This window comes from Gossypium raimondii, chromosome 7 (genome assembly GCF_025698545.1).
Source record: "Gossypium raimondii isolate GPD5lz chromosome 7, ASM2569854v1, whole genome shotgun sequence".
Taxonomy (NCBI): domain Eukaryota; kingdom Viridiplantae; phylum Streptophyta; class Magnoliopsida; order Malvales; family Malvaceae; genus Gossypium; species Gossypium raimondii.
In genome coordinates this window covers 42,353,942-42,425,614 of record NC_068571.1, presented here as the reverse complement: position 1 = coordinate 42,425,614, position 71,673 = coordinate 42,353,942, and the positions used below count along the sequence as shown (strand labels likewise).

Below are 71,673 nucleotides of genomic sequence, written 5' to 3'. Positions count from 1 at the left end.
TGCTTCTACTCATAACGTTCTGGTCATCCCTAGGAACCGCCTTTTTTGCTTCAACCTGAACATAAGTAACTCGATGATGAAAACAAAACTTAAACATTGCAAACTCTTTTAACTCAATGTAACTAACAAACTAACAAAACTACTCTAGCTGACATCATTGCAAAGTAGGTTCATAACTACAATAAGGTATTTTCGTTTTCTCATATTGCTTCAATAATCCAATAGCATTAATTCATAGTAGATTGCACAACAATGATATACAAATGGTGTGTTTATAGATCAACAACTCACCATCCTGCCATCAATGCTGTGTTTCTCCTTGATTACTCTCTCGGCAACGATGGGGTCAGCGAAAACAACGAAACCGAAACCACGAGCACGCCCAGTGGTCCGATCCTTCATGATCACTGCCTCTATTACTTCACCAAAAGTATTGAAATACTCCTTGAGATGCCCTTCATTGGTGTCCCAAGATATCCCACCAATAAATAGCTTTCCATTCTCAAACATCTTTTTTTTTCCTACATTGCATAAAAAAAAAAAAAGTTCCATTAACACAACGTCCAAACTAAGCAAATTCATTATAGGATCCAGTGCAAGACATTAAAATAAAAATAAAAAACCAATACCAAAAATATTCTCTTTTTTTTGTGAATCAAATTAATAATAACACATCAAATGTATGCATTTAATTGGCTATATATAGTAATCCAATTCAGTACCTTTATTTTATACAAAAATGATTTTTTTCTCTCTGATTCAAAATTTGGAAACAAACAGATCTTTCCACGATCAATCAACCGAACAAAACCCAGAATTTAACTTCACCTGGAATTCAGAAATGTAAACGAAAAGAATCCCAAAAAACCAAATAATAATAATAATAAGCTACCCAGATAGATGATCAATCGATACAGCTTTAAAATTTTTCTGGGAAAAATCCAGATTCAGCAATGACCCAATAATCAAAAGAAAACCCAAGTGCCAAATCTGGCCAAAAAAAAAAAAAGCTAAGATCTGAGAGGAGGCACAATAAGAAAAAGAAAAGAGGAGGTTAATTTCATCCTCCTCTTCTAATTTGCCTTCCCTCTTTCAAATGATATTTTTCCCTTTATTCTTTCAACTGTACCCTTTTTCTTATAAAAAGTTTCAATCTTTCTCTTTTTTTTTCCCTTTTTTATACCCAAAATTGCAAATTCAGTTACAGATATTTATACAAATTTGTAGTGAACAAGCTTTTATTTAGAGAAAAGATGGAACATACGGAGATATTGTAGAGAAAGAAATTAAGACAAGCCTGATTTTGTTTCTTTGAATTTGTCTTTAAAATGAAAAGGTTGCTTTTAAAAAAAATAGGTAAAAGTAAGAGCTATAATTAGTTTATAAAGTCATTCTATTAGAATGTAAATTGTATTTTAATTTATCAATTTAAAAATAAATTAATTAATTTTGTATATTAGATTAGAAAGTAAATTAGTTTTTTGTTCAAAATTTATCTATTTGTACTATTAAAAATTGACATGATTAACGAAATAACTAGACAATGATATGTGACGTGTCATGTGTACCTCATGCTGAAGTACAAGTATCATTTTTTAATAGTACAAATGAATAAAATTTTCAACAAAAAGATAAACTTGCACTTTGACCTAATGTACAAGAACTAATTTGTCCAATTTTTTTATAGGGGTAAAATGCAATCTAACTTCTAGTACAATGACCTCCATAGTATTTTTACTAATTTGATTCTTGTGAATAAAAGAATTACCGAGAGAATTAGCCCTTTTCTTATCTTATTTTTACTAATTTTAGTGTACATGTTTAATGCTTGTAACTCTAATGTTATTTTTAAGGTTCAAACATGCATTTTCTCTTTAAAGAATGTAATTTATCTCGTCATTGCACTTAACACTTGTTAGTGAGAGAAATTAACTCTTAAAATAAAGTTTGACTTGACTCTATTTTAAATTTGGTTGGGGCCAAAAGTATAGGCAAAAATTTTTGTTAAAGGGTTGAAATAAAATTAAAATTCTTAAGAGGCAAATATATAAATAATTTAAAATATACCATAAGTCTTTGTACTCTTAGTAAATTTAGAATTTAATTCCTCTACTTTTTAGATTTTAAAATTCAAATTTAACTATTAATCTTATTAAAATTATTTTGTTAAATTTAGGTTCATTACAACGTCATTTGTTCGATTACATTGCTATCAAATAAGTTTTTTTAATTTTAAAATGTCACATCAATAAATTTAACAAAAAAATGACATTAACAATTGGAGTTGAATTTTGAAATTTGGAAAGTAGATGTACTAAATTCTGAAAATAAAAATATAAAAACTAAATTCTAAATTAATGAAAACTATAAGGACCTCTAGCATATTTTAACCTAAATTTTATATTAAAAGAATCTAGATTGAAATGTAATTTTAACATATCATTTTTAGAGTTTTTAAAATGTATCAAATTATAATAACAAATACATGTTCAAAGCACAAATGAACTAAAACTCGAAATAATTCAAATTAAAACCGACTCACACATGACAACTACATATGATGTGACTTGAACATAGATCACAAAAAACCAAAACCTCAAACAATACAATGCCTCTTTCGCAATGTTTATTTATTTATTTATTGTTATTTTATATTACGTATTGTTACAATGATTTTATTGTATTGCATTGGGTAAAAGAACTTTCTAGATCCTCTTTAATTTTGATATTGAATAAATTGATCCTCTAAAAAATTAGAGCAATTAGCAAATAAGAATAATTAATCTCGGCATTAATGGTTTTAGTCAAATTTACATAAATTTGATTGATATAATAACAAATTTAGCTCTCATAATTTACACACTCTATCAAAGTGGTCATGATTTAACAAATTTAGTCCACAAATATTTTTGTAAATTTGTAAATATTGAGGCTAAATTTGTTAATTTTTTTTTAAAATTAAGACAAAATTAACAAAAATATGTAAATATTGAGGAGAAATTTGTTATTAATAAAATAGATTAATAGTGTGATTAATTGTCGGAGCGTTATTACCTATGGCATTGCACGCATGAATATCATGCCGTTTTCAATTGGTTTAATCATCCTCACTGCAAACAATAATTTTAATTGCCAATTTATGATCAATTAATTCCATAAGAAAATTCAATTGGTTCGTATAATGATTCGTACAAGAATTTATGATCTCCCTTATATTCGAAAATAAAATCGCAACATATATATATTTTTTCAATTAAAGCTAAGAAAGATGAACATCTCTGAATCTCCTGAATTCAATTGCTTGTGGATCAAGGAATAAACACATATCTGCAATTTTTATAACCTGCAAGGTGAATCATAAGAAAAGGGGTTATTAGCTATTACCAAAAATTAAACATATTAATTAAGCTCACTGGGATCAAGTTCAGTAACCATGGCAGCTCCTCTGAAATTGCAAGAACCACCTTTGTGCTTGAATTTTTGGTAGTAATCATTGAATGCATAAGAAGCATGGTTTTAGGGAAATAACAAGGCTGGTTCATTTGGATCTTACTGCAATCAGCACCACCACCACCACAAGCCCAAGCCATGTCTGCCTTCAACTCATAATCTGCTGTATGTTCACCAGCTGATCACATAACAACATGCACACACAAATTCAACACCATACATATATACATACATACAAATGGTGCCTGGTTTTTGAGGAATCATTGACACTGGTAGCAGAAGAAGCAATATCCTTATGGCCAAGAGTGAGATTATTTTTGGGCTTTTAGAAATGGTTTACCCAATGAAATATCTCAAGACCCACAAGCAGTAAATTTCCCTTATATACTGAAAAATAATTCTGAAGTCACAACCATAAATTTCGGAAGGCAACCGTGAATTGCAAAAAGAATATAAAAGACAAACTTAAAGTCCTTTTTCAGGGTTTCGTCCCTTTGCAAGAATAGAAGATAAGGTAGTAGGAGCCATGTGATTATGCGAAGTACATGGATGTATGGCCTTTTCATGATGGTGGCCATAGTTTTTCAACTTTTTTATTCGATAACAGAAATGTTAACCACTGCTCATTGTTTCTGATTAAAGTAACATTTAATAAATATTTTTTGGGTAAATTGCATCATTAGTCACTAAATTATGGATAAATTTTTGTTTTGGTCATTTAACTAAAAAGTTACAATTTGATCACTGAACTCCTTGAAACTTTTCATTGAAGTCACTAAACTATTTAAAAGTTTTTATTTAAATCACTAGGTTGTTAAGTTTTTTTTTTAAAGTTTCACCAACAAGCTCCAAGCAACAATTTGTCGATCAATACGGTGAATCAATAACCATCGATGAGTAGAAAAATATACCTCAATTCAAGTCGATCTGACTATCAATTTTAGAAACTGGAGAAAAAGATTATTTGCAGTCTGATTCGCAAATTCTTGACGTCCAAAGCTGTTTCATAAAATAAAAAAAAAACTAAATTGTAAAATAGATGAAAAATAAAGCTTTCAAATGATACAAACAATGTGAACAGAGAAAATCATATCAAATTGATTTTTAACAATCCAGTTATTTAAATTATAACTTTTGAATAATTCAATGATCAAATTATAACTTTTTTAGTTAGGTTACCAAAACGAAATTTGCCCCATTGAATACCAATAATGTAATTTACTCATATTTTTATTAATTTATTAGCATTACTTAAATAATAATTAGATAACCCAAACCCATACTTATGAGTACTAAATAAATTTAACATTGAATATTAACTTAAAAGCCTTAAATTATATAGATTTTTCATTTTCTTTAAAAGACATGGGCACGAGAATATGATACTTCAAATACAAGCACAGCTCAAGTGAAACAGTTGGAAAAATGTCGGCATGTGCTTTATACCAAATACAACAGTTCCTTACATCCTTAATATGGAAATTCTCTTTACAATTAAAAAGAAAAAAAAAACTATTAATAATTGTTCATCAACCCTTAAAACTTACCTTTCCAAAAAACCCTAAACCTCAAAATAAAAGGGAAAAAAGGGAATGAAACAGATTCTCACCACTCAATAAAATTCTTGTTCAAAAACTTGAAAACATAAAAAATGGGGGTACGGGGGAGGTGCATAAGCTTCAGGGTAAGGAAAAAGAAAAATGGTAAAGGACCATATTGCAAGAGAGACCTGCACATCCTTATCTTCACTAACATTTAATGGTCAATAACAGGTACAAGAAAACTGGATCATTTATGCTTCTCATCAACACCTAGCAAAACAGAAGATACTACTACTGACAAGTTTTTGGTTTTTCTGATGACCTCGAACGATTTACACTCAGTTAACTCTGGCCAATGATGTATCTTCTTGATGTCCTCCATTCAAACCTATTGGAGTTTCCCAAAAATACCCCAAGATTGGACATTGAATGTCTTGGTTGGTTGGTTTTACAAAAAAAGAGATGTTTTGTTCCTTTTTTTTTTTTTCAATAGTTACTGGGCCAGTTCATCTGTGCATGTTGAGGCTGCCGATAAACACCAGCAGCAGATCCCCCCATGTTAACAGCTCCGGCCATAGTTTGAGCTTGTTGTAGAAGAGGATGAACGGCTGCCGCTGTTGCTGCTTGTGGATGATATATACCAGCAAAGGAGCCAGGAACAACCTGCGTTGGAGCAAAAGTTACATTCTGACCTTGAGGGGCAAGGTTATAGAATGAACTGGCTGGTAGGCTGGATATGTCTCGCCCGGGGGGAGCAATCCATACAGCCGAACCTTCACTCTGCAAGGAAGTAATAGGTTAAACAATCATCTTAGAAGGGAAAGATTGTTTGAGAAAAAGAAAAAAGAAAAAAAAGACACATGAAAGTATTCAAGAATGTTAAATGTCCAATAACATTTTCTATCTGAAACCTATGTTTTATTCAAAGTACCATGGAGGCCTTTGTACAAAAAATGGGCAAATTTGTCCTTGTACAGTAAATCAAAGCGTGAACTGGTCCTTTCTAATAAAAATTTCATCCATTTCTATTAAAAAAAGAGACATATGAAAGTATTCAAGAATGTTAAATGTCCAATAACATTTTCAATCTGAAACCTATGATTTATTTAGTAAAAGTACAATAGAGGCCTTTGTACAAAAAATGGGCAAATTTGTCCTTGTACAGTAATCAAAGAGTGAACTAGTCTTTTCTATTAAAAATTTCATCCATGTCTACAGTTAAAAACTGACATAACTGAAAAAATAACCAAACAGCCTCATGCTGACGTAAAGAGACCAGTTTTTAAGAGCAAAAATGAATGGAATTTTTAACAGAATGACCAATTTACTCTTTGATCTAATGCATAGGGACTAATTTGCGCATTTTTTGAGTAGAGGTAAAATGTAATCCAACATTTACTGGTAGCAAAAGAACTAGCGGCCTCTAAAAGATTCTCACACTAAAATAAAGGTCATCCTCTTGTCTGCTGTGATAAACACTTTTCAACGGTATGCACTAGTTTGCAATAAATACCACAAGGCAAGATCAACGCTACTATTCTTACATTCTCATCTTATTCTCCAAATTTATCCCACTCTTACATTGCTAACTTATGTTTGCAAATTTAGTCCATATTAGGAAAAGAAAACTAGAAGAAATGGGGACATGAACCTACAAAATCATCGATCCATACATTGTCATCTTATGTCACAAATACCTCTTTTAAGAAATGTAATAAATAAGTAAATAAATAAATCACAGCAAGAGGTAGAAATGGGAATAAGTTGTCAACCTGCTGCCCAGTGACGTAGACATTGCTTTCCTTGAACTGAGCACCACCGAGATCCTCATTCGTGGTTGAGTTCCCAGTTGCCACAGCAGAACTTGGATTATAACCAGCTGGGGAGGAGCCATATGGTCCATAACCACTTGGCATTCCAATATGAATAGAACTTGGTGTATTACTTCCAGGTTTAAATTGAGGAAGAGAATATTTAACTCCTGTAGTAGGTGCCGCTGGTACAGAAGGATAAACAGTACCAGCTTGAGGTTGTTGAGGAAACACCCCATTGTTTATAAATTGGTGGATCGCAGGAGAAGGAACATAAAAAGGAGAGTAAAAGGGGGCATATTGAATGTAGTTTGGAGGATAATGTGGTAAATGCACCCCAGCTGCTGAGCGGTAGACAGGGACTGGTTGCTGAGTCACAGCCAAAGAACTTTGCATCATCCCAGCAGCTTGAGTCACTACAGGAGATGAGCTTGTTGTGGTCAGTACCAATGAGTTTCCACCCTGCCAAAAGATGCAAATCAGCTCCAATTTCCAACAGTTATAAACAAGTTAGGGAAAAAAAGAAAAAACCTTAAAAAGAATCATTGTTAAGAAATGGTTAGTTAGCAATCTTCTAGTTCGTGCAGTTAATGGAAAGTAGCACAGATTTCTATGTGCCAGGAACCAGAATTTATTATGATTTATGAAAAATAAACAGTACAACCCTGTGTATTAGATATATTTAATTACCATATATAACTTCACATCTAGTGCTTAGAAATATACTGCACTACTCTTGTATAAAAATCAACAATAAGGAAAAAATCAACTTTTAATAAGGATCTAGTTTTAAGTAGACTTTTGCCAAACAAGCCTAATTTTCCCCACAGAATCGATGTTTGTTCAATTGTTCATCCTTTTTACCTAGTGTTTTTCCCCAAATTATTTGCCTAAAGAGTAATCCTATCAATTAACCATTTGAAGTTCAAGAAGTATTCCAGGACCCAATTGGAAGCAGGCAAATGTCCAAAGCAAAGAAAATGTGTCATTGACAATGTTACCAGAACACTACAAAGAACAGAACTTCAGTATATAATATAATATGATATAATTTGCATACCTCAAACTGGTTTGTAATTAGAGAAGGAAAAGCAATATGATCATTCAACAGATAATAGATATCATAACATAATTCAAGTAGATATGCAAGGTGCTTAATCTTAATCTCTGCAAACCTCTTGAGACTGAGAAGTCTGTGGAGGAAGAACTGAAACGTTCCCATTGTACTTTGCAGCAACTCCAGAAGAAGCAAAGGGAGAAACGCGACCATCATTGTCAACACATGAACGGTAGAATTGGGCATAATAAGTTGCTGGGTCAAATGGCTGAGGAACCTAAAGATTGAAGCAATTAATAACAGAAATAATCGGAGCCAACAATCAGCACAGCTGCAATTGACTTTATTGAAACAATACTTCAGATTATAGCAATCGGCATAATGACCAAAATCAAATGAAAACTGAGAATATAACATAAATTAGTTACCAATATAAAATTTTCTACTTTCTACATAAAACCCATGCTAAAGAATTTTAAGTTAGAGAATAAGATATAGAAACCAACACAGCAACATGTAATAAAGAAAAGAATGGTGGAAGTGGATTCTCACGACAAAACTTGAAAGGCGAGAAACTTCACGTGCTTGAGATTCGGCATTTCCAAATGAAGCTAACATAGGCGGTATAACTCCAAAACTGTAATTAGGAGATGTTACAGCAGAGTGCTGGTTGCCTCCAGAGAGCAATGTATTCTCCTGTTTGTTTTCATCAGACTCTGGAATGGAACTAGCGATATCACCAGACAAATTTTCAGGTGCATGAGCAGGTGATTGTGGACGATCGGCGTAATCTCCTTCCTCAGCAGTTGCCAATGCATTTTGATTACTGGAATCATTAACATAACAAGAAAATAACATGAGCCAAACATACAAAAGAGACCAAATGGTAGCAAGGTTATGATCCCTACAAAGGCTAGACTTGCTTTTTCTCTGTGTGTATGTGTGTGTGTGTGTGGTGTGGGGGAGGGGAGGGGGGGTCAACATTGCTAAGAAGAGACGTCAAAAGTTAAATCCATTGGAAACACTTAACAAACCTTGAACCGTGTTCCTCTGCAGTTTCATCAGCATCTTGAGAAGCCTCAGACAAAGGTGTAGAACTCTTATCACTCTCCTGACCGCCAACATAGTTCAATGCTACTCCAAAACTAGCATCAAAACTTCCAAAACTCAGCTTGGTTCTTTCAGATTCCGGGACATGGATATGGTTGGGAATTATTACATGTTGACGTTGTGGGAGATGTAATTCCTCCAACTTCATCTGCAATTTTGAAGTTGCTACTTCTGAGTCAAGAACACTTGAAACAGGCAGCGACCGAGCATTGATTTCAAGTGAAACAGTAGGAACTTCAGATGCAGTAGCTACTCCAGAACCTAGCCCAACATTACAGCTGACTGGCTTAGGTTTCCACTCCTTGTTAGAACCCACTGTTGATGACATACTGAAAATTAATACTTGATCGCATATCTTTAGCAACCCTTTCAACTATTTTTAGATAAGAACATAAAGAGGTCCAAAGATTTGTAAGTATCAGCCAAAATATGTTCCACCAAACATTTTCATTGTAAATCACCCAACCATTGGTGAATAATATGAGAATAAAAAACCCAGCAAACTTGAGTTACAAGGTACAGTATCTTAACCATTTTATCCCTTCTCACAAATAAATTGTTATTTAAGGTACTACTTTTGATTACATAGAACTCATCACCTATCCTACCAAGTTCTAGTGATGCTTTTCATTCAAAATTTATAATTAACATACTACTGAATTTAGTCTTGCTCAAAGGAAAAAGTATATATTAAAGATACCCATTTACCAAAGATAGTTAAGCATTCCAATTATGATAAGGGGCAAAATAATGAGTCTGAACATTTTTTCAAGCAAATGTGTCTTCAAGTAAATTTTCCTACAATAAATGAAGTTACATAAATGCCATATCCAAAAACCAATAATGCTCGATACTGAGGCTAGATCTAGAAAACATAAGCATCTACGTAGAACCTAGATAAAACACATTAGTACATCAGTAGCTTCTCCCTCTTTCTCTGCATATAGGGAGGAAGGGTTATAGCACCAAATCCACAATATTTCTCCAGTTTTATGCAATAAGTTGCATAAAACAAACAGAAACACATCTCAAGCTAAGTCAACTATGACCAATACATAAAAAAGTGATAAAAAACAGCATTGATCAACAGGAAACTCCAATTACCTTTCTGAGGACCAATTATTTGTTGTGAGCGGCTGCTATAATTGGATGAAGGCCGACTTGCCGAGGAACCATGGGTCACTGTAGATGAAGGATGAGCAGACTCACCTGGCGGATTTTTCACTACTCCAGAGGATTTGTTTGGCATCTTTCCTTGCAGGAAAGAGCTATTAATCTCAGCGGCTTCTATAAGTAGGAGAAAAAAAAATCAATCAGATTGATGTCTACAAAGAATAAAAGTTATCTAAAACTAATTACGGTTTCAAAGTTCTGACCAGAAGCTAATTTGTTTTCAGTAGGAATAACTGCATTTGGTTCTGTAGAAGCTCGGTTGCTTTCAAGTTTGATTGTGTCCAAAGGGTTGAGGAGCAGAGAATCAGTGGATGGAACTAGTACAGGGTCTGAAGATGAGAAGCAGATTGCTGATGAAGATGCAGGGGCAGGGGCAGGGGCAGTAGACATGGAGCAGTCACTAGAGCTTGCTGCAGGTTCGCCACTCATGTCCCCACTTCCAAATGCAATACGGGGTTTGCTTATTGTGTTAACAGGGGAAGGTGCACTCTCAAACTCACTGCTACCAACAGATGAATTTTCTTGAGGTTGATTGGCAGCTTTTCTTGGAGGAGCAGAAAAGGTTTCAGCCACAACACCGCTAGGACCATTGGCCATGGCAGGTACAGGGCTGCAAAACATAATAATAATAATAAGTAATTCAAACAAATCGTAATAAAGTGAAGCAATATTTTTAATAATAGACACTACTAAAATTGAAAATTAAAAAAAAATAGCAGATATTAAATTGCAGCCACCTGGCAACAAGGGTAGATTCTTTTGTTTTTGACTCCTGCAAGGAAGACAAGGACTGACCACTGCCTTTCTCTGCAACTTGATTCATTCCATTGTCTCTACCAGGACCAGAACTCTTAGAACCACCAGCCTCTGATAAGATAAGCAGGTGGCAATTACAGTAAGCACAATTGCTAACAAGTACGCAACTTATGTACTAAAATATAGCACAAGAGTCATGAAAATCTTATTCATTAGACATCTACATTACAACAAGTACAAAAGAATTGCAATGTTAGTAACAAAAGCAGGTTAACAACCACTACATCAGCACCACAGGGGTTAGTAAAAGAAACAGAATCCAGCACAAAAATCAAAAACATTGCAAGGGTAGGGGCAAAGAAAATATGTTCAAGATAAAACTTGAGAGTGTTCATTGACCTAGCAGTAAAGTAGTCACATGGATGAAACAAACACAAATTTATGAAGCACAACAAACTCATTGTTTCAGAAGCCAGACAGTATTAACCAAACAATAATCTCAAACAGATTTGTGTTCCGAAATTGCTGTTTACCATGTGCTGCATAACGAGGAAAATTCCCCCAGCCACCCCTACTTCCCCTTCCCTGTGAACCAGGTCTCCACCGAGACTCTGCAGACTCTTTGTTGTTCAAAACCTGCAACAACGATAACAAATATCACATTACCACACAGAATAAATATGAGCCTCCTTAGTATCATTTGTAACCCTCTTCAACCTTCCATCCTCATGTTGTCAGCCAACCCCATACACCCCCACCACTTTATACCCAAACTCTCCAGACCGCAGAGCAACCTTAAAAGGATATACAATTGACTCTGGTAAAACAAAAAAATAGGTGCTAGTTATCTATGCCTCCTACCCTCTGTCCTGGTTAAATTTATGCTTTACCTACTCATCATATAATACCATTGCAACTATTGTAAACCGATATCAATAAGAAATTTCAACATAGCCAACACAGAAAAATGTAGAACTTACAGAAACCCAAAATAAATAGTAAACACTTCAAATTTTGCAGTAGAATCACTTACCTCCTTTTTCCTGTCACGCTTTCTTTTGACTTCACGAAAAGGATCTGAAGAACAACATACAAATTTGTCATCTATTTGGAAGAAAAATAAAACAATAGCAATGTTTAGAAAGAATGCACCAATTAAAATTGTCATATATGAGTAACAGGCGGTAAGATATAAACAAGAAAGTATCCATAGGCTAAGAACTATATGCATCTACAGCTGTTTGCTCAAAACCAAGCCGAAACTCGTATGAACTAGGGAAACAATAAGCTTACATCACATAAAAGGCCATAATATGATATCAATGCTCAACTTGATACCAAGCTGAAGTAGTGACCAAAATCTAAATATCAAAAAGTAGGAATAAAACAGACAATAAAAAAAGGGGAAACCCTAAACCAGTAAAACTTCTCAGAGTTAATAATCCATAGCTTTAGCAGATGCATATCACTGTCATTAAACTTCCTCAAAACATTTGATGTGGCATTGAATGCCTGACTAAAAGCTTCACTCAATAGGTATGCCGTTTCAGAGTTCAATAGAAAGCCCATTAGTGTTATAATAGTAAATGCCACAGGTTGTAGCAATGTGCTTAAAAATAAAAATATTTTAAGGAAAACAAGACAATGAAAATATTGATAATGAAAACCTTCTTTTTTTCTAATCTTATAACATAAAGTGATAGCTCTGAGAAAATGCAACAGAATCAAATGGTCTGAATTCATGAAATGAAGGCGGGAAAAATCAAAAACTGAGCTTCAAGGGAATAAAATTTGCGGCAAACGCTATCATTTAATAAGCAATTTAATCAAAACCACATTTGTAGAGCTAAATTTAAAAAAAAAAAAATTGAATAACAACAATTACGTAATTTGCAAAGAAAAATTAAATAAAAAAAAATCAAAGCTTGACATTTGCATATAAAGGAATAAGAAAATTTTGAAAATAGGGAAACAAATATCAAATCAAGATCTAATATAATCTCATGAACAGTGCAAACCCATCAGACCCAAAAAAATAAATAAATACTAAAAAAGAACATACTACAGTCACCAAAATGAAATTAAGATCAAAGACAAACTGAAAAAACATAGATCAAAATAAAACATCAAATACCCATTAAAAATATCAACCCCATTTTAACCAAAAAAAAACCTACCCCATTGAGAATATCCAAAAAAGAAATCGAAAACTTAGCTAAAAAGAAAGTTCAAAGAAAAAAAAAGGTACCCTGAAGGAGGAGCCTCTGAGCGGTTTCATTGGGATCCATAGAACATTCTTTAAGCATTGCATAAATCTCATCTTCACTATGATTACCCGTGATCTCTTTTATGTTTTGGATCGTTTTCCTCACACTGTTTGGGATTGATGAAACCCTAAACCCCCCACCGCTCATCTTCTCAAACAAATCGATTTTCCTCTCTCTCTCTCTCTCTCTCTCTCTCTCTCTCTCTCTTTCTTCTTCTTCTTCTTCCCCACTTTTCCCCTTCAAAAATAAAGCGCTCTCTCCTTTCCAAATTCCCTTTTGTATAATACCACTATATATTTTCTATATGATTATTATAATAGTATTTATTTTGGTGCTATTTTTAGTGTATACAAAGAGGAGAGAAAATGGAGAGAGTTGGAGAGTGAAGGGAACTACTTGAAAACAAAATGCAAAAAATAATAAAAAAAAGTTCAAACCTTTAAAACCCAAAAAAGAAAAATGTTCTTTTTAAATGGATGAAAGGAAAAGGAAGAGGAAGAGGAAAATATAAGTGAGGAACAGTAATGCTAAAATGCAGTGTATATAGCTTTTTTATTTATCAATTTACCTTTTTGGGGGTTACTTTTTAATGTAGGTGAGTTGGATGGCGATGCAAATCAGTAAATTGCCCTTTTTTCTAATTTTTCTTATAGTTTTTCTGAACTATCCAATCATAATTTATAGTCTAATACTTATACAGATAAATTACACCCGAAGTCATTAAAATTATTAGTAAGTTTATATTTTGAACTCAATATCAAAAAGTTATAAAATGGTCATTGGGCTCTTAAAATCGTTGTTGTATGACTTTCTTTATTTGCATCGTCTGCACTAATCGAATGTTCTCCTTCCATTTCTCTTCTACAATTAAATTTTTTTTATAAAATAGTTTTTAACGTCACGAATATGTGAATCAAAATCCAAACGTTTTCTCCTCCGGCACTGATCGTCGGATTGACTTAGATTTAAGGTATGTTCTTCTACTTATCGATGGGTATTAATCCACCGTATTGATCGTCGATTGTTGCTTGGAGCTCGCTAATTGGACTTTTTCTAATAAAAAAAAACTTAACGGCCTAATGACTTAAATAAAAAGTTTCAAATAGTTCAGTGACTTAAATGAAAAATCTTGAATAGTTCAGTGATCATTTTGTAACTTCTTGAAATTAAACGACCAAATCGTGAACTAGTATAGTTTACCCTCCCTATATTTATACGTATCTTTACTAACTTCAAACCTTGAATTGATATCACAAGTTAACTGGATACAAACTCGATTAAGGCAATGAATTAAGTACACTTTTATATACAAAATAAGTTACAATACTATAAAGGTACTTTTATCTTTTAATTTTATATAAATATTAATATTTTTGTACAAAAAAATTCACAATTTGGTATATATAAACTTTCTAATTTATGAAGTTTTAGTTTAATGGGAATGAGAAGGTTGAAATTTTATATTTTGGGTTCAACCTATCATATGTGTGGGCTCTTTTATATATATTGTTTTATATTTTAATTGTTAGTTTAATGGTGCACTATAATGTTTAATTTTTGTTGTAGGAAATATAGGAATTTGTACAGCTTTTATTCCTATTGGTGTACTATTTGTACTAATATTATCCTCTTTCTGTTGAGAACTAGAGGTAAAACTAAATTTTCATTTGTATTTGTTATACAATTATTTTTAAAATACAATTTATTACCCGATGCCATATATTCAATAGTACTAATTGGTTTAGAAGTACTAGAACTATTAATTTTTTCCATCATCCAATCTCTTGGAATTGACAGATCTCTTATATCTAATAATCTTGGCTGAATTTCAGTAGTAAACTTGTTTGGTTCAAAGAGTTCAATAATTTTATTATTAATCTCTTTTATTTCTACTTCAGCAGTATTTGTATATTCATTAATGGAAGTCCAGCTGATTGCTAGATCTTCTGCCAGATCATTAATATCAGAATTTTTTGTCTGAATTCTAAGGCAAAGACACTCTTCTATTAGAAGATTTGTAATAGAAATAAAGTAATTGGGTTTAACTTTAAATCCTATTACGCCTGTGCTTTTATCGAATTTTCAAATCTTTTATCTAAAAGGACTGCTATTATAGGAATATCATGACCTCTTCTAAATAAAGCTCTTATAGTAATCATGATTATACCTAAATGAATATATCTAACCTGAGGATATTTCTTTCTAATCCTCTTAATTTTTTTCTTTAGTAAAGAGAGGGATTTCTGTTAATCCTCCTCTTGTGTCTTTAGCGACTGTGTTACCGCTAATTTTTTCTATATGTCTCTGAGTCCATATTTTAAACTTAGAGATCTTATATATTTCTTCTTTAGAAATATGATTTTTATTTATTTTTTCTATCATTTCATCGAAAAGTTTTTTCTTCTCCGATTAATTTGCCTAATTTAATATATTGTTTTTCGTGATTTTGAATTTCTTCTAATTGATTATTAGAACTGCTTCCTATATTAAACATAAATATATATTCATCATTACTATCGAATCTGCTTCGATATTAACTCATATAAGATTTCTTCGAGATTTGTTTCCTTTTGATAACATACTTCTAAATCTTGTTCTTCAAGACTTTTATCATTTTTCTAGCATTTTCTCTTTATTAGGACAACTACTAGCTATATGACCTTCTTCATCACAAATAAAACATTTACAAATTTGTTTATTTGGTTTGGAATTCTTTTCCTAACCACTTCTTGATTTTTACCGAGAATTTTTTATTACCGATTTCCATTTTCTTAATTTATATTTTTTACGTTTTTATAAGTATTGGGATATATTTGTTTACACCCAAACTCCCATTCATTTTCTAAAATTTTAGAACAATATTTATGACTTAACTTATTTTTGACTTGTTTAGCAGCTTTACTTTGCAAACAATATAAAGTTATTCTTTCTTTTGCAAAGTTAATTCTATTACCTATAGTATCTATATTATCTTTCAAAGCCCGAGTTTCTACAAAGGCTTATCTAAGTAAGATACGTATTTGTTTATAATATCTCATCCCAAGGTGGGGTAACTTATGGAAGTATTGGTTTTCCAAAACTCTATATTTTCATTTTTAATTTTGATATTCATGAAAGAATTTTTTAGAAAATTCTTCTAAATATCTAATATCACATAATTTTATTTTTGAGAGTGTGTAACTAGCTACACTATCTTGATCTTTTTTATCACAATAACCACAAAATTCTGTTTTTAGAATTGAGGTTAAACCTTTTAAAAGGTCTTTAGGAGATCCTATTTGGTTTAATAAAAGCTCCTTTTGTTCTTTTCCTTTCTCAGACTCTTCCCATCGTCTAAGAAATTGAAGAACAACACCTTGAAAAGTTCCAACAAAATAGTTTAAAAACTTTTCTTTTGACCAATTGTTGTTGTTTACAACAATAGTCATTGATTGTGCCCAATCATCTATAACTTTCTCATAGTCTGATATAGGAGTATTAGTTAAATCTAAATATATTCCTCCTTGAGCAACATTTCTTTTATTTAGATCATCTATTCTTGGTTGAACAGGTTGATTTGAAGTTTCTCCTGGGTATTCAGGTTTTACATCATTAGTAGCTATGTTTTCAGTTTTATTACCAAAAACCCTAAATTTTTCATTATCAAATTCAAAATCTTTATTAGAAAATCTAAGATAATCATCTGTTTGACTATCTGACTCTATTTTTCTTTTCCTATATGGATTTGGTGGTTCAGTATCCATGGGTTCTGGAACATCAATATTTTCTTCTTCAGATGAAGTGGTTTCTTCATCAGAATTATATGTTGAGACTTTTATGTCTTCATCCTGATCTGTGGAAGTTTTTTATTCATCAGATTGTTTCTTTAATAATTCTGTTTTTCAGAATTACTTGAACTACTACTATCATCATATTTTAACATATAATGATAATTAAACATACTGAAAAGATCTTTATGTTTTTCATAAAGTTCTTCTATTAATTTTAAATATTCAACTCTTTCAAGTTGATCATTACTATTAGTAAATTTTTCTTTCCAATGTTCTATAAGGGTGCGTTTGGTTCGCTGTATTGGATTAGAGGTGTATTGGATTAAAGGTGTATTGGATTAGAGGTGTAATAGCAAATCAACTGTTTGTTTGAATGTAATGGAATAGAGGCGTAATAGTAATCTTGTGTTTGGTTGAATGGAATAGAGGTGTAATAGCATAGTGGAAAAAACTAAAATGACTAGAATACCCTTAGCATAAATTTGTTTTGGTAAATGATTATTGTTATTGTTATTTAAATTTTAATAAGATTATTATTATCAATAATAAATATTTTAATCATATTTAAACATAATTATTATTAAATATATTATAATTAAAATATATAATTTAATAAAATTCTTAATAATTAATATTCTTATATGAATTTACTCAAATCATAATATATGATACTATAAAAGATAATTTGAAATAATTAATATTAAATATATTTTAATTAAAATATATGATTTAATAAAATTTAAAATAATTATAACTAATAAAATTTAATAAGTGAGTAAGAATTGAACTCTAAAAATAAAAAAACATAACCATATCGAATTATCATCAAGAACTCGATTGAATTTACAACAATTACAATTAAACGAATCTTGCCTCAATATCTCACTTCAACTAAAAATATAAAGCAAGCATTCAATAGAAGAAATTCAAGCCAATACAATATCTCTTTCACCCTGCTCTCAACTCCAATTGGCCTTCCATGAAACCAATTCTTCACTTCAAACAAAATAGCTCACCAATCTAGCAGGAAACGAATACTATCCAAAGTTGCCATTGAAAATAACCTCCAACTTCATGTGTCCATTCCACAAGTTAAGGGAAAAGCAATCTCGCCAATTCGGATTTATATGATGCATTGATAAATCAGAAATAGAAGGCCATGAGGTAAGGTTGCTAAAAATCACAATGAATCAAAAGTAATTTACCTCTCCAGAAGGCTAAATTGCCAAGAGCACATGTTTCCTCTAAAGCACCAAAAACCGAAGGCATATTTGTTGACAAGTTGCGATCGCCTCAAGATCTTAGTTCAACTACAATATAAAGCAAGCATTCAAAGAAGAAATTAAAAGCTTACTTGTTCCTCGTTTTCAGCAGAAGGAATCGCCATTTATTCCTCTACACTCTTTGTTGTCTTCGTTCCCCGATAGTAGCAAATTTCTAAAGTCAAAGCTTAAACTCTAGGTTTTGCCTTACTTATACTACAATTCATTAAACCACATCCTTTGAAAAGCACATCTATAATGTTAGATAAATTTTGTCTTGCATTGGTCACAACCTTGACATTGAGACCACTAGAGATCAAAGTTATATAATTCTAAAAGACAATGCACGAAAATACCAACCACCTAGTCTTACATCAACATAAAAGCCTAAGTTACAAGAAAAAACAATCTTTCGATTAACATTAATAAAAATCGAAATCGGTGATCAATCACTAGCTTTTAAACGAAACATGAAATGTATATCAATGAGTCAATATACCATTGAATGAAAATGCAGTGAGTATAGAGATACAAGATGATCAAATCTCTACTTACTCGCCTATGTCATGAGCACCAATGCCGAAACTAAACAATGAAGTGAATGATGTCCATCAACGATCCTATGAATTAAAACAATCAATGCAATCACTAAATTCGGAAAAACAATTCAAAAAACAATTACATGACAATGAAACATGAAACATGAAATAGTATAAGAACAATTTTATTACCATAATCCAAGTTTTGGTTAGTTCCCATTGCAACGGTAACTCTTTTTCCGTGCCCAAGTGCTTGATCAACCACAACATTCTCGCATAAAGAACCATGAAATAGCCCAAACCAGTTCATAAGTAATATATCAAGATCACACTCCTTAGTATACAAATTTAATCTAAACAAGAGAATATATATATAAGTTTTAAGTCATGTTTGAGCTTTACAATGCAAAATAGGAAACTACAACTTTGTACAAGAAAATAATTGAGCAAATATGATCCTTCCCATTGCCGACTTTATATGAAAATCTTTTTAGTGCTTGATACTATAAAAAAATTATGGCAATGCCAATAATTGAACAAAGATGAAATTAGCAACTAGGAATTAAATGTTCATCAACAGACTTAATTTCTTTCCATTTATAACTTCTATGCTCAAAAAGAAGTTTGAGCCAAAAGTACGAAAGAAAAAAGACAATAACTGCAAGCCATTAACAACTTCAAAGGGCAAACAAGAAGATTTTCAGGATAATATAGCCATTAAGGACCAGTATGTGGTCAAATAAGTTGATAGCTATCATTAAAATTTACCTATTAAGGTTAAAATTTGCCGCTTGATTAAAAAGAAAAGAAATTATGCAGGCAGCAAGTTAAAGTGAGTCACACTCGCACAAGAACAGACATACCTTAGCTAAACCTACATCGACCACTGTTCCCACAGAGCTTGTGGGTTTTTCCTCAAGTGTGACACCTATAAAGTTATCGCAACAAATGAAGTCAGCCAAAGATTCAATTCAGGCTCACCATTGATCAAGCATGTCTTCTAGTAGGCAACATTGCTAAGATTCCCCATAGAAACTGCACCCAAGTTCCTAACAATCTGGAACCTAACCTAACCTTATCATTTCTTTATAAAAGCCTGTAACCTCTGTTTCCAATCAATTCCCCATACAAATTACATTCAAGCTCTTTACATTTAAAAAGCATATCAATTTATCTGTTCGCATCTATCCTTCCTACAATTCACCTTTTAACAATTATAGACCTAGTAAGAAACCTATAACAATCACAAAAGGCAGCAGCCAAACTTTACCTTCCCGGTAGGGAGCCCACTCATGCTTCCGCAGATGATGTGGAGCATCAAGTGGAGGCAACATTCCCTACAATAGGCAAAGAAATGTAAAAATCAGTTTCAAATTCACTTCCATTAAAGGAAAAACAACTATTGACACCATTTTTTGGATGAAAAACCGGGTCAACTTGGGTTTTAAAAAAAATGAAACGGGAGTCGCCACCAATCTTTTTTGAGGTGTGATTGGGTCACCTTGAAAAATGTTGTTTTTAATAAATAATTTGATTTTATTAAAACAACGGTTTTGGTCCACGAAATTTAGAAAATGGGTTCGGGAGTCGGTTACGCACAAGGAAGGATTAGCACCCTCGATGCGCCCAAAATTGGTACCTAGTTGATTACTTAATGTCTTAATATCGAAAATTGAGAACTTTGGAGAATTTTAAAAATACGATCCTTGTATTAAAACGTCGAAATTTTTTTAGGAAAATGGGCATATTTCACGTTATTCGAGAAAGAGAATCATATCCAGTAAGTTAGGACACAATGTCTTGAATTCTCGATACGTGAATGAAAAATGCTCATTTAAAAGATTTTTAACTATCTTGGATTAAAAAAGGGATCACGACCAGCAAGTTAGGACACGATCCTTTTTTAATTCCCGATGTCGTTTAAAACTTGAGTTTAAAAATATTCACGTATTTAGATTTATTGTGAAAATTGAAATCCAGTAAGTTAGGGCACGACTTTCTCAAATCTAAATACAAAATACTATCTTTATTAATTTTTAGAAAAAAACCTCATCTCGGGAAAGCAACGTATCATATCCAATGCATTAGGACACAAAATATTGAATTCTCGATAATGAGCCTTTTATTATTTTAAAAAGAGTAATCTCGATTATTTAGGTTCAACGAAGAAAATCGGAACCCAATACGTTAGGGCTAGATTCTCTCAAAGATCCCAAATATCAAGTATTACTTTTACTTTTAAAATTTTCCTTTTCAAGAATCTGAGTGAAAATGAATAGAATGGATAAATAAATAAATGAATAAATGAATCAAGCAAATAAAATTATAAAAATGCAAGAAATGTATGGATGTACACGTGTATGTATATATATATATTATAAGACATAATAAGCAATGTAAATAAGCATGCATGCATATATTTATGAAAACTAAAAGGTATGTACATGGGTATGTATACAAATTACATACTATAAACGTATAAGCATATAAATATGTATACACGTACTTATGAAGATTAAAATATACATATAAATATATATAATTATGTATGTAAATTAATTATATAATATAAAAATGTATATATATATATATAAGAAAAATAAAATATAAAGATAAATTTAATAACCTTTAAAGGTATGCATATGTATGTTACAAAAATATGTGCGTAATACGTAATATATATAACAAACTTTTAGAAAAGAAAGAATAAATAAATAAATAAATAAATAAATAATAAAAATAAAATGAAAGAAAACATAAATAAAATAAGGATAATAATCATATTACTAATAGAATAATAAAATAATCTAAAGTTTAAATATATATATATATATATATATATATATATATATGCGTATATATACAAGAAATTAAAATAATAATAATAATAATAATACAATATAATATAATAATAATGAGAAAATAAATATAAAAAGAAAATATAGGTATGATAATAAATAGATTAATTAATAATATAACAAAATAAATACAAATGGACTAATCAGGGATAAAAATAAAAGTTAAAGGCTGAAACTGAAATAAAATAACTACCGGGGGGCGATTTGGAAATGCGCGAAAGGGCGAAGGGCCGAATAAGAAAATATTCCAATTATTGGAACACGCGTCCCTTCATAAGACTTGGGACTAAATAAAAAACACTAAAAACAATTTGGGCGAAATTAATAAAATATAAAAAAGTGCAAAAAGGATCGGATTGAAACACCCCAAAAAGGCGGAAGGACCAAATGGGTAAATAACCCACCCGCACAAAAACACGCGGACCCTGGGTTGCGGGTCGGGTCAACACGCGGGTAGAAGGCCTTAAGGCAAAACGGCACCGTTTCACATCCGTATTTAAACACCCCTTTTTTTATTTTTTTTTCATTTCAGCTTATTGTTTAAAAAAAATTCAGAAACTTCTTTTGTTTTCTCTCAAAAAATCAGCCCCTGGTTCTCCTAACGCCACTATTGCACTCGTCGCACGCCACCGCCTCCGACGGCCGACGAAGCACCAGATCGGCGTGGCGAACTCTGTCTAGGTGAGCTTTCCCTTTTTTCTTCTTTATATTTTTGTTAAATAAAAATAAAATGAAAACAGTGATAAAAATAAAAATAAAAATAAAAAGGAAAGATAAAAAACAAAACTTGAAAATCACCTTTGATTATTGCTTTTTATTTCTGTGAATATGTTACAAGAAAGAAAAGAAAAAAGAACCCCCCTTTTTCTGGTATTTGCATGGCTTTTTATAGCCTTTTTTACAATGTTTTTATATTACTTATTGTCATTTCTTGTAGGCCACTTGAAAGCGGTGGAGCAAGTGGGCAGAGACGTGACGTGCGGCGCCGGCAACCAGGGCAAGTGGATGACTTTAGCAGAGGCTAGGTGCGGCGGGTTGGTGGCTGAAGACCCTAGGTACGGCGCACCTAGGGTTGCTGCTACTTGTTCTTCTCTCTTCTTTTTTTTTGAACATGGTCTAGGGTAATTGATGTATTGGGTTTGGGCTTGCTGTTTTTTTTTTTGGTTTAATTTAGTTTGTTGGGTTGGGGCAAATTTGGGCTTTGTACAGCTGCCCCTCTTTGCTCGTTGTCATGTAACGAGAATAGAGCAAAGACTAAGAAAGACCAAATTTGCCCGGTCTTACCGAGTCTTGACTTCTCTTGACGCTTCTCTTCTTCAAGTAACTTCATTTCAGTCCATTGTGTCTTGTTGCGTCGATCCACACCGCTGCAACTTCGAGAAGAGATATGACTTGTAGCTTTAATCTTCTTCGCAGCAACTTCAGGGGATGAGGTTTGTCATTTTAGTCTGCTCCACTGCAACGTTAGGGAGATAAAATCTGAAATCCCTCGGTCTGTTCCACTGTAATCTCAGAGAGATAAGACCTGATGCGATCTACTCTGTTGTAACTTCAAAGAGATAAGATCATTTATTTTAATCCGCTCCACTGTAATCTCAGGGAGATAGGATTACTAGCTTCGATCTGCTCCGCTGTAATCTCAGGGAGATAAGACCTGGTACGATCTACTCTACTGTAACTTCAGAGGGATAAGATCCTTGGTTTTAATCCGCTCCACTGTAATATCAGGGAGATAAGATTACTAGCTTCAATCTGCTCCGCTGTAATCTCAGGGAGATAAGATCTGAAATTCTTCGGTCTGTTCCACTATAATCTCAGGGAAATAAGACCTGGTGCGATCTACTCTACTGTAACTTCAGAGAGATACGATCATTGGTTTTAATCCGCTCCACTGTAATATCAGGGAGATAGGATTACTAGCTCCAATCTGCTCCGCTGTAATCTCAGGGAGATAAGACCTGGTACGATCTACTCTACTGTAACTTCAGAGAGATAAGATCCTTGGTTTTAATCCGCTCCACTGTAATATCAGGGAGATAGGATTACTAGCTTCGATCTGCTCCGCTGTAATCTCAGGGAGATAAGATATTTGGTTTTAATCCGCTTCACTGTAATCTCAGGGAGATAGGATTACTAGCTTCGATCTGCTCCGCTGTAATCTCAGGGAGATAAGACCTGGTACGATCTACTCTACTGTAACTTCAGAGAGATAAGATCCTTGGTTTTAATTCGCTCCACTGTAATATCAGGGAGATAAGATTACTAGCTTCAATCTGCTCCGCTGTAATCTCAGGGAGATAAGATCTGAAATTCTTCGGTCTGTTCCACTATAATCTCAGGGAAATAAGACCTGGTGCGATCTACTCTACTGTAACTTCAGAGAGATAAGATCATTGGTTTTAATCCACTCCACTGTAATCTCAGGAAGATAGGATTACTAACTTCAATCTGCTCCGCTGTAATCTCAGGGAGATAAGATCTGACACGATCTACTCTACTATAACTTCAGAGAGATAAGATCCTTCATTTTAATCCACTCCACTGTAATCTCAAGGAGATAGGATTACTAGCTTCAATCTGCTCCGCTGTAATCTCAGGGAGATAAGATCTGAAATTCTCCGGCTTGTTCCACTGTAATCTCAGGGAAATAAGACCTGACGCGATCTACTCTGCTGTAACTTCAGAGAGATAAGATCATTGGTTTTAATCCGCTCCACTGTAATCTCAGGGAGATAGGATTACCAGCTTCAATCTACTCCGCTGTAATCTCAGGGAGATAAGATCTGACAATCTTCAGTCTGTTCCACTGTAATCTCAGGTAAATAAGACCTGACGCGATCTACTCTGCTGTCTTCAGAGAGATAAGATCATTCATTTTAATCCACTCCACTGTAATCTTAGAGAGATAGGATTACTAACTTCAATCTGCTCCGCTGTAATCTTAGGGAGATAAGATCTGGCACGATCTACTCTACTGTAACTTCAGAGAGATAAGATCTTTTATTTTAATCCGCTCCACTGTAACTTCAGGGAGATATGATAGTGTCTTTGATCTGCTCCATTGTAATCTCAGGGAGGAAAAATCTTTTGTCTTCAACCAGCTCCATCACAACCGGGAGAGGCAAGGTTCGTGTCCTTGACCTGCTTCGCTGTCAATGTAGGAAGGCAAGATCTGTTGTCTTCAACCAGCTCTATCACAACCGGGAAAGGCAAGGTTTGTGTCTTCGACCTGCTTCACTGTCAATGCAGGAAGACAAGATCTTTTGTCTTTAACCAGCTCCACTGCAACCAATGAAGGCAAGACTTTTTTTTCGATCTGCTTCGTTATTAATGCAGGAAGGCAAGATCTTTTGTCTTTAACCAGCTCCACTGAAACCAATGAAGGCAAGGTTTTGTTTTCGATCTGCTTCGCTGTTAACGCAGGAAGGCAAGATCTGCTTCTTTAACCAGCTCCACTGCAACTAATGAAGGCAAGGCTTTGTTTTCGATCTGCTTCGTTGTTAATGCAGGAAGGCAAGATCTTTTGTCTTTAACCAACTCCACTGCAACCAATGAAGGCAAGGCTTTGTTTTCGATCTGCTTCGCTGTTAACGCAGGAAGGCAAGATCTGCTTCTTTAACCAGCTCCACTGCAACCAATGAAGGCAAGGCTTTGTTTTCGATCTGCTTCGTTGTTAATGCAGGAAGGCAAGATCTTTTGTCTTCAACCAGCTCCATCACAACCGAGAGAGACAAGGTTTGTGTCTTCAATCTGCTTCACTGTCAATGCAGGAAGGCAAGATCTGCAACTTCATTGATCTGTTCTCTGGGGAACATGACCTGTATGTTCTATTTTATGAACCTAATTGTGCCTAGTGATTAGGATGACATGATCAGAATGAAATCAAATGCTCCTAACTAGATGTGTATGAATGACATTTGAATGTATGCAAAATGTCATGAAAATGATTCCTTAATGCTTAGGTTATCATCACGCAAAAGCTTATTAAGGTTTTATCACTGACGTGCTACAACGCCTTCTTGCTCAGCTGGCATATCCAAAGAAACACTTAATCTGATTGCCCCCCACTGTGAACGTCAAAGTTCAATCCACTGGGACATAAAATTTGTACCATCAATCTCCCACTGTAACCTAAGGGTAGAAAAATACGGCTTTTCTTAATTTTCTCTTTTCTCAATTCAAGGATACAGAATGTGAAGCTTTTTGGTTCTTTTACCCCATTCCCAAGGTGTCATACCAAATGCTCATGCACAATTGCAAAATTTTCTTCTCCAAGAAGACGTTTTCTTTTTACCTGGTAAACATCGCTTGTTGGTTCATTGAAGCTTTGCCACCAACACGACATCTTGTCATATTGTTCGATCAATGTTTAGACAACAAAATCTGAAATGATAGTCTTTAACTTAGACTCTTCCTTCTTAGATATTTCACTCTTTAAACTTGGTGTTTTCTAAACAATAGTTCTGTTTTAGGTCCTTATATTATTTAGAAACTTCTAGAGTAATATGCAAAACTTCCATTGTGAAAGTATTATTAGTCCATTAATCATTATTCTAATGCAACATGTTTGCAAAAAAGAATATAACGATGGATGAAATAGAATTGATTTGAGAGCAAGCTCGAAATGAATGAATTATCAAGGGTAGTAAGAATAAAAGAGGAATTAATTGGAACACGTATCTTGGAAAAGAATGAAGTATTCCAAGAACAACAACAAATTCAATATATAAATAGTATGAAAGTTAGGTGCCTCAGATATCGCAGCTTGAACTTCTCTGTACAAATTTTCTGAAGACTTTCCTGAGTTTGACATGTGTTTAGGAGATCTACAGGACTTTGTCGATGCCCCAAGATGTCGCCCTACCCTTTCAGGTATAGCAGGATCACCACATGCCCCAATCTGATCACTTCATGCCCCATTCTGATCAATATTTGAGCCGCCCTTCGGGTTTTCAACTCAAATCCCCTTTGGCCTAAGGTGCCCTTTGCGGGTTTTCCCCTTAGCCTCTCCATTTTTACTTTTTCATTTTTTTCATTTTTTCATTCATTTTTTATTTTTTTTGTTTGACTCAAAGTGCCCTTTGCAGGTTTTCACGTTGGTCCTTCCTTCTTCTTTAAACGAAGTGTTTCTTAATTGGATCCGAGTTTATAGGATTGGCAATCTCACTCAGGATCAGTGCTCCTCTGAAAATGGTATTCTTTACAACATAGGGACATTCCTGGTTTGGCATTCATTTCCCTTTAGAATCATTTCGTTAAGGAAGAATCTTTTTCAACATTCAGCCCTCTCGTGGAATTCTCTGAGAGGAGCCTGTTTATTATGGGCTCATATTATTTATTTATGGTACATCCGACCTTGATGAATAGCTTTTAACCCTTTTCCTAGGGCCAACTGATCACATCGCGATTGGATCCTTCCAACAAGCAATAAGGGGATTTTAATAGGTAAAACTACCTCAATCCTATAGACCAAAAAGAGAGGTGTTGCCCCAGTACAGATGTTCGACAAACAATGAGGGCAAATGGTAATTTCTCATGCCAGTCCTTGTTCACCTCTAGGTAATTCGGTGACAAAACATGGTGTCTGCTTCTAAATTGATTTCAGACCTCAGTTATCGTGCTATCATTTAAGTTCAATGCATTTTTCAATACCATCTTCTCTGAAATTCTGTATCGGTATAGGATGACCTTGATCCATGCAGTAGCCTCTCAAAAAATAAAGCAATGCCCATTAGAAGTCTTCAATAATGGTGATGTACATGCCCCATTTTGCTCAAAATTCGAGTCACCCTTTTTCGGGTTTTCAACTCAAATCCACCTTTGGTCAAAGCGCCCTTTGCGGGTGTTCGCCTTGACCTCTCCTTTTTCTTTTTTTCTCCTATTTTTGACTTTGATTTTTTTATTTTGATTTTTGATTTTTTTGATTTTTTTTTGATTTTTTTGATTTTTTTTATTTTTTGAAATTTTTTTTGAGTCTGAACTCATGAGATCAGGCAAGTCCTGGTCATGTTTTTCGACCAAAATCAATGTTATTCTAAAGTCTTCCACTTTCATCTTGTATGTAAAAATCTTCTTTGGTACCAAATTTCTTTCATAGAGCCCTTTTGGAATGCAACTACGACAGAAAACTTTGGATCTTCCACTTTAATCCGGACAAAATCCAACAACATCTTGAAGGGATGGAAACTCGACTTCAAATGGGCAAAGCTATGCTGACTCAACGAGAGAGGCATTGCCCCGGCAAAGAATTGCATCGTTCGCACTGTAAATTTCTGACATCGTGCTGTTGTGCAGGTTTTATTATAAGAATCGAGGCATACCCTGGTATGATCATACAAAGACATCTTTGAACTTTAGAGGTAACTCAACAAGGTTTTGCTTCATCTCTGTAGTTAGGTCAATTCTAGTCTTCACCAAGTTCACAAATTCTAATGATTCCTTGAGAGGTAGGATCTGTTTATCCTCTTGTTCTACCATCCTCAACAAGTATGGAGACAAGCTACGATCTATGTCATCTTCAAAGTCGTGAGATCCCTCTAAACACATGTCTCGCTCAAAAGGAGATTTTAAGTCTGTAGCAGTGTCATTCATGTCGTTGATATCCAGGGACCTATTGTAGGTACAAAAGAATATACAAAGAATATATGAAGTTATGTACAATATGATTATGAATGCAAGATTGATTTGGAAGAAAATCTAAAAGAATAAAATTTGGAAGAAAATCGAAAAGAATGGAAGAATCAAAGATACTTATTCGTAAAGAATAAAAGAATATTGGCAAAAAAAATGATCGAAAAGACGCATAATGATGAGTCTATTTCACAAAAGAGTTCTTGTTGCCTCTAGGCTGAAAGCAACAAGTGTGTTCTGAATATTACTCTAGGTAAGCTCTAAATACTACAAAGATTTCTTCCGCAGTCCGATTATTTAGAACACTCCCAAGTTTATAAGGGCGAATATCTAATAAGGTCCATTTTCAGTTGTCTTCATGTATGACATTGATATGAACATTTTTTCGACCCCTTCACAAAACTCTATCTTGCTGGACCTTATCTTACCGCTCTTGTATTTGCAATTGTAGTTGGTCTTGCCTCCCCCTTTGAAGTCGTTCAAGTTTTTTTTTGTTTTTTTTAAATCTTTGGTCCATGTTTTTCTTCGGGTACCACAAGAATGTTGATTTTCCAAATTAGCTGAAGTAATTTTACTCAATTAGGATCTTTCAATGGATTTTAATGCATGTAATGCAATGTAATGCAAATGCATGAAATGAATGCCTAAAGAGACGTTGATTCTAATTCAATTACATTTAGGAAACTTTTCTAGAAAATAAATTCCCTTACATAAAACGGATACATGTACGACCTCACCCTCATATTCCAAGAAACATCGGTTTTTTCTTCATCCGCATGTTTGAGGCAATCTTGCCAATAGATGCCATTGCTAGCTCATTTTCTTGATCTTGGTCGCGATCCATCATCTGCCCATCTTCATAAGGCTCGTCAGCTTGTCGAAGGCTTTTGGACAATCGTCTCGAACCCTTAGGCCACGAAGTAAAGATCACGAACTCTTTCATCGCCCTTCTTATGTTTCTCAGAATATATTTGGGAAGTCGTATTATTTTCTACTTTATCAAGGAATCCGTATTCCATGACAAGCTTTCTAATTTAGTAATCGGACTTGAATCAATATCTCTTTCCTAAGATGCAGATGCGATCAAAGCACAATAAAAGGGGTTAGTACAAAAATAAGCGGGATCATTCTCGGAAGAATAAAATTTTGCATTCATGCAAACACCATTCACACATGTCTAGTTAGGAGCAGCTGTATGGGTTTTAAGTAATGAGGAGCAACAACATGCTCATCGAACAAGCTTTGATACAACTTCTTATATGACGTCGGAATTGGTGTGAACTGGAGCTTCTCGGTACCTAGTTTCACTCCAAATTCTTGCTTTAAAGGACTCCGATGTCTGGTGGTTTCTGTTTTTTGGCCGGCCCATAATGATTGGTTTTGAGTGGCCCTTGTTATATCTGTTTGTATTATCCCCCTATTCCCCTTCTTCCTTGGGGCCTTTATAGTATCTGGGTACTCTACCCTCACCTGCTTCGAGCAATAAGAAAATGGTTCCTCAAATTGGATCTTGGGCCCGTCAGGCCACTCACTGGTGCTGTTGTACCAGTCTGATATTGTTGAGATCTTATGGTAAATGGTGCCCCTTGTGGGTGCCCACCTGGCTGGACCTGGACACTTGTCAGAGTACAATCTAGGAAGTAAGCAAAATCCTCATTATCAATCCCAGAGTGGTCTATCAGGTCATTCCATTTTTCTCCAGCTAGCAATCGGTTGAACTGGCTCATCATGATTCTCTGTAATTCTAGCATCTGATCTCTCATCTCCTGTTGAAATTTGATCAATTGCTCCTGTATCTGTATCTGCATTCGCTCTAATTTTTCCAACCTTTGTTCCATTTCTCTAGTTCCTGTTCGAGTAACGCAAGGGTGTTGGTTTGGTAAATTGGTTTCCATTGACTCTGGAATGATTTCGTTTGACTAGGGCCTTTTAGTGAAATTTGATGCATGCAATGAAATGCAATGCAGATGCATGAAATGAATGCAAAAAAGAGACGTTGATTCTTGGTTTAATTCAATTAGAACAACTTTACTAGAAAACAAATCTCTTTACATAAAGCGGATATATATACGGCTTTGCCCTTATGTTCCAAGAGAACGATCTTTTTCTTTATTCGAGCGTTAAGATAAATCTCACGAACTCTTCAAAAGGAACGTCTCTTCTATCTCCCTTTTGCTTGACTCGGGCCGTTGCTCACTCATCCTCGTGATGCTCGTTAGCTTCTCTTTAAGAAAGTTCAGCGGCTCTCGAATGATCTTTGTCACATTGGATCCTCGGGGCAACAAAGTAATAGTTTTGTTGTCCTCTATTAAACTATCATCTTTCTCTTGTTGTGTTTTCTCAGAACATATTCGGACAACCGTATTATTATCCACTTTATCAAGAAACCCATTTCCTTATGACAAGCTCTCTATTTAACAACCGAACGTGAATCAACACCTCTTTTTATGATGAAAATGCAATACAATTATAACAAAAAGAAAACAGGTTAGTACAAAGCAAAAGCAAACAAGAATAAATAGAACACCTATTTGGGTGAATACTAGGAGCTCCAAGTGGTTCTACCTAGGGCGGGCTCCTAAGGTTCACTACATGAGGTTTGGTTCTAAAGTAAGGGTACCCAAACCAGCAGATTCCTCGATCCTCACCCATTATAGGTTCATACGGACCGAGTTCGGTTCAGGGGAATACATTTCCCGATGGCTACACGGAGATGAAAATCTCACGAAGACATAGGTACGGATGTATCTCGAAAGCGATCCACTATCCTGCACGGAGGTGAAAACCTCACGAAGGAGTAGCTTCTCACTCCCACTTAAAAGGGTGTGACCAACGGTCATGCAATGCAATGTGCAGAGATATTTAAAAATTTAAAATACAAAACATGATAAAAACTATAACTCAAAACAAATGAAATGCAATGAGAGGATCGTATATTTAAACCAAATTTTCAACTTTCGACAAAAAGACAAGAAATAATCAACTCGTGGCTTGACTCTCTTATTTAAAGTCCCCAGCGGAGTCGCCAAGCTGTTGACACCATTTTTTAGATGAAAAACGGGGTCAACTTGGGTTTTAAAAAAAATGAAACGGGAGTCGCCACCAATCTTTTTTGAGGTGTGATTGGGTCACCTTGAAAAATGTTGTTTTTAATAAATAATTTGATTTTATTAAAACAACGGTTTTGGTCCACGAAATTTAGAAAATGGGTTCGGGAGTCGGTTACGCACGATGAAGGATTAGCACCCTCGATGCGCCCAAAATTGGTACCTAGTTGATTACTTAATGTCTTAATATCGAAAATTGAGAACTTTGGAGAATTTTAAAAATACGATCCTTGTATTAAAACGTCGAAATTTTTTTAGGAAAATGGGCATATTTCACGTTATTCGAGAAAGAGAATCATATCCAGTAAGTTAGGACACAATGTCTTGAATTCTCGATACGCGAATGAAAAATGCTCATTTAAAAGATTTTTAACTATCTTGGATTAAAAAAGGGATCACGACCAACAAGTTAGGACACGATCCTTTTTCAATTCCCGATGTTGTTTAAAACTTGAGTTTAAAAATATTCATGTATTTAGATTTATTGTGAAAATTGAAATTCAGTAAGTTAGGGCACGACTTTCTCAAATCTAAATACAAAATACTACCTTTATTAATTTTTAGAAAAAAACCTCATCTCGGGAAAGCAACGTATCATATCCAATGCATTAGGACACAAAATATTGAATTCCCGATAATGAGCCTTTTATTATTTTAAAAAGAGTAATCTCGATTATTTAGGTTCAACGAAGAAAATCGGAACCCAATACGTTAAGGCTCGATTCTCTCAAAGATCCCAAATATCAAGTATTACTTTTACTTTTAAAATTTTCCTTTTCAAGAATCTGAGTGAAAATGAATAGAATGGATAAATAAATAAATGAATAAATGAATCAAGCAAATAAAATTATAAAATGCAAGAAATGTATGGATGTACACGTATGTATATATATATTATAAGACATAATAAGCAATGTAAATAAGCATGCATGCATATATTTATGAAATCTAAAAGGTATGTACATGGGTATGTATACAAATTACATACAATAAACGTATAAGCATATAAATATGTATACACGCATTTATGAAGATTAAAATATACATATAAATATATATATAATTGCGTATGTAAATTAATTATATAATATAAAAAATGTATATATATATAAGAAAAATAAAATATAAAGATAAATTTAATAACCTTTAAAGGTATGCATATATATGTTACAAAAATATGTGCGTGTACGTAATATATATAACAAACTTTTAGAAAAGAAAGAATAAATAAATAAATAATAAAAATAAAATGAAAGAAAACATAAATAAAATAAGGATAATAATCATATTACTAATAGAATAATAAAATAATCTAAAGTTTAAATATATATATATATGCGTATATATACAAGTAATTAAAATAATAATAATAATAATAATAATAATACAATATAATATAATAATAATGAGAAAATAAATATAAAAAGAAAATATAGGTATGATAATAAATAGATTAATTAATAATATAACAAAATAAATACAAATAGACTAATCAGGGATAAAAATAAAAGTTAAAGGCTGAAACTGAAATAAAATAACTACCGGGGGCGATTTGGAAATGCGCGAAAGGGCGAAGGGCCGAATAAGAAAATATTCCAATTATTGGAACACGCGTCCCTTCATAGGACTCGGGACTAAATAAAAAACACTAAAAACAATTTGGGCGAAATTAATAAAATATAAAAAAGTGCAAAAAGGATCGGATTGAAACACCCCAAAAAGGCGGAAGGACCAAATGGGTAAATAACCCACCCGCACAAAAACACGCGGACCCTGGGTTGCGGGTCGGGTCGACACGCGGGTAGAAGGCCTTAAGGCAAAACGGCGCCGTTTCACATCCGTATTTAAACACCCATTTTTTATTTTTTCATTTCAGCTTATTGTTTAAAAAAATTCAGAAACTTCTTTTTTTTCTCAAAAAAAATCAGCCCCTGGTTCTCCTAACGCCACCGTTGCACTCGTCGCACGCCACCACCTCCGACGGCCGACGAAGCACCAGATCGGCGTGGCGAACTCTGTCTAGGTGAGCTTCCCCTTTTTTCTTCTTTATATTTTTGTTAAATAAAATAAAATGAAAACAAGATAAAATAAAATAAAAATAAAAGGAAAGATAAAAAACAAAACTTGAAAATCACCTTTGATTCTTGCTTTTTATTTCTGTGAATATGTTACAAGAAAGAAAAGAAAAAAGAACCCCCCTTTTTCTGGTATTTGCATGGCTTTTTATAGCCTTTTTTACAATGTTTTTATATTACTTATTGTCATTTCTTGTAGGCCACTTGAAAGCGGTGGAGCAGGTGGGCAGAGACGTGACGTGCGGCGCCGACGACAGGGCAAGTGGATGACTTTAGCAGAGGCTAGGTGCGGCGGGTTGGTGGCTGAAGACCCTAGGTGCGCCGCACCTAGGGTTGCTGCTGCTTGTTCTTCTCTCTTCTTTTTTTGAACATGGGCTAGGGTAATTGATGTATTGGGTTTGGGCTTGCTTTTTTTGGGGGGGGTTTAATTTAGTTTGTTGGGTTGGGGCAAATTTGGGCTTTGTACAACAACAACAGCAAAATAAATTCATCAAAACTGTGTGAACTTGTTAAAAAGAAATCGATATTCACCACATATCTTAGAAGGGAATTATGCTTAGCGAAAAGAGGATGGAAAGATACAGTGAAGAAGCACTTACCGAAACAATGGGGCCGGAGACCTGAGGCGGTGGAGTCGGGTGGAGGTGACTTCGCTCGCAGGTTTTTGATGTTGGGAGGGAGAGGCTGGAGGTGGATTTCGAGTTGGGAGGGCAAATTAGGGCGTGAGATGTAAAACAGATGTAAACTGAGGAGAAGGCAGTGATTACAAAACAGAGAATTTCGGGGATTAGGAAAGTAACGGATTAGAGGGGAATTAGCAATACATTGAACCAAAAGGCAGATTAGAGGGGGATTAGGTGGGGCCCACCGATTAGGGGTGTATTGGCATAGCCAATACACCAAACCAAACATGTTGTAAGTGTTTTATAGGATTGGAAATCATATTCTTTTTGTTTTTTATCTTTTTTACGTTTTTTATGTTTTTTTTATAATTTTTTAACATAGATGACGACTCATCAGATGAAGTGTTTTCTTCATCAGATAAAACAAAAATATGATCTTGACCATTACCGTAATATAAAGGACCTAAATTTACATCGGACTCGATATTACTATTATTAAAAACTTGATCTAATTTATTATTAACACTAGTTAATATTTCCTTAGACTCATGGTTTAAGTCTAAATCTTTTATATTACCTAAGTTATTTATTTTTCTTCTACAGAATTTACTTTACTAAATAACCTACTAAAATAAAAAGAAGTTATATCAACAAAACTATTAATACCCTTACTCAGAGATGAAATGTTGTTTTCATTTCTAGAGTCTATATGCGTAATATGATCACAAGTTTTATCTTTAAACTGACACTCGATTTGCTCCATAATGTTTGTCTCGGGTACCTAAGACCGGTCTGTTATCCTAACGTCTTCACACAACGCCTAACGTCCTCCCTGGACTCAACGGCAACAAGAAGACAGATAAACAGATATAGGTTTTGAAACAAACAACTGTGAAACAAATAGAAATGCAAATCAAAGATAAAAACTTACAATGAATATTACGATATTATTTCTCCAGGCGGGGGAGGAAGGGTATGAGAGTTTAATGGTGCACTATAATGTTTAATTTTTAATTTTAATTTTAAGTTATTACATGATAGTTTTTACCTCTCAAGAGATTCAGTATTACGAAATAAAAAATATCTACTAAAGAAATTGTTGAAAAAGGGATAAACAAACCAATAGTATCAAATGGAAAGAATATATCAAATTTAAGGAGAAGTATTTAAGTTGGTTGTTAATTAAACTAATCATTAATTAGGGAAAAAAAACTATTTCATTATTATTCATGTACTTTTCATTATTCAAAAAATGGTAGCCATTTCCTTTTTAAATATTATTATTTTCAAAAGAGTTAAATATAAAATTGATATTCGAATTTGTTCACATTTCACATATTGGTACTTATGATTTTTTTTTGTCCTAAATTATTTTCCGTCCACTAGTTTGGTACCTGAAACTAACAGCGTTAATTTTTTACTGGCATGGCAGCGTTGATCAATCACACGCCGCCACGTGATATCCTATTTGGTTGTTTTTTTTTTATTTTCCCTCATATTTTCCCTTTTTTCTTTTCTTTTCTTTTCTTATTTTCCTTTTTATTTTTTTTGGGCGTGCCTCTTCATCTCCCATTTCATGTCTTTTTCAACCTTTTACTGACTTCTTCATCTCCATTTTTCTTTCAAGCATATTTTTTTTTCAAAAAAAAAAAGTAATAAAGAACCATAGATTCATAAGACCTTCAAAAGGGAGAGGAGTCGTTCTTGTTCATCAAATTGTTCGAAGTGCTTTTTCCATCGATTCCAATTTCAATCTCCCTCTTTGTCTCGTTGCCGCCATCGGTTCTCAGAAATGTAGTCTTTTTTTTGCGAGGTGTCTACGGAAAGGGTTCAAGTACGAATTGAATCGTTTGACGGCACTTTTGATAACGTCTACAATGGCAGAGTCCCACCTCCAGCTAACGGAATTGTTGTTAGAAAAGTTATCAGAGCAGTGACATAGAAGTGGAATCGGGGAACCTCACCAGCGGGTGATAAAACTATCTTTTAAAATATGAAAATTAATGGCTCGGAATGTGATATTACCAAGCGAATGAGTTGGGATTGAAGCCATATCTTTATCTTTGCTTTTGTACTAAATTTTCTTCTTTGTTTCTTTTAGGGAAAGAGGGGAAGAAAACTCAATTATAATTTTTCCAGAAAAAGGATGAATTTGAATAGAGTGGGAAAGGAAGAAATTTGAGGTTTGGGTATTTGATTTGTGAGAAAAAGAATGGCGGCAGCGGTAGTGGCAGTGGTGAGGGTGGCGACCGGTGGTGGTGAGTGTAGGGAGAGTACGAAATGAGAGATGGGTCCAGCACATGCATTCCATAACTGTGGATCTAAACTCTTCTCTAATTCCTTCATCGATTTATTGATTCAGCCTTTGAAAACAAAGAAGAAAAAGAAAAACTCAAAAATTACCTATGAATTTAAGCTTGAAAAAAGAAAACCCAAAAATTAGCTATGAATTTAAGCTTGAAAAAAACTGAAATCAGTTCATTAAAATTTTCTCACCTTTTCTCTCTGTTGTATCTTTATTTTCTTTCACTTTCTCACGTGAAGATTAAACAAATTGAATAAACAGACTAAAAAATGAACACAGAAAATAGTTGATGATGGATTTTCAAGGGAGGCAAAAAATGATGGTGCTGTCGTTGGTCAGAGAGCTCACCATAGGAGGTCGAACGGTGACCTAGCAACAGTGTAGATGCAGGATGGCTAGGATAGGAAAAAGAAAAAGAGGGAAAATGAAAAAGAAAATAAAAAGAAAATGATCTACAAAAGCAGTCCATGTGGCACCACGTGAGTGGCCAATGCTGCCATGTCAGCAAAATCTTAACGTCATTAGGTTTAGGTACCAAACTAGTGGACGAAAAAAAAGTTCGGGTACCAATCTAAGACAAAAAAAAACATAGGTACTAATCTAGGAGAAGTGGATAAATTCATGTACTAATTTTATATTTAACCATTCTCAAAATGTGTGATATATTATTTTATAAAATATAAGGTTGATATATGAAAGATGGGATAAAAAAATCAATAATATGTTGTTTTGTTATAGCTTGATTTTAAAACTAAAAGATATTAACATATTGTGGATTAGATATGCTATAATAGTAAATAACTTGCATTCATTAGGTTTTAAGTTCAAACAAAAACAATATTTTCTCATACTTTTCATCAAAACAATCTCTAATGGAAAAAATATTTTTTAATCTTTTATAAATGATAAAATTAGAAGTTAGTATGATAAAATCACTTTAGTAAAAAAAGAAAATATTCTATTCAAAAGATGAAATTATAAGTTAATAAAAGATAAAATTATATTTTGAACTTATAAAATAACTTATAGTTCAATTTCAACCCTAAAATAATTATAACTCCACCACTAAATCAAAACATATAAGATATTAAACTTTATTAAATTATTCGTTTTGATAATGCCTAAACTTTTCTTTTAAATTCAAACTCCCAAAAGCATATTCGTCGAGATTAATTTACCTTAGGGTGTGTTTAGGTTCTAGAGAGTAATTGGATGATAGTGTAATTATTAGGATAGTAATTACACCACTTTACAATTACAAGGAATTCTAGTTCACTATACACATTTGACGAATAACGTGTACTTACAACATAATTCCCCAAGTAATATTTAGTAGTATAAATTGTAATTACATGACTATATAATTTTAAATCTAAAAAGACTAACTATTGTAAAAATTATCAATAATAATTTTCTAGACATTTAACAATACCTAGAATCAAATCATTGTATATAAGTTAGTCCAAGAAAGTATTTGAAAATATGGTTACTAATAAAATTAACAAAAGAAAACATCCTAACAACAAAAAAATTATAATATCTAGTCATGTTTTGATGTATATATATGAGATTTGCCAGTATAAATGTGTGGCTAGATCCATTAGAAACTGTTATCGGAGGGCCTTGTCGTGAGAGAGCATAATGATGTGTTTTTAAAATTGGAATTTGAAATGACAAAGAAGAGGACAGACCATCTGAGACTTGGTCGATTGTACTAATGCGTTGGGTCTATTGGTAGTTATTTTTTAGTTGGCTGGACTTCATTGTCAAGTTGGCTTGATAATGGCGGGGATAAGATTCATTTCTTAGTAGTTTGATCAATGTGATGCATCAATGGATTGTCCATCAGTTTGTAGTGTTTTATTTATCGTCTATGCTATGTGTCATGTATTTGTATTTTTATAGTTCATGGTTCTTGTTAATGATAGCATTTTATTTAAAAAAAAATCATAAATACTATGTACATTAAAGGTGCTCATGGGTCAAGCGGTGGGCCTAAGTATAATATTAATATACTCATCTAATATACAAAGATTAATTTACCTTTTTTAACAAAAGAGCTAAAATTTAATCCAAAATATAGTATAGGGAATTTTATGAGACTTCTATCTCAAACATGTCATTGATATAAATAAAACGTTTACAAATAATTTTAAAACATATAAATAATTTTATTTAAAATCAAAATTAATATTTACTTCATTAACGAGGTACAGGTTATAATTGATGGTGTATAAATATAAACACTTTTTTATACTCATATTATTGGTATTAATTTTTATTTTTATTTTTACCAATATCATTATAATGATTATATTTGTTCTTTTTGAGACAATGCCTAAAATTACTTATATTCCCTCCCCAACCCATAAATAAGAGGATAATGCGCTTCAGTGCACTCGAACCCACATCCTCCTGCATTGGCATCAAAACTCATGCCAGTCGAGTTAAGACTCAATCGACATATTTACTTTTTATTAAATAAGAAAAAAGAAAGAAAGCAATGTGATGTTTGTGTTGGAAAATGTGTCAATATTGTAATAAACATGTAATAATTTTCTATGTATTTAAACGATGGATAAATAAATGAAGTTTATTTCACATTTCACTATTATATCTTTGCATTTCTATTTTTCATGTTTTGTATGTATAGCGAAATTATAACAAGCAAATATTAGCTCATTGATTATCTAAGTTCAAATTGATAATAAGTGGCACCGTAAGAACGTTTATATTGCGAGAAAGACAACTTACTTCAGTATATAATTTAAACGAGTTCGTAATCTCGTAAAATAATCAAAATGAGCATTTGATTCAAATACTCAAAAGGATTATTATGTCGTTTACAATTCCAATTAGGGAGATGGCTAGTCTTGGCTATCGGAGCAGTTAACCCCATGGGTAGAGATATAAATATACTAATTGGAAGAAGGATACATTGAACTGGACTAAAGATGAATTATTTTTGAATACATTTGTGAATTAATTTACTTGTGACATTCATGGTGTGATTTACCTAAATTTTGAGTTAGTAACTGATCATGCGTATGTAATTCATGTGCTTTGATATACGTGGAGGCTTATGCGCTAAAGATGATCGAACCCATAACCGGTATGTTGAGTATATGACTTGTATATGGCATGACTTTACTAACAACAATTGAATTCATAGCTTGATTAAAGAGTTAACGATACCATCTTATTAACATTGTGTGGATTGATAAATATGGAACATGATCACGGGTTGCTTGTTCTCGAACAAGCATTTTATCACAATCATCTATTGACAGTAATTATATTAATCATGAAGAAGACACAATGGTGACAATGAGATAAAATATGATTGTACTGAGTGAACTGATTTAACTCAAATAAATCAATGATATCATATGAGGGTAACACACACATAACAATGTCATTAGACAAAACAGTTGGATGAATTGCTTTTGTAAAGAATATACATTAACGAATTTTCAATCATGGTACTTCTTATGGACTGATTCCATAATTAAGTAAATTGCGAATTATCGGAACGATACTTTTGGACATAATTGCAATTACTAGAGTCTAATTGTATATGTTCAATTAGTTCATCTGCTAGCTCAACAAAAGCCCAATCTGACTGCATTTGAATTAGAAAAAAAATTCTATAACTTTGTAAATAATTTAATTGAGTTGATTTATTCGATAAATCGATGTGAAATTAAACTAGGAGGTCGTGTGAATTGTTAAACTGAAGAATTTGATTAAAAAATTTTCTTAAAAATTTAATTTAAGAAAATCTCAGTGATTTTTGAGAAAATTAATTTAGATCAAGTAAAATTAAATTATTCAATTTAATTAAAATAAATATGATGTTTTTGAAAATTAATTTCAAGACAAACAATTGGTCCAATAGTTAATTGAACTTGAAAATTGGACCTGAGATTGAAATTTGATCTCAATAACACAAAATCGAGATCGAGACCTAAAAATAGGTTGAATCGGACCTGATATGTGAAACCAGGCCGGCGATCCAATTGGTGGCTAGACCAGACCGATCAGACCTTCATTGGCCTAGACCGAACCGGCTCGGGGGTGTTGTGAGGGTGTCACACCTACAACGACATCAATAGGCACGACGGTGCCGACAATTGTGATGGCAACATTCCGGTGACTGGCGGATGGTTGATGGTGGTTGTTTTTTCGCAGTTGAGCAGTGGATGAATCGCACTCCTACTGTGACTTTAACGGTTAATTTAATTTCAAATTAACTATTCAAAAAATAATATGATTTTAATATATTTAATATTAAAGTGATTACGTTTAATCATAATTAAACTCTTTAAGCTCTAAGTTTAGAAAAATTGTGAATTTACCCCTAACGGTAATTTTATGAAAATTTTTCTGATTTGAAGTGAGCCTACACTCGGCAGACATTATATTGATGATAGAGAAGAAGACTATTCAGTCGAAGCGTTAATCCTAGACGAATTGAAAAAATATAATTTTGATTAAGTGTTTATTACTTTAGATATCACAACCAAGTTATAGTTTTGGAAAAAGAAAATTAAAGCTTTGATTTTTCCAAACTTATTTTTTACTGCGTTTTTCAAACTCATTTTTCCAACAAGTTGGTAGTAGATTTTAAGACTACCTCTATTAATAAAATTATTGTAATGTAAGATTACTCAACAAATTATCAAGCATGTCACATTATTACCTCATTTGGTTCACTTGATTGAAATGTAAAATTTAGTTGTTTGATTGACGGAATGTAAAATTAGTCACAAAAACATTCTACTAATTTCTCTCGTGGAATTTATGCATATATATATCTAGGTTAAAGTACCTAGAAAGTCCTTATGTTATAGGGTTTAGATCAAATTAGTCATTCTATTGTTAAATGAATAATTTTAGTTCTTATACTATTAAAAAGAATGAAACAAGTTTAAATTGTAACAAAGTTAACATTTAACATATAAAAATATCTTGAAATTTTTTCAATTGTAATTTAATTCTAAACAAATGATTTCATTTACAAAACTATAAAAACTTTTAAAAATATTAACTCGTTAACTAGTAAATGATATTTTATAAACAATAAATATTAACTTTATTCTAATTCCGCTTTATTTGATTCATTTTAATTGCATATAGACTAATTAAATCATTTAATTGTAGAGGAACTAATTTGATTAATTCCTATAATTTCTCAAATAAAATCACATATATTTTTGTTGTATAATAAGTGTTTTGTTTTACTAACAATTTAATGTATTCTCCTGATAAATTAATTCATATATTGTTTTCCAAATAAATAAGCTGGAAAAATAATAAATGCTCAAGTCTTTTCTTTGATTAAAGTGATAAGAAAAAGAAAGAAAGAAAATATTTTAGTGACTAAATGCAAACTTTTAAATATTTTATTGATATTTTGTAATATTTTGAAATTAAATGACTAAAACGTAAATTTATTAATAGTTTAGTGACTTTGGCTGAAATTTAGCCTTTAATTATCGTTTATTAAAAGGAAATAGGAGTCACAGGTTTTTTTTTTTTTAATGATTTTTACATGTCTTCTTCAACCATCTATTTCTAACCCTAAAAACCTACAATAGAGCTTATCTTAAAAGCAAGAGCATCCCTTCCCTAATTCTCTCTTTTACCACCTCAGATCTCAAAAAAAGAAAAACAAAAAACAACCTTTCATGGGTTCCAGGAAGGGCAACGACAACGATGGTGCTAGCCCTGGGTACATCAATTTATACCCTTTCCCCCCTTTCTTTCTATTTCTCAATATTTAATGGTTTTTATTGAATCTCTCTTTTTTTTTTATTGTGCAGGAAAATATTTATTGGAGGCTTAGCTAAGGACACAACTCTGGGTTAGCTGAGCTTTTTTTTTGTGTTTTTTTTTGTTGATGAATGTTCTTCAAATTACTGACTTTTTTTTCTGGGTTCTTGTTGGTTGGGATTTATTTTTCAGAGACTTTTACTAAGTACTTTGAAAAGTATGGGGAAATAACTGATTACGTTATAATGAAAGATCGACATACGGGTCGGCCCCGTGGTTTTGGGTTCATTACCTTTGCGGATCCTTCTGTTGTTGACACTGTTATGCAAGAGGATCATGTTATTAATGGCAAACAAGTAAGCAAAAGTTTCACTTTCCATGTATTTGAAGAGAGATAAGGAAAACCCTTTTAACTGTATTGGGGTCTGATAAATTTTACAATTTGGATTTTGATTTTTGGTTTCGGATTTTCTTGGTGGCTGTCACTTTGTTTGCATTTAAGTTGTGTAGCAGAGCTAAGCTTCTTACTGTTAATATTCTACTAATTGAATTGAAGGAGCCAAAATAAAACTGTTCTTTGCAATTTGATGCTTGAGAAGTGATAGCTAAAGGTTTTTTTTGGGGGTAGATTTAGTTGTAATATGGGTTTTGTGATTCATGGAGAAGTTGTATTGATATTGTTTTGTGAGCTTTATCAAGTGTTTAAAATCTTGCCTGATGGATTGATTATTGGCACAGGTTGAGATTAAAAGAACTGTTCCGAAAGGTTCCTCACAGTCGAATGATTTCAAGACGAAGAAAATATTTGTTGGTGGGATTCCAACATCAGTTACTGAAGGTCTGATATTTGTTATATATACGTAGACCTTCTTCCGTGACATTGAGTGTTGATGCTTTTAACTGGCAAATATTGTTTACTTATTGATTTTCCTTTTTGATCTTCAAACCTTTAGACGAGTTCAAGAATTTCTTCTCGAAGTATGGAAAGGTGGTGGAACATGAGATAATATGTGACCATGCAACCAAGCGTTCTAGGGGTTTCGGGTTTATCGTGTTTGACAACGAAAAAGTTGTTGACAATATGCTGGCCAATGGAAACATGATAGATATGGAGGGTACTCGGGTGAGTACTTCTGTTCAATGGCTCCCTATGCAATCTAATGTAATCAAATGTGTATATCCTTTTGCACAGAAACAATGTGGAGTGGCATATCAAACTCTTCCGTTGATGGAAATAACCGTTCTCATTGTTTTTTGGGTTTTATTTAGTTTTTCAAATTTCAAATTTGCTAAGTTTATTGCAGGTTTATTGTTGTTATTACATGACTCTTTTCTTGTCAAGGCAGGCTGTCAATATAGTGTATTGGTGCAGGGAACCTAGGTTAACTTACTTCTTTGTTGTAGGTTGAAATCAAGAAGGCTGAACCAAAGAAATCCTCAAACCCAGCACCTGGCCCTGCATATGGTAGTGAATCTAGGGGACGCTCATACAATGATGGTTATGGTGGATTTGGTGATTATGGTGGTTTTGGCCCTGGTCCTTATAGGTCTTTTGGAGGTTTTGGCAGTAGATATGGAGATTATGGTGGTTATGGTGGTGGTGCTGCTGATTTTGGTGGTAGTTATGGGGGGTTTGGTGGTGGTGGTGGTTTCTCTGGTTACCGCGGAGATCCATCATTTGGTTATGGTAGCCGATATGGTTCCTATGCTGGTGGGCTTAGTGGGACTGGTATAGGTCCGTATGGACGTGGAGGTGGAGGCTATGGAAGTTACAGTGGTTCAGGCCCTAGTGGTAATTATGATTCAGGCCCGGGTGCTGGTTTTGGTGGACCGGGTGGATTATATGGTAGTAGATCAGGATACGGAGGCAGTAGTCGCTATCATCCTTATGCAAGATAGAACGTGTTTAAGATCTCCCATAAAAGTTGCCCCAGGTTTTCAATCTCATCACATGGTTCGATAGGCACTGTGCACTTTTGCAAGTTGTCACTATCTAGAAGATCAAATCTATTTAGATTTGCATGCTTAGTGAAAACCCAAGTTAGATCAAGCATCAAACTAGAACTGCAGCTACTCATGGTAGAGCAAGCAAACTCGATAATATTAGTAGAGCTTCTATCTTTCACTTTAAGTTTATTTATTGTCGGTTTTATTGTAGTTTGTGAAGACTTGTTTTAAGCTTTGGTTAGAATGACTATTGAGGTGTGAATGTAACATTTAGTAAATTACACACTAAGATTGCTGTTTGACGTATAGAGCTTTACGTTTTAAAAGTTTCTAGTTCTTCCTCGTATGCAAACCTCAAGGCCTAGGTAACTTTCACAAATAGCAAAGGCATCCATATTACGTTACTTGGGCTCAATCATGTTAGATACAAGAACATGTCCTTTATTGTCATGTTCAATCTTTTAAAAGTTTTTCAATGTCTTTGGAGCGTACTTGGAAGGTTATAAAACAAAGAATCGAAGCAACATATTGTTTCTGTTGCTTCTATAGCTACACTAGTAAGAGAACTTTCGAATAATCAGTTTTTAGTTTAGGGTTAATGTAATTTTTGGTTCTTGAACTTGGTAACTAGGTTCACTTTGGTACTTAAAAACTCGGTAATTAGATCTATTTTGGTCTTGAACTTGGAAAATATAGAAGTTTGATGACATTGTACTTTGAGATTGTGCCACGTCATCAAAGGATCCAAAAATTATATTAACCTTTTAGTTTATGTTGGACTAAGAGCAGTGGTTCATCTTAGATGGCTAGTCATGCTGTAGATATATGTTGGTTAACTAGTGAGATGGCTTTCTTAGTGTGGGTCTTTGTATGTTAATGGGGGCACATACAATAACTAAGTGCATCAAATTTTTTTACAACTTACATGGTGACCGCATCTTTGCTTTTGGGAATGTATGCCGGGATGGCAAGAGAATCGTAAAGCAGGGGCTTAGTTGAAATGGGTTTTTCACCTATATACCAAGTTTTACTTGTGCGAATACATGGCCGTGCATGTGTCATGGTCTGCCCGTGAGCAAAGCTACCTGAACCATTAGATCAAGTCTTGGCTCGTGACACATGCATGTGCTCTGCCCTACTGTGGCTTCAATTGCAGCTATTGTTTGTTCTTTCAGGTTTTATGCTTTTTTTTATCACTCCCAACTGTCATGAAAATTTTTTATGTTGAAATTACGTGGCTATTATGATGTTTCAACTCTTCATTTTATTTTGAATTAATTGCAACTTACATTCCTGAGTGATTTTTTTTTTTTGAAATTTTGGGTTAATATAATATTTGACTAATGAATTTGGCAATTAGGTTTATGTTGGTATTTGTAATTTTGTTTTGGCCCTTTTACAATGCGTCACGGCGTATTTATTGCATGGGTAATTTAGATTAGTTAAAAGAAGTCCTTCAATTTTAATAACATTATTATTTAATATGCTATTCATGCAATAAAAATTTTATCTACGTTTTTAAAAATATGTTTCATATTAGCTTAATACTCAGGACTTAATTAGAATCCTTAAAATTTAAATGTTGATTGTTTTAGAATATGGATTATAACTTGGAACAATTACTTTTTAATATTCATATATTTAACATACTATTGAGGTGACTGTTATCATAATAGAAAGTGTTTGAGAAAGGTATAATAATATGACTTTTGGTTTTAGGTTATTTTGGTATTTTTTACTTGATTACTATCCTAAATAATTTGAAGGAAAAATATAAAAGTTTGATGACCTAATTTATTAATAGGTGGCTGAACAAATTAGATTCAATCAATTTAAATTATTGATTAATTTTTATAAAATGGAAGTAAGTTTTTTGTTAATACTGTTCAATTGTTAGTTACTTTTTGGTTTTAATTTAAAATAGATTTTAGTCAGTTCAACTCTTTTGTGGACCGTTTATATTGTTCAAGTCTTCATCTATTGAATTTGATCTTATTCTAATAATATTGGTTACATTATCGATTTTAATTTACGTGTAGAGATAAAAAATATTAAAATAGATCTAATTATTAAATTTAAGGGTAAAAATATATTATCTATTTAATAAATTATAGGTTCTAATTGGTAATGAGGTATTAAGGATAACAACAAAAATAATTTGACTTTTATATACGTTTCAATATTGATTATATTTTATTGATAGCGATGTTTTTCTTGTGAGGGTATACGACGATCATTTTGAAGTTTCATAATTTGAGAATGGTGAAATCTCGTTTTCGTTTTTTAAAATTAGAGTAATTTAATTCCGTAAATAATTAAAGATAATTAATAATGTCGATAGTATTTTTTATGAATTGTATATGATTTTGATTAGTATAATAATCGATTTAATTGTTGGTGTGCCAACATTAGTAATTTTGAAATATAAAATCGTTAAAAAAAGTTACTAAAAATATAATATCAAAATATAAACTTGCAACCTTTAAAAATATTTTAACCTTACTTAAAATACATAGTTTAATCTCCACGATTGAATTGAAACTGTGATATATGTCTCAATAAAAGTAAAAATAAATAAATATATACATAAAGGAGACATGTATCACTTTTTAATTGTATGTTTGTGAAATTTAAATATTATTGTATATCAATTAATTATCCTAAAAAATCATATTTTATAATTTTAAATTTTCATTTTATTTTTATAAAAATTTTCTTCATGTCTTCATTAATAATTGAGTAAATATATATTTTAGTATTTGAATTTAGTTTTATAATTTAAATTGATTCAAATAAGTATTAAATTGGATTAAGAAATCAAGTATAAGTACTAATTTAAATTAATAAGCTAAATTTAAATAATTAATTGAATTAAAAGAAAATAAAATTTTAAAGTTAAATTCAAATATTTAATTGGAATAAAAACATTTAAATATCAAAGTTATGGATCAAAATGTATATTTTTCGTTAGCTGAAGCATAACAACCTTATGGAAACATGTGTGCATTATTGTTGGTTAAAAAACACGTGGCTGGTTTAAAGGACTTCATCGCTTACGCCACGTGTTACCGACCAGCTCATGACTCCTTTGCAAATGTACGTGGCGTAATGACTGTTCCCTTGTACTTCCCTCCAAGTTGTATTTTTTCTCTTAATACCCAAATTGCGTCACCCGGATTTTATTATTATTTTTATTGAGTCTTATTTTATTTAATTAATGAAAATAAATTTAAAATAATATATATATTTTTAAATATTTAATATTTAATATTTGATTTATTTTAATTTATATTTTAAAAATAAAAATACTATATGATAATAATATTTTCTCCCAAAATGTTTAAATTTTACAATTAATTTTAATGGGTTTAATTTTTATATTTTAAAATTTGAAATTTTAATCACCGAAACAATGAACATTAATTTCATTAAGCATGTTATTTTATGTGTAATGCTATGTCACATTATTATTTTCATATAACACTAGAAAAAACTTGAAATTTTAATTAATTATTTAGTTGAAATTTAAAAATTAAAAAACTATAAACTAAAAATAATCAAATTAAAAATATGAACAAAATTCATATTATACATAATACAAAATTAATAATCAAATTTAACTTAAGTAATTGAGTTAGATATGAAATTTTAAAATTAAAAAAATATAAAAAATTATATTACTCAAATTGAAGTATGTGAATTAAAAACATTAGTTTATGCTGCATAATTCGCTAAAAGTATTATCCGTAGATTAAAAGTTAAAATTAGATTGTTGATGTATCACGTGTATTTCATGTTGATATATATAAATCAAATTTTTATTATAGAAATCGATAAAATTTTAACAAAATATCAATTTATTCTTTAATCTAATAGAAATAATTTATTTATTTTAAAATAAAAAAACATAATATAATTTAACACCAAGTATAATAGCTTCAATGGCAATTTCACCGGCATTGCTTACAAAATCGAACCGAATCAAATCATTTTAAATACCTTCTATGGAAAAAAATCTGTTACATCAACTTTTTCTTTTCCTTATCCTTTCCATTATTTTAATAGATTCAATTTCGATATTTCATAGTATTTGTACACAGCAATCTTCATTCATACGAAAGCTAAAACAGCATTGCCTCCCTTCTTTCTGCTTCTCACAGCTTCTCCAAGTTTAAAAGCAGTGTTGAAGGTAAAAAAGGAAAAAAGAAATCTTAAACCAACATATTTTGTTCATCAATATTCTCATTTTAGAGTTCATTTCTAGAATATATTTTGCCAGTTATCCTTTGGGTTGATTTAGTTTGCTGTTAGACACATGTAAAGGTGACGACTTTTCATGATCTGTGCATAGTCATTTCTAGAAATTTTCTTTTTTAGTTGATTTAGTTTGCTGTTAGAGACATGTAAAGGTGACGACTTCTCATGATCTTTGGATAGTCATTTCTAGAAAATTTTTGGGGTCGATTTAGTTTGATTTTAGACATATAAAAGTGATGACTTTTGAATTGGGTTTGTACCTTGTTTGATTGCTTCAATAATCTGGGATTTGATCAAGGTTTTGCATCTTATTTCTCAATATAGTGAACGCTGGTTTTTGCTGCTTTATTTTTTCTGGGTTTTTGTTTTTATGAGGATTGAAGGACCACTAGTCTTATTTATTTATTTATTTTGGATTTACGGAATTTGACTTCACTGATGTGGTAATTATTAGAAAAGCTTATGTATATTATGATCATGATGTGCTGTTTTACATCTGGGTTTTATGAACCAATTTTTTTGTTCTCATTGTTTCATCATGCATGATATTTAATACATTCAGGGATGAAGTTATAGTGGAAATGGGAAATTAGCCATTTTTTTACTGCAAAACGTGAAATAAAGTTCAATTCTTCTTTATATCATGCCTTATTGTTTTTCTATAATATCTTTATCTTAGTTTGCTATATACCATTGCATGTTCTTAGCTTCAGTCATATTTTTTTGGATTTACTTACGTATTGCTTGTTTTTTAGCCATGGTCAAATTGTAAGCCATTATACAAAGGACTGTCAAGACCATTATGCTTTGTTTTTAATCATTACAAAGTTTTGGGGAGGGGATGGTTGACACAGGACTCGAATCTAGTCTATGATGTTGATGAAAAACAAGTTTGCCACTTCAACTGTGCCTTCGTCGGCAAGACCGTTATACCTTTGATTTAGTCATGAATAGTTTAATATCGTAGGCCTCTTATTTTGGGAAGAATTTCTGATTAGAAAGCTTAATTCTCTGATATGTGAATGTTTGGTCGAGTTGTTAACCTTTTCTGTCTATTTTATAGTTCATTTTCAGGCCGGTCTTGTAAAGGAATGTTATAGGCTTTCAATATAAACATTCAGAATGAAGAACACCAAAGCGACAACTCTCAGCCAACCCTTGACAAAAAAATTTCATGTCGATGATTATTTGTCATCATTTGGGGAAAAATATGGAACATATGGGATTGTGAGTGCTGCTATTGCTGCTGTGATCGTACCCATATTGCTTTCCTCTATCATGAGAAAGAAAAAGGGGAAAAAAAGAGGAGTTCCAGTCGAAGTGGGTGGTGAAACAGGTTATGCTGTGCGCAATGCTCGAACCACTGAGTTGCTTCAGTGTCCTTGGGAAGGAGCCACTACAATAGCTGAACTTTTCGAGCAATGTTGTAAGAAGTATTCACGGAATCATTATCTTGGAACAAGAAAAGTAATTAAGAAGGACTTTGTTACTGCTAGTGATGGAAGGAAATTCGAGAAGCTACAGCTTGGGGATTATGAATGGCAAACTTATGGAGAAGTTTATCAACGTGCTTGTCACTTTGCGTCCGGTCTTGTTAATTTTGGTCATGATGTTGATACTCGTATTGCGATATTTTCTGAAACTCGAGCAGAATGGCAAATTGCTTTACAGGTATTGCTATGATCCCTCAATTTTAACACTTCTTATTCCAAGTTTTTTATGCAGATCTCTTTGACTTCCAGGGTTGCCTTAGGCAGAATATAACAGTTGTCACTATTTATGCTTCACTAGGTGAAGATGCCTTGACCCATTCCCTAAATGAGGTGAGAAATTTATCATGTTTGTTTACTTTGCGACCCTGAATTTGTCGGCTCTTAAATGTTCTATTGTATGTACAATGTGATTATATGATTACAATATTGTTTGTCTTACTTGCTTCTCGTCTCTCATTTCACAATGCTCCTTGTCCTCATTCAGTGTTTTTATTATGACAGACACAGGTAACAACCTTGATCTGTGAATCCAAGCAGTTAAAAAAGTTGGCTGCAATACGCCCAAGCCTGGAGACGATCTCAAGTATCATTTACTTTGAAGACAATGAAGCTGCCAATATTTCTGGTGTATTTGGAAGTATGAGTAGCTTGAGTGTTTCGTCCTTTCATGAAGTTGAGTTGCTTGGGGAAAGAGCACCTGTTCCGCCTAGTCTACCCTCCAAGGACAATATAGCTGTTATTATGTATACAAGTGGCAGTACAGGTCTGCCAAAGGTACGCTCCTAAATTTAGTTTTTTTATGTTCAGTATTTTGTTTGCATGTGAAAGCTTAGGGACCTACCTACAGCAATGTTAGCAAATTTGCCAATTGGCCTTTGCAACTGAGCAACTAGTTGTGTCGTGGTTATTTGTTTATATAGGCTAACATTATGTAACTCTTTCATGATTTAGGGAGTTATGATAACTCATGGAAACATTGTAGCCCTTGCTGCAGCGGTTTTGACTGTGATCCCAGGAATTGGAAAGAATGATGTATACTTGGCATATTTGCCCTTAGCTCATGTTTTGGAATTGGCAGCTGAGGTAGGTTCATATCCAGTTTTTTTTGGTTGCCTGTCAATGGCATCAAGATTATTCTTACGGTTCTGTGTTGTTCTCCAGTCGGTGATGCTGAGTGCAGGTTGTGCAATTGGCTATGGTTCACCTTTGACACTAACTGATACTTCTAGTAAAATCATGAGAGGGACTAAGGGAGATGCTTCTGTATTGAGGCCTACTCTAATGGCAGCCGTTCCAGCTATATTAGATCGTGTCCGGGATGGAGTTCTGAAAAAGGTGCGAACTGGTCTAAGTCCCTTAGATATGTGTTGCTCTTAGCTCCCTTATATATGGGATAACAGCGAACTGTCTAATTGGTTCTATTTCATGTAGGTTGAGGAGAAGGGAGGATTAGCAAGGAAACTTTTTGATATTGCTTATAAACGTCGACTGCAATCTATAGAAGGAAGCTGGTTTGGTGCTTGGGGACTTGAGAGATGGTTGTGGGATGTTATTGTTTTTGAAAGGGTACATGCTGCACTAGGAGGTCGCTTACGACTTATGCTCTCTGGTGGGGCTCCTTTATCTGCCAATTCCCAACGCTTCATCAACATTTGCATGGGGTAATGATTCTCTTCACTTGAGAGATCTATATAGTTTGATGATAAATTAGTTTCTCTCATTTTTTCCGGTACTGATACATATCTTATTTTCTTCTTTAGGGCTCCCGTATGTCAAGGATATGGCTTGACAGAAACATGTGCTGGAAGTGCTTTCACTGAGTGGGATGATACAACTATAGGCCGAGTTGGGCCACCCGTTCCTTGTTGCTACCTTAAGGTATGCCGCATAAGGGATGGCCGATGCTCGTGTTGGTATATTTTAATGAAAAAAATGCTGGAAGTACTCCTTTAGCTTTCAAATTAACATTTATTAGTTACTCGTGTTGGTATTTATTTGAGGTTCATAATGTATGATATGTTGGAATTGGTTTACTTTTTCAGCTTGTCAATTGGGAGGAAGGTGGGTATTCAATATCCGACAAACCAATGCCTCGAGGAGAGGTTGTTGTTGGGGGACATAGTGTAACTCATGGCTATTTCAACAATCCTGAGAAAACCGATGAGGTTTACAAGGTGAACTCCATGCTTTGTAGGCAAGTTCATGTTGGTCTCATAGCCTGTAAGTATTGACTATATAAACCGTTGTTCACTTGCACCTGCAGGTCGATGAGAGGGGCATGCGCTGGTTTTACACCGGGGATATCGGACAATTTCATCCTGATGGATGTCTTGAGATTATCGATAGGAAAAAGGACATTGTCAAACTTCAACATGGAGAGTATATATCTCTCGGAAAGGTGATTATTAAAAAACCGAGTACTCATTTGCTGATACTGGATGGGATGCTCATTTTGTTTAAATGCTGATTGCAGGTTGAGGCAGCATTGACGTCAAGCAAGTTTGTCGACAATTTGATGGTGCATGCTGATCCCTTCCACAGCTATTGTGTGGCTTTAATTGTTCCGTCACGCGACGTTCTTGAGAAGTGGGCAGTAGAAGCTGGCATAAAGTACCAAGATTTCCCAGAACTGTGTGGCAAAGCTGAAACTGTTAGTGAAGTCCAAAAATCACTTTCAAAGGTCAGTTCATTATCTTTTTGGATTAAGTTCCCTGACATCCTTAAAGTATGATTCAGGTTTTTAAATTGGTTTAAAAATTATGATTGAGATTCTAAATTGGTTCAGAGTATTGATATTATATCAATCTAGTCCTATCGTTGGTTTCTCATTAGTTTAGGCATCAACCTACAATGTTGTAGTTTGACTTGTTTAAAAAAAATGCTTTTCTAAATCTTAGAATTGGTTAAAATATGTCATAGGATCCTCTACTCTTTATAAATTTAGAATTTAGTTATTGTAGTTTTATTTTAAGAATTTAGTCCTCTACATTTAAATTTTTTTGTTAAATTTGTTGATGACATTTTGAAACAAAAAATACTCATTGGTAGCGAAGTAACTAAGAAATGACTTAATGAACGCGTTGACTTAACAAACAGTTGATCTGAAAAGTAGGACTAAAGTTTTAGAAATTAAACGTACAAGGATTAAATTTTAAATTTGTAAAGAGTAGGGACCAATGTCATATTTTAATCTTTAGAATTCTCTTTTACATATTTTGAATTTTTATACTTTGCCTCTTTTATTGAAAAATTGGCTCTAATATTTTAGACTAAAAAGTAAATTGGCCCTCAAAATGATTTTCCTTAAAATTTTAGAAAATTTTAATTATGCCCCAAAATTTTGTAAAATTTCATTTCTACTTTGAAGTTTTTAAAATATTTAATTAAACCCTTCAAATATTTGAAAATCCTCATTATAATTTTTATTTTTATTTTTTGAAAAATTTAATTGAACTCATTTAAAGTATTTGAAAATTCTCACTAATCTGACAAAATTTTAAAAATTTAATTTGAGCTCCTAAAATTCTTGAAAGTTTTACTAGCCTCCTTCAAAACTTAAAGACCCGCTACTGATTTTATTAAAATTTTATTTATTTATATTGTTATAATCAAACAGTTTACTCTTTGATATAATGTGAAGTACTAATTTGTCTATCTTTTTAGTAGAGTGAGCAAGATGTAAGTGAGCAAGATGTAAACTATACAAAGGTGGAGGGTTAGGGTATTATAAGCTTGTCATTGACTACACAAATTATTACAAATTTTATAATGTTTCGTGTAACACAAATTATATAAAACATTATTTAATTAAACAAATTATTACAACTTTTCTAATGTTTTATATGACACTGGAGCTGGTTTTTTTTTGAAAATGCAGGTGGGGAAAGATGCAAAACTAGACAAATTTGAAATACCTGCAAAGATTAAACTGATGGCAGAACCATGGACACCTGAATCAGGATTGGTCACAGCAGCACTCAAAATAAAGAGGGAACAAATAAAGTCAAAGTTCAAAGATGATCTCCAAAAGTTGTACCAGTAATATACCCCTAATAAATGCATTGATTTAACCTTGGTATTTTCACCGTCATATGCTCTCTTTCATCTTTTTTGTAAGTTTTCATGTATGTGGAGACAAAAAATCAAACAGTGTTGCTCCATAGATGAGTTGTATTAGATAATTAGTAGTTTTGTTCTAAAAGAATAAGCTCTGATTTCAGTTATTAGTTTCTCTTACTTTAAGCCACCTGTCAACTTTTCATCATTTATTTATTTTGGAAAACTACATTCAACATTATTTTAAACTATTAATAAGTTTGCATGGTTATTGGGCTATTTGAAAGTGTTTAGTCCGGTCTGTGGCTGCGAAGGGACTATAAATACCGGCTGGAGAGGTGAAGTGCTAGAGTGGAGGAGGGACTTAAAGTTAGGTATCTAATACTTCCAAATGGGCAAGGCTGGGATATACATAAGCTTTTTGATCGATTTTATGTGCATGAGGTAGAAGCTACAGCTTCAATCCCTGTTTCGATTTATGCGGCTAGAGATATACTACTAATTTGGCACTTTGATAGGAAGGGAGGGTAGACAGTAAACTCGGGCTATCACGTTGCATGTCATTTATATCTTAATAGTCAGGATTGTTTGATAGAGGTGAATTGGAAGTCAGTGTGGAAGCTTTGTATTCCTCCCAAAGTGAAGGAGTTTATTTGGAAGGCGTTGCGGAAAATTTTGCCGACTAATACTAGTCTCTTGGATCGGAGGGTTCAATGCAGCTTAGCCTGCAAATCTTGTTCAGAAGTGGAAGATGAAACACATGCTGTTTTAAGGTGTAATAAGGCTGCTGCTGTTCGGTGTTTATGGGGAAAGCTAAGGAATATTACATTAGGTTCTTATGAAAGTTTCATTGATTTATTAAGGAACTATGAGGTCGTTATATTGGAAGAATTTTGTGATATTAGTAGGAAATTATGGTGGGCACGTAATCAATTGCTATGGCACAACAAGGTAGTCACGCCTTATACTATTGTGGCCCAAGCGGTTGCGTTTTCATGAGATTGGAAGGTGGCACAGGCTTATAACCGGAGAATGAATGACGTTGGAAGCAGGTGGTGGAGGTAGGGACGATGGAATATGAAGGTGATTGGGTATGTTGGGTCAATGTGACGCTTTTTGACGATGCTGATGGGTGCAGGATTGGTATGGTTGTGCAAGGTGTTTCAGGTGACTTAATTCAGGCCATGTCCTCAGTTGTCGAGGGTCGATTTGCATCGAAGGTGGCGGAAGCTATTGCATTAAGGGAGGAATTGCGATGGTTAGATACCCATCTATCGTCGAGAGGTATAGCTCTTATAGACGCTTAACAACTCTGCTTTGCTTTGTATTAGTTGGATGAGGATTGGTCCGAGTTTGTGGGCTTGGTATCGGACTGTGAGGAGTTGTTGAAACATCAGGATTAGATGGACTAGTAGATCCGACAACACGGCAACTCACACTGGCAAGAAATGCAATGCGTTTCAATTGTCATTCTCCCCTTAAAAAGGAAAAAACAAAAAAGGTGACATCACAATTTTATACAACCACATCTCTCAATTTTAGTACTGTTTTGAACTCTATTCTCCAGTTATATTGCTCATTTAGTTCGAATGAATAATCAATTTTTATCTCAAAAAAATCAAGATATTAATTATTTTAATTTTAAGAACAGTCATGCAAATATTAAGAATTATTACATCTTTATTTGACTATTTTAAAAGATTTATCTTTTATTTTACTATTTTTAAATGTTATAGTTTTAAAATAAAATCTACAATCGAATCAATTAAATAATCAATTTTCAATTTAAGATTATATAATTCAAAGCAGATAAATTATTAAAATTAAAAATTAAAAAATTATTTAAAATTTATAAAATTTGGTTCATCTAGGTTTTAGTTAGTCTTATTGTCTTCCCTTGTTTTGACATTTAACTACTCCTAAACAAAGAATTGGATAAATTTAACCCTTATTAAATTATTAGTAAGTTTAAGTTTAATATATATATATATATATATACTAGTAAGTTTATGTTTTGACTACTTAATTTTAACAAGTTACATAATAATCACTAAACTATTCAAAGTTCTTATTTAAGTAATTGAGCTATTAAAATTGTTACCGTATGGCGTTCTATGCTCGAACCGCCTCTACCGATCGAGAGCTCTCATTTACTTTCTCTTCTCCAATTCAATTTTTTATCATGAAATACTTTTGAATATCACGAATCTATAAGTTAAAATCTAAATAATTTTATTCTCCGATCTCCAACATTGATATTCAGATCAAAGCTGATTTAGGATATGTTCTTTTACACATCAATAGGTACTAATCTACTACACTAATAGTCGTATTATTGCTTGAAACTCATTAGTTGGACTTTCAAAAAAATTATCAATTTAGTGATTTAAATAATTTTTTTAAAATAATTTAATTATCAGTTTATAGCAAAATTTAATCACCGAAACATAAATTTATAATAGTTTAATCTTTTAAGTGAAAAATAAAATCGAGGGATATTCTAGAATCTAGTATTGATAGTGTAAAATGTAATCCCTGCAAAATTCCAATAACCGAACGAAAACGGAGGCAGCTTTTATAATTCCACAAAAAAGGACCAAAAAAGCAAAAGCCGTTTTCTCTCGTCAGCAATGTCACATTCCGGCGACGATAGCTTCTCCGACGCGGCGGAGGAATGCTACAACGCGGAGTTCCGATCGTATCCAGATGACGCCTGGTATAATGTTCGAGTATTGTTTGCAGGCAATTCAGGTGACAAAATGAGAGTCAAGTACGACAACTTCTCTGATGATTACGACAACATTTTTATCGCCGATAGTTTCAAGTCCGCTTACGAGGTTTACGATTTCATCGGAAGGTTCCGTAAGGCCTCCGCTCAGCTCCAGGATCCGGACTGTTCCATGGTCGTGAAAGGCATGCGCGTCTGTTCTTCTGATTCTTTTGGAAATGACGACGTTCGCTTTTACGACGCTATCATTGATGAGGTACGCACAACGGCACAAATCTTTGCTATTACTGAAATAGATTCTTATTTGCAGTTTTTTTTTTTTTTTGGTTATAAAAATTCTACTGCATTGTTATTGTTGTTTTGTAGATGAAATTTTTAATGTGTATAAAAATAGAACCTTTTGTGCTAACAGTGTTTTTAAAAAAAATAAAATGATGTATCCTTAAGCTAAAATTGCATCACTATTAATCTCCATCGAGCAATGGCCAGAGCGCGATCATCTAATAAATCTCTCACAGTACTCGATGGTATCTTATGAATAATTATTTGTTCCATTTTGTCTCGAGCCTATTTGGTGATACAATCTGTCACCCTGTTATTGTTTCTCAGATCTGTCGAAATTTTACTTTCATTCGGCTTCTCATCACTCCACCTATGGCCGCTCTTGGTCTAGAATTTGAAACCGAGCCATCGACGTTCACCTTAACCCTTCCATGAATAGGAAATTGCCACCAATCCTTAGTCATGGATCTAGAAACCCAATTTCTAGACACTCCTTTAATATATATATAGACTTTGTCCAAGCTCTAGCTGCAGCTAAGAGAGCATGATTGCTGTTACTCGCTTCAGTGAAGATGAATTCATTCCGACTCTTCCACAGAAACTCAAGTAATAATAGAAAAGAAAGTAAGCCATTCACCATATTAGGACTCTATATTATCTTCATTCCCAATATTTCAAATGATCCATCGAACAAGCAGCAAGCTAAAAAAGACATTCCACGCGCTTCTCGGTACAACAGATTTCCAAACTAAATTAGAAAACCCTCAGTCCCTAACAGCATGTATTATAGACTCTACGTCTAGTCCACACCGATCACAGAAAGGAAACGAAGTCATACTTCACCTTGTCCTCATTTGTCAAGAGTCTGTCTCGAGCCAATAACCAGAACACTCGAACCCTTTTCGGCGCCCTTTACTCTCCAAGTGAGCTCATCACTTGCAATCCTATCCAGTTCATTTGTGGTAATCAAATGTTGATAGGATTCAGATAGAGAGAATTCCCCCCCGGACAGCCATCTCCATGCTAGGTGGTCCGCACCTGCTTCCAACAAAGGGGGTATGTAAGCCAATATCCGCTCCACAATCGCTTGCGGAAGCACCGAGACTAACCATTGAACGTTCCACACCCCTTCCGCCACAATGTCACAGACGCGAAGAGAATCCTGTAGGGGTGCAAGACCGATGTAATGTTGCCATAGAATGTCCACTTCCCTTAGCCAATCATCATTCCAAAAATTAATCAATCTATCATCACCCACTGACCAATAGACTCCCTTTTTAACCTCATCCCAAATATTGGCTATAGAACGCCAGATATACGAGCAGTTGCTTCGATGGGTTACAGTGTTTTTTTTGGTTGTGTTTTGAAATAAAGCCTCTTATATTTACTCTCTTCTTTTCCATGATGAAACTATTAGAAAAAGGCCTCATTTTATTGTTACTATAATAGGAAATTTAGTTATTCACTATAAAAATGGAAATAGTAAATAAATTCATTCTCTGCAATGTTGTTGCTTATGAATTGGCGTTTATACTTGTTATAACATAAAAGTTGGGGTTGCTTGTTATGGCGGTTCACACCAGTGCAGAGAGTCACTAGAAATGGTGGTGGTTCACATTATAAATGTTGCATAAGAACCACTGGGAATGACCCCTTTTTTGGGGTCTCATGAGCTTCGAGAACTTCTCGGGAGGGATTTGGTTGAGCTTTTGCATATCTCCTAGAGACTTTCGTGTTATAACAATACTCATGTCAAACACACATCGTATTTGACACTTATTGACTATCCTTGTAACATAGCTTGCTTTTCGGTCATGCTCATAAAGTTTGTTTTATATAAAAATGTATGTTGAGTTCTTATTAAGTGGTATATATATATATCAGGTGTTGCATAAGAAGCATTCTTATGTAAATGGACAAGAAGAGTGTGAGTGCACCTTCCTAATCTCTTGGCTACACGGTCCTAATGTTGGGAACATAACAGACAAGGGGGTTGCAAATATATGCCTTCTCCAGGGTTCTGAGATACCGCCAAAACTTGCATCTTTCATTGAGATAGCATTGCAGAAAATAGATAAGGCCTTATGTAAATCTGTTTCTGGCACTAGCAATGATCTTGTTGCTCCACATAAGGATAACAAGGGTAGCCCAATTGTCAAGTGGAAGCCAAGTTCATCGGAGTGTATAAGACAAGTAAGTTTGTTTGTTGTGATCTTTTCGAGTTTCTTTTGTTTAAGCATGTAGCTGTAGGGAGAAGTAGTAGTTGTGGAATTGGTAAACATTGAATTGAAGTGGATTTGCTGGCCAACACAATTTTTAGGTGCTTTCTGGAGATTTATGGATGCATGTATTTTGGTGTTCTTTGTGTTTTTAAGTTCCATTTAAATGTAAGTCAAGTGTGTTTTATGGTGGCATTATATTGGATTGTGATCTTAAGGTTTTTATATTTATAGAGGAAGTGTGCTCCGCGGCCTTTGAGTGCGGTGTGGCCATTAGGAGGAATAGAATTTGGTTGTGCAAGTAAACAAGAAGAAACTGATCTAGGAGGGGATAAAAACCTTCACAAAATACTAGTTCAGAATCTTGAAAAGGAATTGTCCTCATCAACAGTTTCCGAGTTCATCCATAAACAAACTTCCATCACTACACGAGTATATATTTTCCCGAGTCTACCATGGGAGCCATACACCAATGGTGTCATTATGATGAATTGCCAAAAAGACCTTGAACGGTTGCTTGGGTTTTTGCAGAATCCTAATCATTTCATTGCATCCTTGAATGGGCGGTAAGTGATTGTTTTTGTACCATTGTAATTTAGTACCTTAGATTTGCTCTGAGAATAACCTTTGATGTCAATGCCTGCAGACCATGGGTGGCCACTGAAAAATTGTTAACCAATGATCATTGGACCTTAATGCTCAGCTCTCCGGTAAGTCCAATACAAGGCCATGCTTGACCCGTTAAACCAGAACCTTACTTACCTTTTTTAACACTTCAAGCATATTTACATTTTTACAGAACAAATTACTCAACAGAAAAGTTGCTGGATTCAACAATGAATTGAAGGTTGTTTGTTATGGGACAAAGGAATACAATAAAGCAAAGGAGTTAAGGGATTTATTTTTGCAGTTTATTGAACACCAACGCGGACTTTACAAGAAGCTAAGAATGGAAGAGAGAAATATCTCATAGCCTTCTCTAGCAGTCAACAGGTACGAGATACTGTGCACATCGATAGTGTCTCTGATCTAAGGCTGTTTAACTCTGTTATACAATGCTAATGTGTTGTAGAGGAAAGAAAAGAACATGGTCAATTACAACTATGACATAACCAAAAAAAAATTTGTTGTAGCCATGCTTGCGTCATTCTAGTTGTACAGCTGACTATGCTATAGATGTCTCATTTGCCAAAGTTGAAATATATGATTTTTAATGGCAATTGTTTTGGTCCATATTGCTTCTAGGAATTGAGGCAGGGGCTGTGCCAGGAGGGACAAGCAGAGAGCACTGCTCTCACCCCAATGGAAAATTTTTTCTTTAGTCCCTTTAGATTTTAGAAGCTAGAAAGGGTGGAAGTATTTGATAGCTCCCTCTATTGTAGGGATTAGATCACACTAGGTCTATTATTAAATTGATCAATTTAGTCTTTTGTGCTATTAAAAAGAATCAAATAAGACCAAATTTCTATGAAGTTAACATTTTACTATTTGACAAAGTTAATATTTTGAAAGTTTTTATGTTTACAAGAATGAATTTTTTTTTATTTGGAGTTGAATTGCAAATGAAAAAATATTTTCATATCATTTATTAAACAGTAAATGTTAATTTTATTAAAATTTGATCTTATTTAATTCTTTTTAATAGTAAAGCAATTAAATTGGTTCACTTATTGGTAGGACTAATTTGGTCCAATCCTTACAATAGGACTTAGTTGGTACTTTCAATGTAGAGAGGGTAATAGCAAAATTTAACCTTTTCAATAGTACAGGGGACAATTTAATAGTAGAGATTAATAGAATTTAACGTTTTCTATTAACCAACATTAAGGACAGTTATTGGTTTAAAACAATATTTAGTCCCTAAACTTGACAAATTTTTTTAATTTAATCTTTAATTTCTTTTTGTCCATGTTAGACATGAAACTTGACAATTTTCCTCAGTTTTGGTTCGTGTGATAATGTGGCACTCTGATATTGTGCCACGTTATCACCTAAAATATATATTATATAAACAAAATTTAGGTGATGACATGGTGCAATGTGTCATGTCACAACTAGGATCAAAATTAGAAAAAGTTGTAAAGTTCTAGGACTAATGTGGATAAAAAAAAGTTAGAGATCAAATTGAAATAGTTGTCAATTCAAAGACTAAATGTTGCATTATCCCATGATTATTTGATAAAATTTTTAGACTCTACTGTCATTTTGGCAAAAGCAAAATCTTTATCATCAATGCATCAAATTATAATCTCACAAGATAAGAATGGCATGATGATAAATTAGCTTTCATGTTTACATTTTTGTCAATTTGATCCCTTTTTTAAACTAAATTTGGTCATTAACCTATTAAAAGAGTCAAATTACCTTTTTAACAGAAATATTGACTAGAACATTAGTTTTTTAACGATTATGATATGACAACTCATGAAATAGTCCGCATGTATTTCATGTTGACATGTCAAGATTTATCATTTATGTCCACTCCACAAATAATTTAAAAACTATAAAAGGTTCATATTTAAAAAAAATAATAGCATGAAATATATGTAAATTGTTATACAAGTAGTCGGGTTAAAATTTAATATTTTAATCAAGATTTTCATGAAAATAATAATTTTGATATTTTAAAAATTAAAATCAAATTTAATTCTTTTAAAATGATTGAGGATCAAATTTAATAAAATAATTTAAATTGATAAAAATATAAATATTAAAGATTACATTAATAATAATTACAATTAAGAATGGTGAAAATACTTCAAGTTTCAACCCCCGAAGTTTAAGAGAAAGTATAAAAAAATGAAAGCTTTCTTGCAAAATAACAACAAAACTCATAAAAACAAAATCTACAAAAGCAAATTAAAGAGAAAGGCAGAGCGTCGGTTTCAGGTTTGCAGCTAAAGCTGGCTCCTTTCCCTTTGGCCCTTTTCTCATTTTCCTGGATACCCCTAAACGAAGCCAATTCAAGCTAAACTGTGCATATATGCTGATTTTATTTTTTAATTGGTTTTTTAGGTAATTTTTTAAATTTAGAAAAATAAGTCGATTTTAGAGAGAGTGTGTGAAAACGCGCCTAGCAGAAAACGCTTTTACATTCTCTCTCCTTGACCTCATTTTATTATTTTTTTAGTTTAGGGATAGGTTTTTTATTAGTAATTAGGGTTTAGTGTTTTAAGAGTGGAATAGTGAAAGTTTATATGTAGATTTGAGGGGTTGAGGATGCGATAACGCATCTCAGAATACATACATTTCATACATCATGTTAGGATAGGACTATTACCTCAGAAACTCATCCTATGGAAGTCGGGTTTCAGGGTGACTGGGCTTGATACAGTCACGGGTCGAAGTCTAAGTGGAGGTCCTAGTCGACAATTGTGATGCAGTCACGGATTTGAGTGTAATCGGGGGCTACTTGACGGTCGTTATGTGGTCACGAGTTCAAGCTTTTTGGATACCTGCAAATGATGCCTTATATATACCATACATAAGGTTGAGGCCATAATCATAGGAAAAAACGAAGGGCTTTCTAGTGTAATCAACGTAATTTTTTTCTTTATTTTCAAACAGCCGATATCTTTAACCTTTTATTCTTATCCAAGGGCTGACACCGAGATGGACATAAGAGGATTCCCAGGCGGAGAGCAGATATTCTTGCACAGTAGAGGTCAAACTCGGGTCGACGCATCAGCGGTTGTAATTATTAATGAGTTGTTTAATAACGGAAATCGTTGCCACCTTGAAAGGAGTATTACTTTTACTACATCGCAATAGCCGCTACCTGTCTAAGAGTCCTCCTGCGTTCACAACGGTGCTGACCTTTGGATAAGAAGGAAGGTTAAAGATACCATCTACGTGGAAATAGAAAAAAATTATGTCGATTATAACAGAAAGTCCCACAGTTTTTCCTTATAATTATACGTTTAAACTTGTGTATGGTATTTATAAGGAAACACCTTTGGCTATCCGAAAAGTTTGAGCTCGTGCCCACATAACAATCGTTAACTAACTCTTCTGTTATACTCCGATCCATTATCTCATAACAATCGTCGATCGAGACCTCTACGTAGGCTTACACCCATGATCGTATAAAGCAAAATCACCTTGGAACTTGACTTCCACAGGATAGGTTTTCGAAGTAATGGTCTCATCTCGATTGGATATATAATATGTGTGTGTCTCAAAACAATATTACATCATCAACGACACAAGAATACCTTAAACAAGAAATTTTTTTAGTTACGAAAATTTTTAACACTGGAATGAGGAAGAAAACCGAGAGAGAAATATTGTAAAGTGGAGGGATGGAGGCCGGGAGAGATGATGGGTCTAGGGATGATGGAGTATGGAAGGGGAGCCCCCCCATTTATTGGCGTGGGGAAGGGATGAGATTGTAAAGGAAAAAACCCTGTGGTTGAAAATACGTCCTATGAGAGGCATTTTCATCGAATATCTGAAAAACATGTTTCAAATCTTACCTGGGATCTTGGTAAGATTTGAAGCACTGAATATCCTTTGAAGCACGCGTCTAATGAAATTTGTTGATTTCTGAAACGTGTTTTCAAGCACAGAAGAGAGTTTTATTATAATTCGATGAAAACGTGTCTTCTAAAACGCATTTTGAAGCATGTTTTTTCTCTCTCATTATTCTATTTTGCTATGAAATTATCGAAGTATTTAGAACTTAGACACATGGAAAATTCATGTCAAATATTGAAGAGGTTCACTGTGAGTGTCATTTGTATTTCTTTGGATAACCATCTGAAGATTTTTTTGTTCTAAATATCTAATTCGTTTTAAATTAAAATAAGTCGACGGGTGAAATCCGTCATTTACTACGATAGTCAAATCTGCAATACGGAAGTCGATATTGTATTTGCAAGAGCCTAGTTCGTGGAATTGGCTTTCAACCGTACCATTCAATTGCGTGAGTTATAGACTAGAATCTGGAAGAAAGTTGGGGTTCAAGCCGGGGAAAAATTTCAAGCTTACAATGTAAATATCTAGCATCAATTAACCCATTTAAATATGAGTTATTTGATGTGAAATGCGAGCTCGATTTGGAGGCAGTCATATCATCGTACTACTTAAGCGGAAATGCTATAATGGAATTCTATGTCGAGTTCCTTGAGCCTGATAGAACTGGTCCATCTTTGACTACTAGTGTGGCTAATACGGGAATCGAAGTATAAACAGAAAGTCCTACTACACGATTGTGCGGTGGGTTCACTGGTTTGTTATAAAGCTCCTATTATGATGTCCCTCAAGCATCAATGGGTAAACATTCTTCGGTTTTAGGTATCGATTTCAACTTCGAAACTTGTCAGTCGGGGTATGAGTGTTACCTGAATCTCGACACTCGTGCACGATATTCAGTTAGTGCGTTCGATTTTAACTTCAATGGTGGGGTGTCCTACGGTAGAAGCACTTATACCAGAGGGCCATCAACCAACACCAGTTGGCAATCCAGTACAAATTTTACTGGGCATATGGGGAATAAAAAATTGATAACTTCTCCCTACGATCGGGTTTGGCGATGGTACATTGAACCCTTTGGTTGAAGATGAAAATAAAGATGCCACTGAGGAAGAAGATGCAGCCGAGGAAGAAGGGGCAACGGATGTTGTTGACGGATCAGAGTCAGACCCCGATCCAATTCGGTAGTTAGGTTTGGATAGTTTGGAAAAAACATATTTTTAAAAAATTAGAGTAGGTTCCAACTGAGCCAGAACTTTGTGGTTCTAACGATGAACCTCCGCCCCACATGACCAACATTGACCTCTCCATCGAGGGTAGTTTAGAGTTTTGGTAGCTCCTGCACAGAACCATGCAAGCTTATCGTCAAATGTCTAAGTATTGGAAGTTGGCATGAAATACCCCAACAAATATAATTTTCTCACTGCACTAAAATAGTACAACTACAAGAATGGTATGAACTATCACGTCATAAAATCTTGTTCGAAAAAATTCGAGGGAAAGTACGCAATGCACGACGAGAGGTACAAATGTACGCAATGCGCGACGAGAGGTGCAAATGGAAAATCATGGCATCTTTTTGGAAGAAGACGGGTTTCTGAATGATAAAGAAGTATTCTGGTCCACATACTTGTGTTATAGCAGGTGCGCGATTCGGTCACTCAATTTTCTTACATAATGTGACCTGATTGGGGTTTTTATTTTTACCAATAACATAACTTTATATCGTACTTTGCAGGTGTAAGTCAGAATCATCCGATGCTAGATTCCGACATGATATCTGACATAATTTTACCCATGGTGAAAGTGAGTCCTAGTATTCTCGTCTCGGTGTTGATTGCCAACATCCGTAGCTAGTACGATTACACGTCATTATATTACAAGGCACGGGTCACAAAACAAAAGACTGTGGATAAGTTGCACCACAGTCGAGACAAGTCGTACAATGATTTGTGGAAATGGTGTTAGGTATTAGATTGGTATGTATCAAGTTCTGTAATCGATTTGGAAACGCACCTAGCGTACTTCGGCGATTGTCTGATCATTGGGAAAAGAGTATTCCACTAATTCTTTTGGACCTTTAATTAATGTAGGGAAGCTGTAACACCCCTAACCCTTCTCCGTCGTCATATTAGGGTCACAGACATTACTAATCAATTAGAACATTTAATTTCATAGCAAGCAATGGTGTAAGCTAAATATTAACATCACATGATACATGAGCAATGTATGCTAATTTGATATATTCATAATCGTATCTTATACAATTCAATAACGAATCATGCCATATCATACCAATTCAGAGTAAAATTTACTTTTACAGTCCTTAATATAATTTTACGAGACCTTAAAAATAGTTTAAAAACAGGTAGGAACTAATTTGAAATAATCTTAAAAGTTTAGGGTGAAATCTAAAAATGCCTAGAATTAGGGGACACACGGCCGTGTGGAATGCCCCAGACCGTGTGACTTTCGAAGTTGGGATATATGGCTGTGTCCCAGCCCGTGTCTCCATCCGTGTAACTCATTGACTTGAGACACATGGCCGTGTGGTAGCCCGTGTGAATCTAAATGTACCATAAAACTCAAGTTTACCAATTTGTGATTTCTTGGACAGTAAGCAACCAATTCATCAACCATTTAATCTATTCGAAACACATTTAAACATGCTCAAAATATGTCAAAACAACCATCTTAAATGCCTAACCAATGTGCCCTCATTGACACCATATTTTAAACATCCAACCTAAACCAACAATTCATTCATCCATCATTTAATTAATATGTCATTCATAGGTACTTCAAACAAAGTTCAATTATTCAAATAAGTAGGATAAGTAGATCCATCACTCAAACCAATTACTCACATTCAACATCAACCAAATGACAAAATATATATTTTTTCTTCTAATACTAACTCAAACACATCATACATAACTTATAGGACTACATTCATCAGAATTCACTAAAAACAAAATATCATTATTTCAAAATTGACATTCTAGGTACATGCCAAGACTCAAAAAGAAAATACATCACCAACATTGAGTACGGGATTTGTCATGGATGTTTAGTTGTATAACAACAGTAAATACCTAACCTGCAGTCAAGTAAAAAATTAAACAGTAAGTAACCTATGTTTTCAAAGGATCCCCTTTACAACTATTAAACAAAAGTTTACATTTCATAACATATAAGTCATCTCTATAAAGTTACCATAATTTCCATTGAAACATATCTACAACATCATTTATATACAAATATCCTCTCATGAATTATTATACCGTACTGAAATATATAATCCACTAAATGGCATCTGGTGCCTAACGGTAGACTGTACATAAGGTTTTGCATCCAGTGCTCGTCGTTTAACTTGACAAGATCATTTGTATGCCCAGCACTAGTCGAACAAGTCAACAAATTATTGCGCCTAGTGTTAGTCGGATAACCGACGATAGTTGTGCCCGCCAAGAATTAAATCCTTAAAACCATATTCTATAATCTAAGCAACCACAACAATAATAATGAAAATATTTTTGATCTAATTCATATACATTCGAATCTTATTTCATAGTATTCCATCCGAAATAATTAACCAATTATATTAATGGATATTGTCGAAACTGTTTTTTGAAAACAAAAGTTTTGGTCATCGACTTAAAAACAAAAACTGGAGTCGCCACTGATCCTTAATTGAGGTGTGATCGGCTCACCTTAAAAATAATTTTGGTCTACGAAATTTGAGAAAATAGGTTCGGGAGTCAGTTACGCACGAGGAAGGATTAGCACCCTCGTAACGCCTAAAATTGGTACCAAATTGATTTTTTTAATGCCTTGGTGTCGAAAATTTGAAAAGATTTTAAAAGGAAACTTTTTATTTCATGAACGAATTAAAATAATAAGACTTTCAAAGAAATAAAACACCACACCCAGTGAGTTAGGGCACAATGTTTTTAAATCTTCAAAATACCCGAATATGGCCTTTTGCTTTTGAAAATTCTTATTTCGAGAAGAAAATGTCATGACCAGTAAGTTAGGACCTAACATTTTGAATTCCCGAGAATAAGCTTTTATTTAAAATTTGCGAATTTATTGCAAAACAAATACTTGGCTTTCTAAATTCATCGAAAAATAATCGCAATCCAGTAAGTTAGGACACAATCTTTCCCGAGAATCATGAATGCCAAATATTTTGGAAATTTGCAAAAATATGATGATTTTAATGCTTCGATAAAACCAAAATACACATTTTTAAAAAAAAGGATATGCATAACATGATATCAACATTCTAATTTCAAGCATATATGAATAAACATTTACGAATATATACAAGTGGGTATAATATACAAATAAATTTATAAACAAAAAGATACATCAAATAAAAAAACCAATAATAAATGCATGTATATATGTGTACGAAAATCATGAAAATAAAATAAAGATAAAAATGTATATGTGTATATATTTACAAAATAAAGTATATAAAAGTTTTAAAAGATATAAAATATATATAAAACGTATGAATAAAAGATATGCATGTATTCATAAAAGCTTTAAAAATGTATATATATTTAAAAAATGCGTATATATTATATATAAAAATATGTGTGTTTAATACATAAAAATGCATATATATATATATTGTAAAAACCATGCGTGCATGAATATAGAAATAATGATAATAACCATAATAATAAATAATACAACAATAATAAATAATGGTATAATGATAAATATTTTAAAAAAATAGAAAAACAACTAAAATGGACTAAATTGAACTTAAAAACAAAAAAAAAATGGGGTAGATTCAAAAATAAATAAAAGAGGACAAACTTGAACACGTGAGCAACTATGGGGGACTAAAAGGGAAATTAATCCCACCCTCCAAAACGCTGCGCAGCAAAGGACCGAATTGAAACAGAAATGAAAGATGCGGCTAAATTTTAAAAGAAACAAAATGAGTTTAATTGAAGTGCATCGCAAAAAGGAAGGGCCAATTAGCAAATAGACCATGTGACGTCAGGCGGCGGATCCTCCCCTTGGTCGGGTCATCACATGGTATGGCCACCTAAACGGCGCCGTTTTGCTAATACAATTTAAAACAAAATTTTTTTAAAAAATTTCATTTGTAGCATAAAGGGAAAAAAAACAAAAAAAAGAGAGCCAAAAGCTCTGCTAAGGTTTTCAACCCCTTCTCCGCGCCGCCGCCGTTCTCAACCAACCGGCCGATTCAAATCCCGGCCATTCCAGACCCGATTCAGGCGAAGCAGGCTCGGGTTTCAACGGCACATCCTTGAAGGTGATATTCCCTTTTTATTTTTTTGTTTAATATACAAAAAATCAGAAAATAAATAAAACAAACAAAGAAATAAAAAAAAAACTAAGATGAAATTCACCTCTTTTGATTTTATTTCACTGTTTTTTCTTCAATTTACAGTATTCTCTCTGTATTTTTCGATTTTCTTGTGTATTTCTCCTCCTATCAAAAGATCCGTCCCCCTATTTCAGTATACAAGTTCGGCTTTTATAGCCTGAGAAAATGCTTTGTATCTTTATTTTACAAGATTGGGACTCTTTTAATCCATTTTTGCAGGTAGTTGTGGAGCAAACGGCGCGCGTGAGGTGGTCGATTCCAGGCGTGCGGCGCTGAACTTCTTGGAGGTGGAGGGTCTGCGCTAAAACCTATCATTACCTGCTAGGGTTTCTGATGCCTTAAGCCAATTGGGCTTCGTAGCTGGATTAAGATAGGTCCAATTTTCTATTTTGGGTTATTGTACGGGCCCAGGCATTATTGGGCTTGTACAGCTGCCCCTTTTTGCTCATTGTCGTGTAACGGGAATAGAGCAAAGACTACAAGGCCCAATTATGTCTGGTCTTACTGAGCCTTAAACTTCTTCGGTGCTTTTCTTCTTTAAGTAGCTTCATTCCTTCCTACTGCATCTTCAGAGGTATAGGAGCTAGCGCTTCGATCTACTCCACTGCGATGTCAGGGAGATAAGATTCGTATGCTGTAGCTTCTCAATTTGCTATCTTTAATCTGCTACACTGCAACTTCAGGGAGATAAGACTTGTAGTTTCAATTTGCTCTGCTACAACCTAAAGATAAATTTGATGCGATCTGCTCTACTGCAATTTTAGAGAGATGAGATCTGCGGTTTTAATCCACTCCATTGCAACTCCAAGGGGATAGGACCGGTTATTTCTGTCTGCTCCACTGCAACTTCAGGGAGATAAGACTTGTATCTTGGATCTACTTCACCACCAGTATGGGAAGACAAGATCTGCTTCTTTGATCTACTTCACGCTAGTACATGAAGACAAGATTTATTTTCTTCGATCTACTCCGACCAGGGAGTTAGAATTACTGGCTTCAATGTACTCCACTGTAACCTCAGGGAGGTAAAATCCACCATCTTTGATCTGCCCCACTACTGCTTAGGGAGATAAGATCTATAATCTTCAATCTATTCCACTGCTGCCCAGGGAGATAGAATTACTGGCTTCAATGTACTCCACTGTAACCTCAGGGAGGTAAAATCCACCATCTTTGATCTGCCCCACTACTACTTAGGGAGATAAGATCTGTAATCTTCAATTTATTCCACTGTTGCCCAGGGAAGTAGAATTACTGGCTTCAATGTACTCCACTGTAACCACATGGAGGTAAAATTCACCATCTTTGATCTGCCCCACTACTGCTTAAGGGGACAAGGTCTGAAATCTTCAATCTATTCCACTGCTGCCCAGGGAGATAGAATTACTGGCTTCAATGTACTCCACTGTAACCACAGGGAGGTAAAATCCACCATCTTTGATTTGCTCCACTACTGCTTAGGGAGACAAGGTCTGAAATCTTTAATCTATTCCACTGCTGCCTAGGGAGATAGAATTATTGGCTTCAATGTACTCCACTGTAACCACAGGGAGGTAAAGTTCACCATCTTTGATCTACTCCACTACTGCTTGGGGAGACAAGATCTGAAATCTTCAATCCATTCCACTGTTGCCCATGGAGATAGAGTTACTGGCTTCAATGTACTCCACTGTAACCTCAGGGAGGTAAAATCTGCCATCCTTGATCTGCTCCACTACTGCTTAGGGAGGTAAGATCTGAAATCTTCAATCTATTCCACTGTTGCCCAGGGAAGTAGAATTGCTGGCTTCAATGTACTCCACTGCAACCTCAGAGAGGTAAAATCCGCCATCCTTGATCTGCTCCACTACTGCTTAGGGAGGTAAGATCTGAAATCTTCAATCTATTCCACTGCTGCCCAGGGAGATAGAATTATTGGCTTCAATGTACTCCACTGTAACCATAGGGAGGTAAAATCCGCCATCTTCGATCTGCTCCACTACTGCTTAAGGAGATAAGATCTGTAATATTCAATCTATTCCACTGTTGCCCTGAGAGATAGAATTACTGGCTTCAATGTACTCCACTGCAACCTCAGGGAGGTAAAATCTGCCATCTTTGATCTGCTCCATTACTGCTTAGGGAGATAAGATCTGTAATCTTCAATCTATTATACTGCTGCCTAGGGAGATAGAATTACTGGCTTCAATGTACTCCACTGTAACCTCAGGGAGGTAAAATTCGCCATCTTCGATCTGCTCCACTACTACTTAGGGAGATAAGATCTGTAATCTTCAATCTATTCCACTGCTGCCCAGGGAGATAGAATTACTGGCTTCAATATACTCCGCTGCAACCTCAGGGAGGCAAAATCTGCCATCTTCAATCTGTTCCACTACTGCTTAGGGAGATAAGATCTGTAATCTTCGATCTACTTCACGCCAGTACATGAAGACTAGATCTGCTATCTTTAACTTGCTCCACTGCAACTGAGAGAGGCAAGACTTTATTTTCGATCTGCTTCGCTGTCAATGCAGGAAGGTAAGATCTGCTATTTTCACTGATCTGTTCTCTAGAGAACATGACCTGTATAATGAACCTAATTATGCCTAATGATTAGGATGGCATGATCAAAATGAATCAAATGCTCCTAACTAGACATGTATGAATGACATTTGAATGAATGTAGAATGTCATTTTTCGAGAATGATTCCTCCTTGTCACTTAGGTTATCATTACTCAAAGTTTATTTAAAG

General features: G+C 33.7%; 5 protein-coding genes and 1 long non-coding RNA gene across 12 annotated transcripts in view; 3 read left to right on the top strand and 3 right to left on the bottom strand.

Moving 5' to 3' along the window:
- Window positions 1-1,337, bottom strand: part of LOC105790151 (heterogeneous nuclear ribonucleoprotein 1) — a 3,225-nt gene extending 1,888 nt beyond the window's left edge. Inside the window, exons 1-4 of one of the 3 annotated variants that reach the window (XM_012617612.2) lie at window positions 1,265-1,306; window positions 723-828; window positions 292-521; window positions 1-55 (exon numbers count right to left, since the gene is read on the bottom strand). The exon at window positions 1-55 is cut by the window's left edge and continues 1,146 nt beyond it. In XM_012617612.2, coding sequence (XP_012473066.1) covers window positions 1-55; window positions 292-510 — 274 coding nt within the window. In that variant the 5' untranslated portion in view covers window positions 511-521; window positions 723-828; window positions 1,265-1,306. The other 2 variants (XM_052633571.1, XM_012617603.2) reach the window with 2 other exon arrangements.
- A 1,786-nt stretch (window positions 1,338-3,123) lies between these two features.
- LOC128042326 (uncharacterized) lies at window positions 3,124-3,838 on the bottom strand. Its single transcript, XR_008197542.1, has 2 exons — window positions 3,433-3,838; window positions 3,124-3,343 (listed from the first exon to the last, which is right to left on the bottom strand). It is a non-coding gene; the product is annotated as an uncharacterized LOC128042326 (long non-coding RNA).
- A 1,029-nt stretch (window positions 3,839-4,867) lies between these two features.
- Window positions 4,868-13,658, bottom strand: LOC105790168 (GBF-interacting protein 1-like). 2 transcript variants are annotated; one of them, XM_012617643.2, is made up of 11 exons: window positions 13,147-13,658; window positions 11,932-11,975; window positions 11,432-11,534; window positions 10,880-11,009; window positions 10,346-10,752; window positions 10,074-10,256; window positions 8,894-9,284; window positions 8,412-8,685; window positions 7,978-8,127; window positions 6,764-7,264; window positions 4,868-5,771 (listed from the first exon to the last, which is right to left on the bottom strand). In XM_012617643.2, the coding sequence occupies exons 1-11, from the start codon at window positions 13,310-13,312 to the stop codon at window positions 5,478-5,480; spliced, it is 2,643 nt and encodes an 880-aa protein (XP_012473097.1). In that variant the 5' UTR covers window positions 13,313-13,658; the 3' UTR covers window positions 4,868-5,477. The 2 variants fall into 2 exon arrangements, with proteins under 2 accessions (XP_012473097.1, XP_012473080.1); XM_012617626.2 differs by having other exon boundaries at window positions 7,978-8,136; window positions 13,147-13,657.
- A 28,215-nt stretch (window positions 13,659-41,873) lies between these two features.
- LOC105790196 (heterogeneous nuclear ribonucleoprotein 1) lies at window positions 41,874-44,382 on the top strand. Its single transcript, XM_012617676.2, has 6 exons — window positions 41,874-42,068; window positions 42,160-42,200; window positions 42,302-42,465; window positions 42,848-42,947; window positions 43,063-43,232; window positions 43,514-44,382. Exons 1-6 carry the CDS (start codon window positions 42,025-42,027, stop codon window positions 44,006-44,008), a joined length of 1,014 nt encoding a protein of 337 aa, XP_012473130.1. The 5' UTR covers window positions 41,874-42,024; the 3' UTR covers window positions 44,009-44,382.
- A 3,697-nt stretch (window positions 44,383-48,079) lies between these two features.
- Window positions 48,080-54,048, top strand: LOC105790183 (long chain acyl-CoA synthetase 8). Of its 2 annotated transcripts, none has more exons than XM_012617655.2 (12): window positions 48,080-48,245; window positions 49,377-49,984; window positions 50,056-50,136; window positions 50,308-50,580; window positions 50,758-50,889; window positions 50,968-51,141; window positions 51,238-51,467; window positions 51,567-51,684; window positions 51,849-51,980; window positions 52,070-52,204; window positions 52,280-52,486; window positions 53,684-54,048. In XM_012617655.2, the coding sequence occupies exons 2-12, from the start codon at window positions 49,436-49,438 to the stop codon at window positions 53,846-53,848; spliced, it is 2,196 nt and encodes a 731-aa protein (XP_012473109.1). In that variant the 5' UTR covers window positions 48,080-48,245; window positions 49,377-49,435; the 3' UTR covers window positions 53,849-54,048. The 2 variants fall into 2 exon arrangements, with proteins under 2 accessions (XP_012473109.1, XP_012473116.1); XM_012617662.2 differs by lacking the exon at window positions 48,080-48,245 and adding an exon at window positions 48,253-48,379.
- A 2,347-nt stretch (window positions 54,049-56,395) lies between these two features.
- Window positions 56,396-63,021, top strand: LOC105790205 (uncharacterized). 3 transcript variants are annotated; one of them, XM_012617702.2, is made up of 6 exons: window positions 56,396-56,846; window positions 58,757-59,065; window positions 59,326-59,657; window positions 59,738-59,801; window positions 59,891-60,084; window positions 62,691-63,021. In XM_012617702.2, exons 1-5 carry the CDS (start codon window positions 56,493-56,495, stop codon window positions 60,062-60,064), a joined length of 1,233 nt encoding a protein of 410 aa, XP_012473156.1. In that variant the 5' UTR covers window positions 56,396-56,492; the 3' UTR covers window positions 60,065-60,084; window positions 62,691-63,021. The 3 variants fall into 3 exon arrangements, with proteins under 3 accessions (XP_012473156.1, XP_012473149.1, XP_012473141.1); XM_012617695.2 differs by lacking the exon at window positions 62,691-63,021 and adding an exon at window positions 60,337-60,575; XM_012617687.2 differs by lacking the exon at window positions 62,691-63,021 and having other exon boundaries at window positions 59,891-60,305.
- The last annotated feature ends 8,652 nt before the right edge of the window (window positions 63,022-71,673 follow it).

Bases quoted from the DNA above. Each gene is read 5' to 3' on its own strand.
- LOC105790168 (XM_012617626.2), bottom strand. From the start codon at position 13,312: ATGAGCGGTGGGGGGTTTAGGGTTTCATCAATCCCAAACAGTGTGAGG. The intron at 11,535-11,931 runs GTAAGTGATTCT...TCGTTGTTGCAG, and splicing joins AGCGTGACAGGAAAAAGGAG to GTTTTGAACAACAAAGAGTC. The intron at 8,686-8,893 runs GTTTGTTAAGTG...TAATGATTCCAG, and splicing joins GCAGAGGAACACGGTTCAAG to TAATCAAAATGCATTGGCAA.
- LOC105790196 (XM_012617676.2), top strand. From the start codon at position 42,025: ATGGGTTCCAGGAAGGGCAACGACAACGATGGTGCTAGCCCTGG. The intron at 42,466-42,847 runs GTAAGCAAAAGT...TTATTGGCACAG, and splicing joins ATGTTATTAATGGCAAACAA to GTTGAGATTAAAAGAACTGT. The intron at 42,948-43,062 runs GTCTGATATTTG...TCAAACCTTTAG, and splicing joins TCCAACATCAGTTACTGAAG to ACGAGTTCAAGAATTTCTTC.
- LOC105790183 (XM_012617655.2), top strand. From the start codon at position 49,436: ATGAAGAACACCAAAGCGACAACTCTCAGCCAACCCTTGACAAAAAAA. The intron at 50,890-50,967 runs GTAGGTTCATAT...GTTGTTCTCCAG, and splicing joins TTTTGGAATTGGCAGCTGAG to TCGGTGATGCTGAGTGCAGG. The intron at 52,487-53,683 runs GTCAGTTCATTA...TTGAAAATGCAG, and splicing joins TCCAAAAATCACTTTCAAAG to GTGGGGAAAGATGCAAAACT.
- LOC105790205 (XM_012617702.2), top strand. From the start codon at position 56,493: ATGTCACATTCCGGCGACGATAGCTTCTCCGACGCGGCGGAGGAATGC. The intron at 56,847-58,756 runs GTACGCACAACG...TATATATATCAG, and splicing joins ACGACGCTATCATTGATGAG to GTGTTGCATAAGAAGCATTC. The intron at 59,658-59,737 runs GTAAGTGATTGT...CAATGCCTGCAG, and splicing joins ATTGCATCCTTGAATGGGCG to ACCATGGGTGGCCACTGAAA.